Source organism: Indicator indicator, chromosome 6, assembly GCF_027791375.1.
Source record: "Indicator indicator isolate 239-I01 chromosome 6, UM_Iind_1.1, whole genome shotgun sequence".
NCBI lineage: Eukaryota > Metazoa > Chordata > Aves > Piciformes > Indicatoridae > Indicator > Indicator indicator.
In genome coordinates, this window is record NC_072015.1 from 43,494,978 (window position 1) to 43,566,321 (window position 71,344).

The 71,344-nt window shown below is 49.0% G+C and overlaps 2 protein-coding genes across 2 annotated transcripts; one reads left to right on the forward strand and one right to left on the reverse strand.

Annotated features, from left to right (window-relative positions):
- Positions 1 to 20,222: 20,222 nt before the first annotated feature.
- Positions 20,223 to 34,178, forward strand: LOC128967486 (olfactory receptor 14J1-like; the record flags this gene model as incomplete). The annotated part of the gene is made up of 3 exons (XM_054381627.1): positions 20,223 to 20,639; positions 22,260 to 22,313; positions 33,735 to 34,178. Coding segments are annotated over exons 1-3 (915 nt in total), but the record flags the coding sequence as incomplete, so codon positions are not given.
- Positions 34,179 to 59,569: 25,391 nt separating this feature from the next.
- LOC128967487 (olfactory receptor 14J1-like) lies at positions 59,570 to 60,568 on the reverse strand. The gene is made up of 2 exons (XM_054381629.1): positions 60,016 to 60,568; positions 59,570 to 59,616 (listed from the first exon to the last, which is right to left on the reverse strand). Exons 1-2 carry the CDS (start codon positions 60,566 to 60,568, stop codon positions 59,570 to 59,572), a joined length of 600 nt encoding a protein of 199 aa, XP_054237604.1.
- Positions 60,569 to 71,344: the final 10,776 nt, after the last annotated feature.

Sequence of the window (71,344 nt, forward strand, 5' to 3'; positions counted from 1 at the left end):
CTCCAGGAGCCTTCAGCTGAATGTCAGCTGCCAAGGTGCTGACTGATTCCCTGGAGCCCATAGCTTTGAGGGCACTGCCTGTGCTGGGGAGAAGAGAAGAGCAAAAGGCTGCATTGGGAAGTGTGTCTGCAGTGCAGAGAATGGCACAGAGGTGCCTTATCCCCCTTGCCAGGGCATCCCTGGCAGCAGATCACTCTGCCCTGCTGCCCAAGTCTGTGCTGACTGCAGCTGTCCCTGCTAGTAGCTGCTTCTGTGTGCCCAGCTCTCCTCCCGGTCCCTGCTGACAGAGCCCAGCCCACCTGCTGTATGCTCAGCTCTGAGCTGCAGACCCCTCCCAGCCTCAGGACACTACCCAGGGGCAGCTCTGGATGTGCAGGGACTCAGGAGCAGCTCAGAAAAAGGCTAATGAGACCTTTCTGCAGAGTAGAGAAATAAACTCTAGTCTCACACTGCCCACCCAGCACACCAAGGTGATCAACATTCAAAGCCAAGACTCCTTCCCTTCCAGGAAAATGCTGCCTGGATGTTGTTCTGGAAAACCTCCTCAGAAATGCCCAGGGGGGAGCTAGAACTGTGAGCAGTTGTGGCCAGGGCAGCTCCCTCTCCACAGCACAAGGACCCTGCCCTGCCCTGCCCTGCCCTGCCCTGCACCCACAGACTCACCATGTCAGTGGCTGCAGTGACTTCTCCTCTGAGCTCTCAGTCACCCTCCTGGACACCTTGAAGCTTTCTCTACCTTCTTCATCTTCCTGAGATCTCCTGGCAGTGCCCTCAGCCCTGCTGTACAGTGCAGAGGAGCAGCTCCCTGCCAGAGCTCTCTCTTTTCTCTCCTGCTTGTTTTCTAGCACATCCCTGCAGCCACAGAGCCCAGCCCAGCTGAGCAGCAGAGGACCAACCCAAGGCATGTAATGATCCCTCTGCTGGCTTGGGTGCCGTGTAAACATCAGAGACTGGGAGAAAGATGATGAAACCTCTCAAGAAGTCAAAGTTAGATTCAGACTCTGAAGTATCTTGTAGCGATGATGCTTCCCATTGAGGACACTACTGGCAAAGTATCTCCAGGCTGTGGTTAGAGTAGAGAACTGAAGGCAGTGATGAGAGGTCAGGACAAGAAGTGAAGCTGGCTCTGATTCTGAGTAATCCTCGAGGTGTTTCAGTAAAGTAGATGGTCAAACCCTGAGCCCTGACCCCTGGATAGGCATATCCTGTCCTTCACTCACCCCTCAGGGCTCTTCCTGGAGCAGGGTAGTATGGAGAGTACCAACGTCAATGGCAGGACTATGGCACAAGCCCTGCCAGGCTCCTGAGGATGCACAAGGCGGCAATGAGGGCTGGCAGGAGGAGTTGTCTCCTCATAGAGATCATTGGCAAGAGCCACAACCACAGGCATGAAGAGCTTGGCTCTGCCAGGAGGCTTTCAGCTCTTGCACAGCTCTCTGGCATCTGCACCTCAGGCTGTCCTCTGCTGCTGCATGTCCTGAGCCTCTTTCCCTGCAGGCTGGAGTCATCCCCCATCTGCCCCTCCTTGCTGGCACCTTCCTTTCCTGCTCTCTCTCCATCCTCCTTGGTTCGTCTTTGAAACACAAAGCCTTGGGGTGATGCTGGGTGATGCTGGGTGATCCTGGGTGACATCATGCCCCACAGCACTGCCCTGGCAGTGGCATTTCTTTCTTCTCAAGTCCACTCTCAACCTCCCCAACCACACTTTGTGGCTTTATTTCTTTCTCATGCTGCTCTTCACTATGTAGAAAAGCTTCACCATGTCTCAACCCACTCCTCAAGCATTCTTAGGCTACTCCTCAGCTGTCCTCAGTCTCCACATCACTGATCCCAAGGCCTTCAGCCTCTACCTGGTGGTCACAGGCCAGAGGCCTCCAAACATCTGGTCAAGAGACAGTGGCTTTAAACTGAAAGAGGGGAGACTTAGATTGGATATAAGGAAGAAATCTTTTCTGATGAGGGTGACAGGACACTGGAACAGGTTGCCCAGAGAAGGAGATGCCCCTGCAAGTGTCCAAGCTTAGGAACTCTGAACAACCTCAGCTAGTGGAAGATGTCCCTGCCCATGCTCAGGGGGTGGCACTAGATGCTCTTTTAGGTCCCTTCCAACCCAAATCATTGCAGGATTCTTTGATTCTACCATCCTCAACCCTTCTCCACAGCACTTCTACACACACCATGGGGGTGTTTGCATCTGAAAGCATCCAAGGATCAGTTTGCTCAAGGCAAATCATATTAATATTTTATCAGATTTCTGGCTAATAAATTTGATCATAAACCATATCAGATTGGTGCAGTGAATGTCTGGGTGCCCAATTGTGATGGTTTTACACAGACTATGTTATGAATTAACAGTCTCAGGCTTGGAATAGGCGAAACAAAATTGTAAAAATATGGAGAACATTGCCGGTAAATTAGCCGATGCTGACAGAGATCCCGTCAGGATTTTGGGAGCCTGTATTATCCAAGGGCTGGCTGAATTTAGCATTTATGAGGAAAAAATCTGGATTTTCGAGGAGAGGATTTTCCATTTTGGGAAAGCTACAAAGGTCAGAGGTAAAGCATGCAGGTCTTACTGATTTATTCACACTGCAAATCAAGGAGTCTAGTGTTGCCCTTAAAGCAATCACAGAGTCAGCACTAGTTCTAATCCTAGCTCATCCAAGAGTTCAGTGGAAAGCTTTTCCAGACCGTGCAGCCCCGACACGGTCCGGGTCACCGGAGCACAGTCCCCAGCACTGTCTTTTTATGAACCACCTGAACTGTGATCCCACGAACAGGACTTTGAAGGCACAGACCCTAAAATGGTGTCTTTTGGGAGGGCACAAGATTTTGAGCAGCTTATTGCTGAAGGCACATCGGCTTTGTCCTTAGCTCAAGGCACAGCACCGCCGAATCTTGCTGCCGTGCACGTCTTTAAAGATAAACAAAGCGTCCAGTCGCCAGCCACTCATTTGGGTTCTGTGTCATCGCGACTGGCTGCTCCACCGGTCCCATCCGCAGCGTACCCTGTGCTGAGCCCTTATGTCCCATAGACAGCGGATTATAATTAAACTATCCCACCGGCTGCATATGCAGCCTATCCTGGGACAAGCCTGTATGTTCCACTGGCAGCAGATTACAATTTAGTCACTCCTCATGTCACACATTCCGTGCCAAGCCCATACGTGCCGCATAGAACGGCTCATGCACTCAACCCAGCCACTGGACGTGAAATAAGTCCGTCCACATCTCAGCTGAGAGATAGAGGCTTTCAGGACAAGGATTATGAACTGGACTTTGCGTCAGCACTGCTGAGCATGGCCCCATGCGTTTTGTGCCAGCCACATGTCCAGACCTAGCCTCAGTGACTGCTTACACTGTGCAGCGCCCCCCAATTCAGCAGCAAGTTTATCTGCAGACTAGCCACCCAGCACAACCTCACCTAGGAACAGTCGGCAGCTGCAGACAAGTGGCAAGCTTTTGGCCAGCTGGGCCTTGCCCTAAGCTTAGAGACACAGATGACTCCAGCTCTGAGGAGGAAGTCGTACTGCACATTATTAGGCAGGAAGTTACAGCAGCCTGTAGCAGCCATGGGACCACTAGAACCCACATTCACTCTTATTCAGCGGATCAGTTGAGCAAATTGCAGGAAAAATTTTCCCGAGAGCCAGGTGGAACAACTGTTCCTGTACTGACTTTCTGTATAGAGTCTCGGCCATGGGCAGTGACTTTGTTTTCCTGAGTGCCGAAGCAGCTGACACAGAATGGGGGCCGGCTGTGTTTTTGAGTCCAGGTCCAGATGGGAATTATTCCCTAACTGCCCGAATCACTCATTGGGCTGTGAGCATAGACACCCCCAAAAGAGACGAGCCCACAGTCATACAGGTAGAGGCCTCAGCCGAACTGTTTGCAGCAATTCGGAAGATGTCTTGCGTTCAAGCCATGCACGAGCGAGGGCTCCATGCGTCCCCTTTAAATGCACACATTGACCCCAAGAGGATTAAACCTCTTATTCGAGGAGTGCCTGATGCCTTTAAGGGATGTTTGACTGATGGAATGGAGCAAATTAAACAGGCAGTTAAAAGAAATAAGCGATCTGACGACTCCTGAGAGCACATCCCCACATGGAAGGAACTGTTAAAGGACTTGTCAGATTATGGGGATCTTGTTGGTTATCCAGTTAAAGTACCCTCTGGGAATGGATGTTGTGCTGGCATCCATAAAGCCAACCACAGAGTGTCACTTTGTAACAAAAGCGAGAAGTGCACCAAACACAGACACTTTCCCACAAAAATCCAAACATCAGCCCAAAACAGCACACTGGAAAGAACCGAGGATGGGACTCCAGACAAAAGCAAGCTTCACTGACTAGAGACTGGTTCCAGGAAGCTCTTTCCTTAGGGGTGCCTTATGTAGTATGTATTAAAGTATGAGTATGTAGTAAAGTCCCAGGACATGTGAGAGATTAAGTCAATGATGCTTAAGGACTCTGAATAGAGGTGGTAAATGGAAGCAAAGCTGTAGTGCCAGCAGTGGGGACCAGAATAATAGCAGCAGTTCCTCAACTGCAGATTCCCCTGCTGGTGTAGATAACCCATTCACACCCTGTCACTGGAGTTCCAAGGAGGTGTCAAAAATCTAAGTACTGTGGTGATTGCCACAGGCCTCTCTCATGGATCAAATTAGCTTGGAAAAATAATTTTTGATATCTAATAAATCATATTCCTATTTTATCACATTTCCAGCTTATAAATTTGATCATAAACCATATCACACAGTCAGCTCTATGGTGTCTCAGAACCCACTCTATGATATCACACAACCGTCTGTATGACGTCACAACTCCTGCTCCATTCTGTCACACATCTCACTAAATGATGCCACTCAACATACTGTGAGATATCACAGATTCTGCTCCATGATGTCACACAACCTGCTCTATGATATTACTTGACCAGCACTGTAATGTCACAACTCTGGCTCTGTGATGTCATACCTGCCACTAAATGATGTCAGTCAGCCTGCTCTGTGACATCTTGCAAGCTGCTCTATGATGTCACATAATCCTCTATATGATGTCACACAACCCACTCTATGATGTCTCAGATCCTGCTCTATGTTGTCAAACACTCAGATCTATGATGTCACACTATCAGCTCTGTGATATCACACAGACTGTTCTAGGGTGTCACAGCAATCACTCTATGGTGTCACTCATGCCACACACACTATGATGTCACACAGCTGACTCCACGCTGTCACACAACACACTGTATGATGACACACATACAGCTTTATAATGTCACACATCACACTGGATGATGTTATTCAGCCTCCTCTATGATGTCATTTCACTCTATGATGCCATGCAGTCCACCCTATGCTGTCACACCTTCTGTCTCACAGCCTGCTCCCTGATGTTACACATGATGCTCTAGGTTGTCACAGATCACTCTGTCATGTCACACAGCTCTCTCTAGGATGTCACTCGGCTCACTCTGTGATGTCACACAACCTGAACTGTGATGTTGCACAGACCACTCAGTGTCACACCTCCGGCTCTGTGTTTTCTCACAACCCAATCTGTGATGCCACACAGTCAGCTCTGGGATATCACACAGTCAGCTCCATGATGTCACAGAACTCATTCTGTGGTGACACACAACACACTCTGAGATGTCCAAGAACCCAGTCTAGGAAGTCACACAACCCATACTATGTCAGAGAGCTGGCTCTGTGATGTCACACAGGCAGCTCCATGATGTCACACAACACTCTAGATGATGTCACCCAGAGTGCTCTATGAGGTCACACAACCCATTCTGTGATGTCACTGAATATGCTCTATGATGTCACACAGCTGGCTCTGTGATGTCACACAACGTGTGCTTCCATCTCACTTAAGCCCTGCTCTTGTGTCACTCATAACCCTCCTGGACAACTCTCCTGACTGCCCTTTGGCAAGAGAGTGACTCGGGACCAGGACTGGGACTGTTGAGCTCGACCTGAGAGGTGGCTTTATTTTGGTTTCTTTTTGGGGTGGGAGGACCCCAACAGACAGTGAGGACTGGCAGGGTCACCTTCTCATGTGCCTGCTCGGGAGGGCGAGTCAGCCATGGGAAATTTCAAGGTGGGGAGAACAGAAAGCCACAGGACCACCGTTTGGTGAGGGAGCTGCTGTCTGACTGGATGGCAGCAAGCATTGCCTGCTGGCTCAGCTGACAGAGTGCAGAAGCCTCTGTGGCAGCCTGGGGAAAACACAGTCAGCAGTCAGGTGCATTATAGAGATTCAAAAAGGACAACAAACAAAAACCAAAACCCAACCCCGAACTTATTTCCATTTGCCCCAAGGGATCCAGCCATGGTTACAACTCGGCCAAAGGCTACTAGAAAAACAGTGGGTACCAGACAGAGCCTGTGTGGCTTGTATGCAGGTGTGCAGGCTGCTAGCTGCAGAGAGTGCTGGAGCCTGGCAGATGCAATGGAGGGAGATGGAGACAACAGCTGTGTTAAGTGTGACCAGGTGAATGATCTGCTTAAGCTGGTGGCTGAGCTAAAGGAAGAAGTGGTGAGACTCAGGACTAAGGGAATGTGAAAGGGAGTTAGACATGTGGCAGCAGGCTTGACAGATGTCCCTAGTCAAGGGAGGTGACCCAGGAAGTAGGGGGGAATGGCCACAGGTCCCTGTTCGGAGAGGCACGGGGAATCCATTCTGGCCCTCTTCTCCTCCCCCGTTGCCCTTGCACAGCAAGGAGGAGGCGCTGCAAGTTGAGGGCAATGGGAATGAGAAGGTAGAAGAGGAACCATCTGAGGGGATGCCTAAAGCAAATCAGTCCCCAGCCTGCATCAGAACTAGTACCATCAAGAAAAAGAGGAGGGGAATTGTTACTGGGGACTCTCTCCTGAGGGCAACAGAGGGACCTATATGTTGTCCTGACCCATCCCACAGGGAAGTCTGCTTCCTACCTGGGGCCTGGGTACGGCACATCACGAGGAAACTACCGAAGCTAATCCAGCCCTCTGACTATTACCCATTGCTGGTAATCCAAGCTGGCAATAATGAGCTTGACAAGAAAGGCACCAGGACAATCACAAAAGAATTCAAGGCTCTTGGTCAATTGATTGATGGGGCAGGAGCACAAGTGGTGCTCTGCTCAGTTCCCTCAGTGCCAGAGGTGTATAATGAAAGGAACAGGAGAACCTCGTGAGCAACAAGTGGCTGAAGGGCTCAAGGCACCAGCAGTGGCATTTTGGGTTCTTTGATCAAGGGACAACTTTCACTGCACCTGATCTGCTGGACCTAAAAGGGCTGAATATGTCTAGAAATCTAAATCTTTTATATATATATATAAAAAAAAGACAACAAATAAAAAACCAAAACCAAGGGCTGGATGTAGGATCCTGGAAACTCTAGGCCTGTCAGCCTGACCTCAGTGCCAGCGAAAATTATGGAACAGGTGATGTTGAGGGCAATCACACAGCACCTACAGTATGGCCAAGGGATCAGACACAGCCATCATGGATGTAGGAGGGGAAGGTCCTGCCTGACCAACCTGATCTCCTTTTATGGCCAGGTGACTGCCTGGTGGATGTGTGGCAGGCTGTGGATGTAGTCTACCTGGACTTCAGCAAGGCCTTTGACACTGTCCCCCATAGCAAATTCCTGGCCAAACTGTCAGCCCATGGCTTGGACAGGAGCACTCTGTGCTGGGTTAAGAACTGGCTGGAGGGTAGAGGGCTGAGCCTAGAGACTAGTGGTGAATGGTGCCACTGCCAGCTGGCAGCCAGTCACTAGTGGTGTCCCCCAGGGATCAGTGTTGGGCCCCATCCTGTTCAATATCTTTATTGATGATCTGGATGAGGGGATTGAGTCCACCATTAGTAAGTTTGCAGATGACACCAAGTTGGGGGCAGGTGTTGATCTGTTAGAGGGTAGGAGGCCTGGGAAACTTATTTTCAGTGACGACATTAGTCTTAACATGTAACATGACATCAGAGATTGAGTTCTGTGACATCACAGTTCAGTCTGTGCGACATCTTTTAGTGTGTTGTGCGACATCTTTTAGTGTGTTGTGTGACATCATAGAGTCAGAGGAGTGTTATCTTAAAGCTGACCATGTGACATTATAGTGTCTTTGTGTGACATCATAGTGTGGGTTGTTTGACATCCTACAGTCTGTTGTGTGTCATCACAGAATGAGTTCTGTGAGCTCACGGAGTGGTCTGTGTGATATCTCAGAGTGTGGAATGTGTGACATAATGGAGCAGGCTGTGTAACATCAGAGTACTGGATGTGTGACATTGAAACATGTTGTGTGACATTGAAACTCATTGTGTGACATCACAGAGAGGGTTGTGAGACATCACAGATTGGGTTGTGTGACAACACAGAGAGGGTTCTGTAATGTCACAGAAAGGGGTCTGTGACACCATAGAGAAGGCTATTTGACATCTTAGAGCAGGCAGTGTGACATCCTAGAGAGACAGGTCTAACATCACAGAGACAGCTATGTGATATCAGAGAGGAGGTTGCAACACATCCCAGGGCAGGCTGAGTGGGTTGTTTGACATCAGAAAGAGTGTTGTGTGACATCACAGAGCAGACAGTGTGACATCATACAGAGTGCTGAGTGACATCATAAAGCTGACTGTGTGACATCCTAGAGAGGGCTGTGTGACATGACAGAGTGACCTGGGTGACATCCTAGAGTGCTGTGTGTGACATCAGAGGGCAGGCTGTGAGACAGAATGTGTGACAGCATAGAGTGGACTGCATGGCATCATAGAGTGAATTGTGTGACTGCATAGATAGGATTGTGTAACATCAGAATAGGCTGAGTGTCATTATTCAGTGTGATGTGTGACATGACAGAGCCAACTGTGTGACATCACAGTGTGTGTTGTGTGACATTGTAGAGCAGGTTGTGTGACACCATGGAGTGACTTCTGTGACATCATGGAGCAGACTGTGTGATATCCCAGTGCTGATGGTGTAGCGTCATAGAGCTGAGGGTTTGGCATCAGAGAGTGGTGCACTGGTTTTAGGGCTATGCCTTTACCATTTTTCACAGACCTTGAGCAGAAAGTAGTAAGAATGTAAATAAATCGCTCTTGGGTGTGAAAAGGAAAAGTAATGATCATTCTAAAGGATTCCATGGGAGGGAGAGCTCCCTTGAGATCTCGTTCTCAAAACAAAGTTCATTCTGGTCTGCTGCAGCAGTCCAGCTGGGTGTTTTGTGCTGACCTTGGCAAGTTCTAACATAATCTCTGCTTTTCTTTTTCTCTTTCTTCCCTTTGGACAGGAGGGGAAGAGGCAGAGTTAGGGTTGGGGTTAGGGTTAGTGTTAGGGTTAGGGTTAGGGTTAGGGTTAGGGTTAGGGTTAGGGTTAAGGCTAGGGTCAGGGTTAGGGTTAGGGTTAGGGTCAGGATTAGGATTTGGTTTAGAGTTAGGTTTTGGATTAGGTTTAGGATGATGGCTAGGTTCTTCTTTGGCCAAGAATATTTTTGTGCTGTTTCTGTTAAGTGTACATACCTGTAAATTGTCAATGCTATGTATTTTTTTTCATTACATTCCATTTTAGACTTTGTTGTCTCTTTTAAATACAGTCTCATTTGCTTCCAAACTGAGGTAGTCTGTTGAAATTAATGTTGGTGGTGGATTTAAACCCACCACTAGTAGCATTTCTGACATCATGGAGAGGTTTATGTGGCATCTCACTGTAGGCTAAGTAACAAAATTCAGTGATATTTGTGACGTGCTAGAACAGGAGTTGTGACATCATGCAGATGGTTGTGTGATATCATATTGTGTGCGCTGAGTCATCTTAGAGCTGACTGTGTGATAGCATAGCTTGTCTTCTGTGAGATCATGGAATGGGATTTGTGACATCACAAAGAATTCTGAGAGAGATCATGGAGCAGGCTGTTTGACATTGCCTTGATTTGCTTTCTTGGATACATTGATTCTCTCATGGATCCTCCAAGTGAAAAAAGGAAGAAACGTAGCAGCTGGTTGGGAAAAGCATCTGAATTGGATTGTATTTTCCTGTGCTGGGGGAAATGTTAGAAATAGAGAAAAGAAGGAAAAAATGAAGAAAGAGCATAAGCAGAGAGAGTTACCACTGTGGATCCAGAGAATGCCTTACTGGTCCTGAAGGCCTTGATCCATGGGGAAGCTGTGATCCATGGGGGAACTTCCCTCTTCCCTTGGAGGTTCTGTGCCATTTCCAATCTCATAGCTGGTCACAGTTCCTCATCACCAATTCCCCATCAACAATTGGCTCAAGGGATGGTGCCAGCAACAGAATTTTGGGTTCTTTGATCAAGGGGCAACTTTTACAGCACCCGACCTGCTGGACCTTGACAGGGTGAATTTACCTAGAAAGTTCAAGAGGGTACTAGTGTTGGAGTTGGCAGGGCTCATTGGGATGGTTTTAAACTTGGTCTGAAGGGGGTGGGTGAGGAAATCAGTCTTCCTGGAGAGGAGAGAGAGGGACAGAAATTAGGGTTAATTGAGAAATAAGCAGCCCAGCTGAAGTGCATGTACACCAATGCATGCAGTATGGGTAACAAACAAGAGGAATTGGAAGTCTTTGTCCACTAGGAAGACTATGATATAATTGCCATTACAGAAACATGGTGGGATGAGTCACATAATTGGAGTACTGCACTGGGGGGTTACAAGCTCTTTAGGAGAGACAGTCAAGGGAGAAGAGGAGGAGGGGTGGCTCTGTCCATTAGGGAATCTCTTAATGCCTCAGAACTTGAGGTTGCAGATGAAAGGATTGAGTGTCTGTGGGTTAAAATCAGAGGGAGGCCTAACAAAACTGACATCCTGATTGGAGTCTGATATAGACCACCCAACCAGGATGAGGAGGCAGATGAAATATTCTATAAGCAACTGGAAGCTGTCTCAAGATCATCATATCTTGTCATTGTTGGTGACTTTAACCTGCCAGACATCTGCTGGGAACTTAATTCAGCAGACAGGAGGCAGTCCAGAAGGTTCCTAGAGGGTATGGAGGACAGCTTCCTGATGCAGCTGTTAAGTGAGCCTACCAGGGGTCAGGCTCTGCTTGTTCTGCTGTTCTCAAATAGAGAAGGGCTGGTGGGAGATGTGATGGTAGGGGGCTGTCTAGGGTGCAGCGATCACGAGATAGTGGAGTTTTCAATATGCAGGGAAATAGGGAGGAGCAGTAAGAGAACCCTCAGCTTGGACTTCCGGAGGGCAAACTTCAGCTTATTTAAGCCACTTATTAGGAAAGTACCCTGGGTAGCAGCCCTTAAGAACAAAGGGGTCCAGGAGGGTGGGGCGAGGCTTTCTGCCAATCGGCGGTTTCCCTTAGCAGGGTCGGCCCAACAGGGCCGGTCTGGAGGAGAGGTCTATGCAAAAGGACTGGGTCAGGTGACGGTTCCCGGTAGGTGAAATCGGCTGTCTCCGATCCCGGAGATGGGCTTCGGGGAAGGGGTGAGGTGAAGCGGCGCTTCCCCCTTGGATTGGTTCGAAGTGAGCTGACAATGCCGAATGTCGGCGACTGCTCCCATTAAGGTTACAATACAGTCTTTGGTTTGATCTCAACGGAGAGGATATCTCCTCCAAGAGGCTGTGGGAGGAGAAAGCAAGCCTTGCCCCACCTGCAGAGGCCGGAGGAGAAAGAAGGGTACTGCCTGGACGGACCAACCCCGGGCCAGCCGACAGCCAGCCGGCAGCAGTGAGTAGCCAGCGTAACCCAGCCACATGCCTCACTACAAAGACAGACAGAATGTATCTTTCCATGTGTGCAACATTCAGTAACATTCTATTCAAAGCGCCCGTGCGTAGCTGCGTGATATTTCCAGATTGATTTGCCTCGTGATAACATTATAAATATCTCTGTACATAGTTAACAGCTGTGAAGCGAATTGTCAAGTCTCCATCTAGTGGGCAAATTGTGAAACTGCACCTTTCGTTCCCTTAACTAGAAATCGATTCTGTAAATATTATAATTGGATCAAATTGTAAATACTAAACCAGTTATGGACTATATTTCTACAACCGTGAATTCGAATCAATATATATAAAGGTGATTAATCGAATACTCATAATTTTAATAATGAATAAAGAATAATTTTCATAATTCATATTTCATAATTCATAATTAATAACCATCATCCTCCATCCCTAATCACCACAGGACCTGACCACAGAAGACGTCACACATGACTGTGAAATGTGCTGCAGTCAAGAAAGCCCCAGAGTAAAGTCTCCGTGGAACAGAGGGTGGGGGCTGGGTTTTTGCTATGGTGAGGCCTGGCAGATTGTCTCTATTGGAACAGTGCAACGAACACACCAGGGCAAGCACTGCATCCTCACCATGGCAGAGGCAACTACAAATTGGTTGGAATCATACCCTGTAACCCATGCCAGTGGCCAGAGCACCATCTTATGCCTTGAGAGGCAAATCCTGTGGTGACATAGTAGCCCTGAAAGAATTGAATCTGATAATGGGACTCACTGCAGGAATAAAGCCATCAGTTGCTGGGCCAAGAAACATAGAATTGAGTCATATCACCCACAAGTCTCTGGAAAGTTTGAAAGATACAATGGATTGCTAAAGACCATGTTGAGAGCATTGGGAAATGGGGCTTGGAAGCACAGAGATGAAAGTTTATTAGAAGCCACTTGGTTGGTTAATTTTCATTGTGCACTGTGGGGGGAAATAAAGTCCCTGTAGTACACATGGGAAAGTGTCTGGGGAAGGCAGTGTGGGTTGCTCCTGCCATGGAGAAAGGCAAACCCATCTGTGGGATTGTCTTTGCTCAAGGGCCTGAATATACTTGGTAGGTAATGAGAAAGGATGGGGAGACTGTGGTGAAGGCAGCCTGTGCCCAGAATTATGCCCCAAATATTGCCACAACTTGTCCCAACATGCCTTGCTCACATTCCCCCCTCCTCCCTCTTTCTGGAGTGATTACTTCAGCCCAGAGCCGAGTAAACAAAGGGCCTGTGGTAAACAACCCAACCTGCTTTCTTTGGGGTAAACAAGATCGTGTGCCCACCTTGTGTGGTGCCTGTGCTTCTTCCAAGTTTGGACATATTTCTAGCCCCATGCTTTGTCATTGGCCAAAGGCACTTCCCAAGTTTGACCATTGCCTAAATCCAGGTCTCCAGCATATTATAAATATCACCCAAATTGTAAGCTCTTTGCTCTTTTGCTTTTGCTGTTAAGCTTTCTTGCTTCTGCTGTTAAGTTTTGCACACCTGCTCTGCCTGTGTTTGCAGTCCAGAGGGAAGCTGCTCCCTGGGAAGTGCCAGCGTGCCTCAGTTTCCCTGGAAGCCTGCAAAGAGTCCTTCACAAGCTGCACTGCAACTGCAGCCAGCCTCACGTCGGATCCCAGTCCTGCCAGTAGGAAGAAGCTGCCAGCGCGCCCTGAAGGCCTGAGCCCCGCTGGTAAGCTTTAGCCAGTCGGGGAGAGAAGTAGCCTGAAGCTTTGGGCAGTTCTAAGAGTGTCTGCTGCCAGCATAAGCTGCAGAGGTGCGAGCCAAAGCCTGCGTGTGCCTGCTGGCAAAGCAAGGACTCTGCCAGCCGCAGGAGAGAGGAGCCACTGTCTGCCGCTCCACAGCCCTGGGAGTTAAGCTCCTGTGATTCAGAGCTCCGTCTGTGCTCCGCCGCCTGGCAGTGTCCCAGACGCTCGCTCATTTCCCAGCTGAGCAAGGGAAATCTGCACCGCTCTGCGCCGGCCCCCACCACGCTCTCCAGCAGCCTGGGAAGGGGAAATGCTCCCCCAGAGCATCCTGCTGACTCTGTACGACCACCAGCACTGGGAACTGCCTTTGGAGCCATCCCACGTGACCCTGCCTGTTGGCAGAAGTCTACAACACACACCCACAGCTGCAGGAGAAGGCTTGCCCCGATGCATCCAGAAGGGACTGCCCCTGAAAGCCAGCCTTGGCAGCCAGTGAAGCAGTAAGTTAGCACCAAGGGAAAACATTTCTCTTTTCAGTGTTCATGTATTTAACACCAGGTATGGTTCTGTTTAAAATCCCCAAGCTTTAGTCCGTGTGGTTTTGTAACTTATGGTTTACAAGTAGCCCTCCCTGGCTGTTCCTGGAGCCATAATTTGTGATCATAAATAGATTTAAGTCTGTGAAAGGTTCCTTTGATTGTATGTGACTTACATTCCTCTCTACTAGCTATTTAGCAGCTGCAAAGTCCTTGTCGAGTTGCCATCTGCTGGACAAGCAGCAGAATTGCACTCTTGGTTCTTGAACAACTCTTTTGTATCTTTCTAATTTGGTTAAAAATTGTCCCAGTTTATGCCATATATTCCATGACCATGCACTAAAATCTACATATAAATATTGATAAAAGGTTATTAACAGTTTTTTTAATATTCATAAATAATTTTTATATTTCACATATTCATAAATCGTAATTTATAACATTTTTTATCAAAGAGACTCAGCCTCAAGCAGCTTTAACACTGTGGGAAAAATAGCTTGGAATGTCAGTTGTATGTTGCAGGAAGTGATGTGGTAAGAAGGATCCAGACTGATGGAATTTTGCAAGAAACAAGAGCAACACTGAAAAAACCAAGCTAGTGTTGGTACCCATCAGTAGAATCTCCTACTGCTTCTGTCCTGAACAGTACAGATGAGAAACAAGTAACATCTGGAGGAGTGAAATGATTGGGATAGCTGATCACAATGTATAAATCTGGGGGGGGGAGGGGGGATTGAGATGGTTTAAGTCTGTAGTTTAAGTCATGAGTGTAAGCAAGAAGGGAGTTAAGTATGAGAATGAAATGAAATGGTGAAATGTATTGAACTGTGTGGAACCTGAGCATGACACAAATGGTATGGAATAAGGGGTGGAGATTGTATTGGGTTTGGCTGAGCTGGAGTTAATTCTCCTCAGAGCATCTTTCTAGTGCTGTGTTTTGCAGAGCTGTAGCTGGGTGTTGATACCACAGCAATGTTTTGGCTACTGCTGAAGCAGCACCCAGGCTGTGCTTTGCCAACATGTCCCTACTCCAAGAGTACACTGAGGGGTGGGCAAGATCTTGGGAGGGGACACAGCTGGGCCAGCTGACCCAAAGTGGCCAAAGGGGTGTTCAATGCCAGATGACATCAGCTCAGATAGAGAAGCTAAGTGACAGAAGTATGTGGATATTTGCCAGTGGTGTCTGTCCCCCAGAGAAACTGCTCCGTGTATTGGAGCCCTGCAGCCCAGGAGTGACCAAAACCAGCCTCTGCCATTGGGCAGTAGTCAAAAACATCTCTGTTTGCTTTTGCTTCCATGTACAGCCTTTGGTTTTTCTTTGATTTTTTTTGCAGGTTGAGTGACATCACAGCCTGTCTTCTGTCACATCACAGAGAAGGTTGTGTGACATCATAGAATCATAGAATCATAGACCTGACCATGTGACATCATAGAGAGGGTCTCATGATATGAGAGAGCAAGTAGTGAGACATCACAAAGAATGCTGTGAGACATCATAGTGTTGGTTCTGTGACATCATGGAGCATTGTGAGACATCAGAGATTATTTGACATCATAGAGAAGATTTTGTGACATCATAGAGAGGGTTCTGTGATATCACAGAGTAGGCAGTAAGACATCACAGAGCAGGGTGTGAGTCATCATTTAGTGAGATGTGTGACAGAGCAGGCTGTGTGAAAACACAGGGTGGGATATGTGACATTGAAACCTGTTGTGTGACATCATAGAATGGGTTATGTAATATCATGGTCAGGATTGTATGGCAGCAGACAGCACATTCTGTGCCTAGTGCAGATTGTGTGAAATCCTAGAGAGAACCTTGTGTGATATCATACAATGGTCTGTGTGACATCCTCCTGTGGGCTCTGAGCCATCATGGAGCTGACTGTGTGACATCATGGAGCAAGCTGTGTGACATTGCCTTGCTCTGCTTTCCTGGACGAGATGGTTCTGTCCATGATCCTCCAAAGGAAACAAGGAAGAAACTGAGCAGTTTGTTGGGAAAAGCTCCTGAATTGCATTGTGGTTACCTGTGTAGGGGGAAAGGTTAGAAATACAGAAAAGAAGGAAAAAATGAAGAGAGAGCAAAAGCAGAGAGAGTTCCCACTGTGGATCCAGAGGATGTCTCACTGGTCCAGAAGGCCTTGATCAGTGGGGAAGCTGTGATCCATGAGGGAGCTCTTAACTTCCCTGCTCGCCTTGAGGTTTTGTAGCTCTTGAAATCCCATACCTGGTCACAGTTCCTCATTCAGTTGCCAAGGTTACAGCACATTTCACTGGGGTCAGCCCCTGTACCAGAGTCAGTTCCCTGTGTCACCCCTGTCCCATGGTCAGTTGTTTGCTCTTTTGGTGCTAAACTGCTGTGTCAGTCACCTGGGAGGGCCCTCTCCAGCCCAAGCCCCACACAACTCTCACACTCAGCACCAGCTTGCATCCCAACACTCTGCAAAGCAGAACCTGTGCCATTGTCTGCTGAACAGCTGCTAGAAGCACAGAGCTGTGGCCTTGCAGAGCAGCAGCAATCTTCCTGGGGCAATGCTGTGAAAAGAGCTCAGCAGAAACAAGGTTGAGGCCAACAGGAGGAAAACAAACTTCAAGCCATAGGGCAACCTCTCTCCTCACATCTCCTGAGCTGATGGACCTCAAGATGGGGACTGCAGGTCAACCTCTGTGTAAATCTGATCTAAATCCCTGCAGTGATTCTAACCAATAGTTGGGGTTTGACTTGTTAAGCCTTGCTCTGAAAAGCCACAGCCTGAGCTTAGGATTGCCCAGAAGAGTTTGAGGAATTTCAAACTGCTGCTGCTGCCTTCAAGCTCTACAGGAGTCACAGTGCCATGGGAAAGTACTGCTCCTGAAATCCCTGCACCCAAACTCCCAGTCATAAACCTGGGAACAAATCTGTGGCTAAGACTGGCTCTAACCCACCCAGGCTGCTCTCTGAAGGAGTTCAGAGAGTGAGGGAGTCCATTCTGAATGGTGTGACTCAACACGAGGCCTTCCCTTCCCTCTTTCATTCCCAGTTTCTCTCTTCCATCACTCCAGCCCAACACCAAGGGGATTTGCCTCTCACACTCATTCTCATCCTACACCAAATGGATTTCCCTTTGTAGAATTCTCCCATGGAGTCAGTCAGAGAGGGAATCTTGGCCATCAACTTGAACTTGGATAAACCTCTGTTAAGCTTTGCTAAAGAACATTCAATTGTTGAAAATTCTCCTCCTGCCTCAGCAGAACTGACTGCTGCTGACTGTTCTCAGCTGCATTTGGCTTTGGCCTTGTTTCTCACAAGCCATGGCCATTCCTGGCCTACAAAAGGCAACTCTTTCTTTTTGATGGGGGTTGGCTCAGATGCAAACACCCCCATGGTGTGTGTAGGGATCTGCAGTGCTGTGGAGAAGGGTTGGGGATGAGAGAATCAAATAATTCTGGAATGGTTTGGGTTGGAAGGGACCTAAAAGAGCATCTAGTGCAAGCCCCTGAGCATGGGCAGGGACGTAGAATCATACATCTTCCACTAGTTCAGGTTGTTCAGAGTTCCTCAGCTTGGACACTTGCAGGGGCATCTCCTTCTCTGTGCAACCTGTTCCAGTGTCCTGTCACCTTCATCAGAAAAGATTTCTTCCTTATATGCAATCTCAGTCTCCCCTCTTTCAGTTTAAAGCCACTGTCTCTTGACCAGATGTTTGGAGGCCTCTGTCCTATGACCATGAGATAGAGGCTGAAGGCCCTGGGCTCAGTGATGTGGAGACTGAGGACAGTAGCAGAGTAGCCTCACAGTCCTTAAGAAGTGTTCTGAGACATGGTGAAGCTTTTCTGCATAGTGAAGAGCAGCATGAGAAAGAAATAAACCCACAAAGTGTGGCTGGGGAAGTCCACACTGGACATGAGGAAAAGATGTCACCCAGCAGCAGCCTGGATCAGCTCAAGGCTTTTTGTTTCAAAGAAGAGCCAAGGAGCACAGAGAGAGGGCAGTAAAGGAAGGTGCCAGCAAGGAGAGGCAGCTGGGGGGGTGACTCCAGCCTGCAGGGCAAGAGGCTCAGGGCATGCAGCAGCAGAGGACAGCCTGAGGTGCAGATGCCAGAGGGCTGTGCAAGAGCTGAAAGCCTCCTGGCAGAGCCAAGCTCTTCATGCCTTTGCTTCTGGCTCTTGGCTGTGCCACTGATGCCTCTGAGGAGACAACTCCTGCTGCAAGTCCTGGGGCCTCATTGCCTCCTTGTTCATCCTCAGGAGCCTGGCAGGGGTTGTGCCATAGTCCTGCCTTTAACATTGGTTCTCTCCACATCCCACTGCTCCAGGAAGCACCCTGAGAGGTGAGTGAGGGACAGGATCTGCCTGCCCAGGAGCCAGGGATCAAGGTTTGACTCTTTGCTTTAGTGAAACACATTGTCCTGACCTGTCAGCACTGCCTCCCGTTCTCCACTCCAACCACAGCCTGCAGACACTTTCCCAGTAGTGTCCTCACTGGGACCCAGCAACACTACAAGAAACTTCTGAGTTTGAACCTAACTTTGACTTCTTGAGAGGTTTCATCATCTTCCTCTCAGTCTCTGATGTTTAGATGGCACCAAAGCCACCAGAGGGATCATTACATGCCTTGGGCTGGTCCTCTGCTGCTCAGCTGAGCTGAGCACTGTGGCTGGAGGGAGCTGCTTGCTAGCAGGCAGCAGAGAAAAGAGACAGTTCTGGCCAGGAGCAGCTCCTCTGTACTGCACAGCACAGCTGAGGGCACTGCCAGGGAATCTCAGGAAGATGAGGAAGGCAGACAAATCTTGAAGGTGTCCAGGAGGGTGATTGCGAGCTCACAGGAGGAGAAGTCACTGCACACTGACATGGTGAGTCTGTGGGTGCAGGGCAGTGCTGGTGCAGCTCCTGGAGGCATCTCCTAAAGCTGGCACAGCCAGAGCTGGTGGATCTGTAAAGAAATCTTCTGGTCCAGAGGCTCTTTTCAGGCCATTGTGAAGAGCTGTGGAGCCCTGGGGTGCAGGCAGGGATGGGCAGGGCTGTCCTTCAGAGCAGAGTCCCTGCAGCCCAGGGGCTGTGAGCTGGGGCAGGGACTCTGCTGCCGCCTGCCAGCCTCAGCTCTCAGCCTGCCCACGGAGCTCCACACACTACCGTGGGGAGAAGCTGTGAGTGGCAGGAGAGAGCCCTGGCAGGGCAGGGCAGGGCAGGGCAAGGCAGGATCGTTGTGCTGTGGAGAGGGAGCTGCGTTGGGCAGAGCTGCTCACAGTTCTAGCTCCCCCCTGGGCGTTTATGAGGAGGCTTTCCAGAACAACATCAAGGCAGCATTTTCCTGGAAGGGAAAGAGTCTTGGCTTTGAATTTTGATCACATTGGTGTGCTGGGTGGGAAGAGTGAGACTAGAGTTTATTTCTCTACTATGTAGAAGACTCTGAGGTCAAAGGTCTGCTTAGCCCTTGTCTGAGCTGCTCCTGAGCCCCTGGGCTTATCCTGCTGCTGGCAGGAGTCTACAGGGCAGAGCTGAGCACACAGCAGGTCGGATGGGCTCTGTCAGCAGGGACAGGAAGGAGAGCTGGGCACAGAGAAGCAGCTCCTGGAAGGGACAGCTGCAGGCAGCAGAGACTTGGATAAAATGGAAGAAGAAGGACCTGCTGGCAGAGATGTCCTGGCAAGGGGGATCAGGCACCTCTGTGCCATTCTCTGCACTGCAGACACACTTCCCAATGCAACCTTTTGCTCTCCTCTTCTCCCCAACACAGGCAGTATCCTCAAAGCTGTGGGCTCCAGGGAATCAATCACCACCTTGGCAGCTGACATTCAGCTGAAGGCTCCTAGAGTGTGCACACAAAAGGATGACAAAAGCTCTTCAGTGCCATCCTGGGGGCTGCAGAGGGCAGAGCTGGCCAAGGAGAAGCTTCAGCCCAATCCCCTCTGCCTTTCTCTCTTCCCTTCATTGACTCTGCAGCACTGCAGTGCTCTTCCTTCATTCTCCATCCATCTACAGCACTCTTGCTCTGGGGCATTGCTGTTGCCATGTGGTCACTTTGTGTTCTGACACTGACTCTGCAATTCCTGCCCCAGACCTGTCTGCATGGAAACTAAGTGTCCAAGATTCATTGGAAGCTGTGCTGAAGATGCCAGGGGTTGGGGGTGGTGGGGAATGAGCTGCTCCATTGGTGCTGCAGCTCAGGGAGGAGGTGTTCTGTGAGCTCTGCAATCTTGGTGTGCAGAGAAAAGTGTTCCCTAACTTGTCCCTGCCTTTTCCTCCTTGCACAGGTCTGCATGGGCAGAGGCAGCAGATGGCCAACAGCAGCTCCATCCCCCACTTCCTCCTGCTGCCATTGCCAGGCACAAGGCAGCTGCAGCTCTTGCACTTCTGCCTCTTCCTGGCCATCTACCTGGCTGCCCTGCTGGGCAATGGCCTCATCATCACCACCATAGCCTCTGACCACCACCTCCACACCCCTATGTACTTCTTCCTCCTCAACCTCGCCCTCCTTGACCTGGGTACCATCTCCACCACTGTCCCCAAATCCATGGCCAATTCCCTGAGGAACACCAGGGACATCTCCTATTCAGGATGCATTGCTCAGGTCTTGTTCTTTCTTTCCTTTATCACAGCAGAGGTTTCTCTCCTCACCATCATGTCCTACGATCGCTACATTGCCATCTGCAGACCCCTGCGCTATGAGACTCTCCTGGGCAGCAGAGTTTGTGTCCATCTGGCAGCAGCTGCCTGGGCCTGTGGGGCTCTGTGGTGGTTTGAGCTCTGAGTTTAGGAGCTCAAATGATAATAGATATAAATTCCTCCCCCAGCCCTTCTCCCTTTTTTCTCGGCAGGGTGGAAAGAGAGAGAAGAAAAAAAAAAAAAAGCTTGTGAAAGAAATATTCTGAAGTCGGTTTGGAAGTAGGAGGAGTAAATTTTTTTTTTTTTCACAAAAGGGAAAGGAAAAAAAATAATTTTTTACATATATATATATATATCTATCAGTAACGGGGGGGGGGTTCACAGAGGTGAGGGATGAGGGTAAGTGGGAAGAAAAAAATATACAAAACCAAGCCTGGATGGCCTTGTGTTCCCCTGGATTTCGGTGGATTCAGTTGAGAGAGAGAGAAATGGCCCCAGCCACGTGGTCTGGTGCAGGAGACAGTGACAGCAACAGCAGCAGGAATTACTCTTGAGCAGACGAGGCAGGAAAAAAGGGAAGGGCAGCAAGATGTCCGCCCTTTTTATAGGCTTGCTGGACAGGAAGGGGAAGTGGAATAGACCACCTCTGAGTCAGGGGACCACCTTCTCCCAGCAGGGGAGGGGCCAAGCCCTCCCCAGATTAAATTTCTTTTGTCCACCTGGGGCTGGGTTCTTCTCAGCCCCATCCAGGATGGGTATGCCCCAGCACAGTCCACCCCTTCTATTTCACTTCCACTTTCCTCTCACAGTTTCTTTATCCAGTCATGAGTTGTGGTATTAGAGCTCATGTTGTGAGTCCCTCTTTATCCCGACTGTGTCTCTCTCTCTCAGGGCAGTCTCTCTCTCCGGTGCCAGTTGATGCAGGTGGTCCTTGAGCTGGGCAGGAACGTGGAGAAGAATAAGAGAGAACAGGAAACCATCTTCACCTCTGAAGGGGAGTCAGGAACAGTCTTTTGCTGTATGGGAAGCAGGAGCAGGTGTAGGCGAGATGATGCAGCAGTCCTTTTGAGCTGATGCTTGTGTGCGGTGGGTTCATGCTGGATCCTGGACACCAGGTTGTTATCAAACTAGGAGAGAAAACTTACAACGACTTACAACTATTATACAGTGATTACATTACATTAATTGGTGTTACCTTCAGAGGCTATACCTTTTCAGCCAACATCACGTTTTGTTGTGGCACACACTGAATATCCCCAGTCTCTAGCATGACCCAGTATGTGTGACCAGGCCCCTCAGCAGAGACCACCCCTCGGGTTGGTTTGCCCCCACCAACAGCAGGGAAAACCCATACTGATTTTCCTAGTAAGTTTATCTCTTTGATCACAGGAAATCCATCTCCATCCACTGTTTGCAGCAGGTTGGACTGGGCAGGACCAGCTCGGTTTATAGACCCTCTGCTATTGACTAACCAAGTGGCCTGAGCTAGGTGTCTTTCCCAGTTCCTAAAGGTTCCACCCCCCATGGCTTTTAGGGTGGTCTTCAACAAGCCATTGTAGCATTCAACCTTCCCTGCAGCTGGTGCATGATATGGGATATGGTAAATCCATTCAATCCCATGTTCCTTTGCCCAGTCCCTTGTAGGATGGTTCTTGAAGTGGGTTCCATTGTCCGACTCGATCCTCTCTGGGGTGCCGTGTCTCCACAGGACGTGTCTCTCCAGGCCGAGGATGGTGTTACGAGCAGTGGCATGAGGTACTGGGTAGGTTTCCAGCTACCCTGCACTTGCCTCCACCATGGTCAGTACGTACTGCTTGCCACTGTGAGATAGAGGAAGGGTGATGTAGTCGATATGCCAGGCCTCTCCGTGCTTATACTTTGACCATCTCCCCCCATACCATAAAGGCTTCACGTGCTTAGCCTGCTTTATGGCAGCACAGATGTCACACTCATGAATAACCTGGGAGATGGCTTCCATGGTGTGGTGGTTTGAAACTGTCTTTTTAATTTTTCCTTGCAAAGTTCAAAACAGAGAAAGTGAAAGAATGTAAATAAGTCACTATTGGGTGTAAGAAAGCAAAATAACGATTGTTCTAAACACTTCCATTGGATAGATAGAAATGTTTAAGAACTATTACCCAAAACAAAGTAGGCATTCTGCACATTCTGCGTTCGGCAGTGGGGGCAGTTGCTGGGCTGTCTGGTTGCTGTTTCTTCTTCTCTTCTGGCTGAAGATAACACGTACTGACCTTGGCAGCTAAGTTAACAACTTTCTGCTCTAACTAAACTCTGCTTCTCTGTCCAGGGGGGTCTGGGGGGGGAAGCTCCTGGGAGAGGGAGGCCCCCTTTGGGAGGGTCCCCTTGGGGGGAAGCAAAGGGAGCTTGGGTGTGTTTTTCTGTTGATTGTATATATTTGTAAGTGTTGTGAATTTTGTATATTTGTACATATTCATTGCATTTCATCTGCTTGTAAATACAGCCTTCATTTGCTTCCAGACGGAGCTAGCCTGGTTATTGTTGGTGGGGGGGGAATTTCAGCTCACACCGACACACTTTTTACTTTTGGCGCCCAACGTGGGGCTCGATTGCTTGTATGATTTATTCCTGCTCAGATTAGGAAGCAAAATGAAGCTGTTTTGGGTTCTGAGTCATTCTATTTTATCTATTATCAGTGTGATTGTCTACAGATGGGCCATTTCTTGCATGATAGACAAGATTGTGAGATATGTGGCATATAAGTCGTTTCTTTGGGTTAAGAACAAGTTACTGAATGCTGTTGAATTCTGTTGTGGTCTTATTGGGCTTAGAAGATATGGTAACTCAACTATGAATCTGCTAGCAGACACATTTGAGTTTGTTACTCCTCTTACAACTACAGAGGGTCTTTGGAACCAGTGGTACCCTAGATATCTTGTGCTAGCCTTAATTTTGTTGTTTCTTGGAATAATCATATGGCTGCTGATAGCACTGTGTCAAGAAATACGTAAGGCTACTCACTCTTCCGACCTGCGTAGATGTAAGAGGAAACATAGAAAAGCTCAGAGAGGTTCGGAATTGGTTTCTGATTCTGATTACGGTGACCAGGAAATCACAGTTCAGGTTTGTGAGAAAGCTGCCGATAGTTTTGACTCAGAGCCAGCAGCAGCAGCTGCGGGACCTTTGCCAGAATCTGAGATAACAGACTCGGGTACACAGGCAGACATAGTTACACAGACAGACTCGGCGACACAGACAGACTCGATTACACAGGCAGAGAGGGGTGCACAGGCAGACAGGGGTACACAAACAGACACAGTTGCACAGAGAGAAATGGATGCGCAGACAGACATGGTTACACAGAGAGAAATGGTTGTGCAGACAGACATAGTTACACAGAGAGAAATGGTTGTGCAGGCAGACATAGTTACACAGAGAGAAATGGTTGTGCAGACAGACATGGTTACACAGAGAGAAATGGTTGTCCAGGCAGACATAGTTACACAGAGAGAAATGGCTGCGCAGACAGACATAGCTGTGCAGGCAGACGCCATTAACGAGGCACAGTCTCCTCCTCCTCCCTCTGCTGCCCAGATGGACGCAGCAGTGGCTGCAGGATCTCAAAGCACACCTCCTACCAACCCTGCACAGACTCCCTCTGCTCCTGCTAACCCTGCACAAAATTCCTCTACTCCCTCCAACTCTGCTGTGAATGTGAAAGCCAATCCAGTAAATTTGGTGGCCACTGTAAGCAGAAAGCGTAAAGGAGCTGCAGGAGGAGATGCAGATGCTGCAGGAAATGGTGCAGATGGAGATGAGGGTCCTTCTACTCAGGGTCCCTCTGTTAAGAAAGATCCTTCTGGTGAGGAAGAGAAGGTTAGCCTTAAAACTCTGGCAGACCTCTTGAGACCCCACATGGATGATGGAGATGTAGACCCTGCTGAATTAGCAACTGCAGGCAGTGCCTCTGAACTCAAGGAAATTCAACGGAGGATTAAAATAGGATTATGGGGACAGCGACCTCAGGATGATGATGATGATGATGATGATGAGGATGACATACAGTCAGCTAATGCACCCAGACAGGAAATTAGACATGTGAGGAAGGATTACATCAGAGGAGATAACGAGCCAGTCCTGTCTTGGCTAGCCAGGTGTTTTGATATGGGAGCCCCAGCACTGGTGGTAGGCGACAAGTCGGCCTCTCAGTTGGGGATGCTCTCAAAGGATACAGGCATAGACAGGCATCTAGACAAGTGCATTGGTAAAGCTTCTCTGTGGGCACGCCTCCTACTGGCGAGTACATCCATTGGCCTGGCACTTCAAAATTTCAGAAGTACAGGGCCTTGGTTGACACAGGAGCTCAGTGCACCATAATACCATCAAATTATCAAGGGGGAGAATCTATAACTATTCAGGGAGTCACTGGTGGATCTCGAGTTGTTTAAGATAGAGGTTGACATAAGTTTAACTGGGAAGCAGTGGAAGAAACATACTATTGTAACAGGTCCTAATGCACCTTGTATTTTGGGAATTGATTTTCTGAGAGAAGGGCGTTTTAAAGACCTTAAGGGTTACAAATGGGCTTTTGGAATAGCAACTGTAGAAATTGATGGAGGAAAATTGAAGTTGTCTATCAGACCTGAGCTTTCAGATGAATCTGCAGTTGTGGGACAACATGAGATAGAGGATGTAAAGCTGCCGGTTGCTTCTCAAACTGTGCATCACAGACAATACAGAACCAACCGTGACTCTTTGGTGCCCATTCAAAACTTGATTCGTCAGCTGGAGAGTCAGAAGGTCATCAGCAAAACTCATTCACCTTTCAACAGTCCAGTCTGGCCTGTGAGAAAGCAGAATGGAGAGTGGCGTCTGACAGTTGATTTCCGTGCCTTGAATGAAGTAACTCCACCCATGAGTGCAGCTGTACCAGACATGATGGAACTCCAATATGAGCTGGAATCCAAGCAGGCCAAATGGTATGCTACCATAAACATTGCTAATGCTTTCTTCTCTATTCCCATAGCAGAGGAATGCAGGCCTCAGTTTGCTTTCACCTGGAGAGGTATTAAGTACACATTCAATCGTTTGCCCCAGGGGTGGATTCACAGTTCAACCATCTGCCATGCAGTGATCCATGATGCTTTGGAGAAAGGTGGAGCTCCAGAACACATTCAGTTCATCGATGACATCATCGTCTGGGGTGAGACTGCTGAAGAAGTCTTCGAGGAAGGTAATAAAATCCTTGACATTCTCTTGCAAGCTGGTTTCGCTATCAAGCGAGACAAGGTGAAAGGACCTGCCAGAGAAATCCAGTTTCTGGGAGTGCGGTGGCAAGATGGTCGCCGTCACATCCCAATGGATGTGATAAACAGAGTCTCCACCATGGCAAATCCCATCAACAAGAAAGAAACTCTGCGTTTCTTAGGCATAGTGGGATTTTGGAGGCTGCACATTCCTGGATACAGTCAGATTGTGAAACCTCTCTATGATGTGACTCGAAAGAGAAACAGTTTCCAATGGGGTCCTGAGCAACAAGCAGCCTTTGACCAGATCAAGCGAGAGGTAGTCCAAGCGATGGGTCTGGGACCTGTCCGAACTGGTCCAGACATTAAGAACATTCTGTACACGGCCGCGAGTGACAATGGTCCAACCTGGTGCTTATGGCAAAGAGCTCCAGGGGAGACACGAGGACGTCCTCTTGGTTTCTGGGGTTGTGGCTACAGAGGCTCAGAGGCAAACTACACTCCAACAGAGAAAGAGATTTTAGCTGCTTATGAAGGAGTGAAAGCTGCTTCTGAAGTGATTGGAACTGAGTCACAACTTCTTCTAGCTCCTAGATTGCCAGTTCTGAATTGGATGTTCAAAGGCAAAGGTTCTTCACCACATCATGCAACAGATGCTACCTGGTCTAAGTGGATGGCTCTGATAACACAGAGAGCTCGAATGGGAAATCTCGAAAGGCCTGGTTTGGTGGAGGTGATCACAAACTGGCCAGAAGGCACAAGCTGTGCAAAACCTCCAGAGGAGAGAGTAACTCGTGCTGAGGAAGCTCCTCCTTATAGTGATCTGTCTGATGATGAAAAGAGATATGCTTTGTTCACAGACGGTTCCTGTCGTCTTGTTGGGAACAAGCGGAGATGGAAATCTGCAGTGTGGAGTCCAACGCGCAGAGTTGCAGAAGCGAGAGATGGAGAAGGAGAATCCAGTCAATTTGCAGAGGTAAAAGCTGTCCAGCTAGCTCTTAACGTAGCTGAACGTGAGAGATGGCCAAAGCTTTATCTCTACACCGACTCGTGGATGGTAGCCAATGCCTTGTGGGGTTGGCTGAAAGACTGGAAGAAGAATGGCTGGCAGAGGAAAGGAAAGCCAATCTGGGCTGCAGATCTGTGGCAAGACATTGCTGCTCACATTGAGAGAATCCCAGTGAAAGTGAGACACATCAATGCTCACATTCCTAAGAGCAAAGCTACTGAAGAACAACAACACAACCATCAGGCAGATCTAGCTGCAAGAGTTTCCCAGGTGGACACAAACTCTGATCCTGATCTTGACTGGAAACACCGAGGTGAGCTGTTCTTAGCTCGGTGGGCCCATGACTCATCAGGACATCAAGGCAGAGATGCAACCTACCGATGGGCTCGTGACAGATCCATTGACATTTCCATGGATGCTATCACACAAGTCATCCATGACTGTGACATTTGTGCTGCTATTAAGCAGGCAAAGCGGATCAAGCCCTTGTGGTACGGTGACCGATGGTCCAAGTACAAGTATGGTGAAGCCTGGCAGATTGACTCCATCACTCTACCTCGTTCTCCATCTGGTAAGCAGTATGTGCTGACTATGGTAGAGGCAAGCACTGGATGGCTGGAAACTTATCCAGTTCCTCATGCAACTGCATGTAACACCATTCTTGGCCTGGAGAGACAAATCCTGTGGAGACACGGAACTCCAGAGAGGATTGAGTCAGACAATGGAACTCACTTCAAGAACAATCTTGTAAAAAACTGGGCCAAAGAGCACGGCATCGAGTGGATATTCCACATTCCCTACTATGCACCAGCTGCAGGGAAGATCGAACGCTACAACGGTTTGCTGAAAACCACTCTCAAAGCCATGGGGGGTGGATCATTGAAAAACTGGGAGAAACATTTAGCACAAGCAACCTGGTTGGTGAATAGTAGAGGTTCAGTGAATCGAGATGGACCTGCCCAATCAGATTTGTTACGAAAGGAGGAAGGTGATTGAGTTCCTGTTATCAGAGAAAAGAATCTGTTAGGCAAAACTGTTTGGGTATTTTCTCCTTCAGGAGAGGCCAAACCTGTCCGAGGGGTGGTTTCTGCTGAAGGTCCTGGTCACACCTATTGGGTGATGCAAGAAAATGGTGAAATTCAGTGTATTCCACAAAGAAATCTAACTTTGGCTGAGAGAGGTTAAATTCAGAGTGTTGCGCAGACACAGCATCGCGCCCAAGAGGAGAGTTCATGAGATCTACGGTGCACGAACCCTGAGAGCCCTGAGTCACCTGAGAGTCCCTGTTCCTTTCTTCGCTCCATCTGCGAGGAAACAAACTGTTTGCTGTTTTTCCTGTGATTTGACTCTTTTGAATCATCTACATCTGAGATATCCGGAATGGACTATGGTCTTTATTCACCTATTGTTGTAGATATTATTTTAGATTAGATAAATGATAGTAGCAGCCAATGGAATTGTTTAGAAGGGGTGGACTGTGGTGGTTTGAAACTGTCTTTTTAATTTTTCCTTGCAAAGTTCAAAACAGAGAAAGTGAAAGAATGTAAATAAGTCACTATTGGGTGTAAGAAAGCAAAATAACGATTGTTCTAAACACTTCCATTGGATAGATAGAAATGTTTAAGAACTATTACCCAAAACAAAGTAGGCATTCGGCACATTCTGCGTTCGGCAGTGGGGGCAGTTGCTGGGCTGTCTGGCTGCTGTTTCTTCTTCTCTTCTGGCTGAAGATAACACGTACTGACCTTGGCAGCTAAGTTAACAACTTTCTGCTCTAACTAAACTCTGCTTCTCTGTCCAGGGGGGTCTGGGGGGGAAGCTCCTGGGAGAGGGAGGCCCCTTTGGGAGGGTCCCCTTGGGGGGAAGCAAAGGGAGATCGGTTGTGCTTTTTCTGTTGATTGTATATATTTGTAAGTGTTGTGAATTTTGTATATTTGTACATATTCATTGCATTTCATCTGCTTGTAAATACAGCCTTCATTTGCTTCCAGACTGAGCTAGCCTGGTTATTGTTGGTGGGGGGGGAATTTCAGCTCACACCGACACACATGGATATGTCCACTGACCTGTCCCGAGCCCACCAGTATGTGGCATCTCTCCCTTGGTGACCTGAAGTGTCATGGGCCCAGCAAGCTAGGAATAGCTCACCGTTGTGTTCCCAGTCCAAGTCTATCTGGGAGATTTTAGCAGCCAGATCTGCTTGGTGGTTGTGCTGGTGTTCCTCAGTGGCTCTGCTTTTGGGAATGTGTGCATCGATGTGCCGTACCTTTATTGGCAGCTTGTCCAGATGGGCAGCAGTGTCTTGCCACAGGTCTGCGGCCCAGATAGCCTTTCCTTTCCTCTGCCATCCGTTCTTCTTCCATTCCTTCAGCCACCCCCATAAGGCATTTGCCACCATCCAGGAGTCAGTATATAGGTAAAGCACCGGCCAGTTCTCCCGTTTTGCTATATCCAGGGCCAGCTGGACAGCTTTTACCTCTGCATACTGACTGGATTCGCCTTCTCCGTCCCTTGCTTCTGCCACTTGCCTTGTTGGGCTCCAGACAGCTGCCTTCCATCTCCGCTTGCTCCCTACAAGACGGCAAGATCCATCTGTGAATAGAGCATAGCCCTTTTCATTATCAGGGAGGTCATTATATGGGGGAGCTTCCTCAGCACGGGTCACTGTCTTCTCTGGTGGCATCCCAAAGTCAGCACCCTCTGGCCAGTTGGTGATCACTTCTACTATGCCAGGGCGTTCAAAGTTCCCCATTCGAGCTCGCTGAGTTATCAGGGCCATCCATTTACTCCAGGTGGCATCTGTGGCATGATGTGGGGTTGAGCCCCTCCCTTTAAACATCCAAGTCAGGACTGGAAGCCTTGGAGCTAAAAGGAGTGGTGACTCGGTCCCAATTACCTCAGAAGCAGCTCGGACTCCCTCATAGGCAGCTAGGATCTCCTTTTCTGTTGCAGTGTAGTTGGCCTCAGAACCTTTGTACCCCTTACTCCAGAAACCTAGGGGCCTGCCCCTTGTCTCACCAGGAGCTTTCTGCCACAAACTCCATGTAGGACCACTCTCACCAGCCGCAGTATACAGCACATTCTTGATCTCTGGCCCAGTTCGAACAGGTCCCAGAGCCATAGCATGGACCACTTCTCGTTTTATCTGGTCAAATGCTACCTGTTGCTCAGATCCCCACACAAAACTATTTTTCTTCCGTGTTACATGGAAGAGGGGTTTCACTATTTGACTATACCCGGGAATGTGCATTTTCCAGAAGCCCACAAGCCCCAAGAAGGATTGTGTCTCTTTCTTACTAGTGGGTTGCACCATAGTGGCTACCTTATTCACCACATCCTGAGGGATGTGGCGACGGCCATCTTGCCATCGAACTCCCAGAAACTGGATCTCTCTGGCAGGCCCTTTTACCTTGCTTCTCTTTATGGCAAAGCCAGCCTCCAACAGGATATCGATTATCCTCTTACCCTTCTGATAGACCTCCTCTGCTGTCTCACCCCATACAATGATGTCATCAATGAACTGCAGGTGCTCAGGGGCTCCACCCTTCTCCAGTGCAGTTTGGATCACTTCATGGCAGATGGTAGAACTGTGTTTCCACCCCTGGGGGAGACGATTCCATTGATATTGGACACCTCTCCAGGTGAAAGCAAACTGTGGCCTACATTCTTCTGCAATGGGAATGGAGAAGAAAGCATTAGCAATGTCTATTGTGGCATACCACTTGGCCGCCTTCGATTCCAGTTCGTACTGGAGCTCCAACATGTCTGGCACAGCAGCACTCATCGGAGGAGTCACTTCATTCAGGCCACGGTAGTCCACAGTCAATCTCCATTCCCCGTTTGCCTTCCGCACTGGCCATATTGGGCTGTTGAAAGGTGAATGAGCTTTGCTGATTACCTTCTGGCTCTCCAGTCGTCGAATCAGTTGATGTATGGGGTGCAGAGAGTCTCGGTTGGTCCTGTATTGCCTGCGATGCACTATGCGAGAAGCAATTGGTAACTTCAAATCCTGCACCTTATGGCTGCCAACTACGGAGGAGTCATCTGACAGCTCAGGCATGGCAGACAGCTGTTCCCTGTCTGCAGTCCCTACAGCTGCTACCCCAAATGCCCACTTGTGCCCCTTAGGGTCCTTAAAACATCCCTCCCGCAGAAAGTCAATGCCAAGAATGCAAGGTGCATCTGGACCAGTCACTATGGTGTGTTTTCCCCACTCATTCCCAGTCAGGCTTATCTCAGCCTGCAGTACAGTCAGATCTTGTGAGCCCCCTGTGACCCCTTGAATGGTTATGGGCTCGGTCCCTCTGTAGCTTGATGGTATTAGGGTGCATTGGGCCCCTGTGTCCACCAGAGCTCGGTACTTCAGGGCTTCTGAAGTGCCAGGCCATTTCACAAACACATCCCAGTACACTCTGTTGTCCCTGACCTCCGCCTGGCTGGAGGCAGGGCACCTCTAATGCTGGCGGCGAAGCCCACATTTGTCACAGGGCCCTGTGTTACTGGGAGAAGGGTCTCTTGAACGGGAGGAACCACCCTGGGAAACTGGGGCTGCCCTTCTCCTGGGCGAGTTATTCCCATTGGGGCCACCTTGCAGTTCCCGTACTCTGGCCCAGAGTGCAGAGGTGGGTTGGCCATCCCAGCGGTTCATGTTTTCCCCATGGTCACAGAGAGCTCTCCACAGAGCCACCCTTGACATCCCCTGATTAGCTTGGGGTGATCTCCTAGGGGGAGGAGAATGACGTTTATTCCTGATGGCTGAAACATGGATCCATTCTGATGGAGAAGGTGAAGGGGGAGAAAAGGTGTCATCCCCTTCCTTCAGTTCAGGCTTGGAGGCCTTAATCTCTTTGATGATGTCTTTAGTCATAGCCTCTATGGCTGAGATTACGGGCCTGTGACTGACACTGTCCTCATATTCCCTCAGGTCACTAGCAAACTCACCCACAGTTTTAGGACTTCCATCCTGTCCAGTCAGAAGCATCCCTCCTAGTGTGTGTGCATATCTTTGAGGGGCACCCTGGGTGAGTTTCTTTACTAAGGACCGTTTCATGGACACCTGATCTGGGTCCAAGGGGAGCTGGCCATTTCCATAGATGATCTCCAGCACAGCCATCTGTCTCAGGTACCGAATGCCCTGTTCCATAGCCGTCCATTTAATTGGGGCCCAAGGCAAATCCTCTCTGGTAGGGTACCTGCGCTTTATAGCATTAGTAATCCGGGCCCAGAGAGTGTGTGTTCCATCGAGTTTTGCTAATTCTTTATCCAGACCGGCATCATGAGACAGGGAGCCTAGAAGCTTCGCCTCCCTCTTATCTAGATCTACAGTTTCTGCACCCTCATCCCAACATTTTAGGGTCCAGTTTAGTATTGTCTCACCCTCTCTCCGTGCGTAGTCCAGACGAGTTTGCCTTAATTCTTTTCTGGGCAGAGATGTGATGGTTATGATCTCCTGATCTGAGTCCTCTCCATCTGCTGGTGGGTTCTGAGATGTGCTGGGTCCTGCTGAGGTGCCTTCTTCACCATCCGTATTTGGAGCTGATTTTTGCATCTTTTTCCTGCGTGTGGTAACCGGTGCTAGGGAAACTACAGGTGGAGGAGCATCAGGGGTTATGTGTGAAGCTGTTGGTGGGGGGTCAAACCCTCGGGGCTGGGCCTCAGGTTTGGCCAGCCTCCATCGGGCTGGACAGCATTCACAGCAGCCAGACCCCTCCCTCCTGTTTTCATAAACATTATCACAGTGCCTGCAGTGCTTACAGCTCTCCGCCTTTGGGCCATTAAGGCTTACAAAAGAATTCCCTAAACCGATTGTCCCTCCACAGATAGCTCTTAATGGGTTGGGGCACCCCCTTCCCCACATGGCCAGAGCGAGTATGATTATCAAGATTACATTTAAGCCTACAGAACATATTTTTACATAGTCCCATTCTCCTTCAGCAATATTTTTATCCACACGTTTAGTTTCATAATAGGTTTCAGAGAAATTCTTTATGTCAGAAAAGTTTGAGAAGTGCCCACCGCCAGTAGGATTGATGGAATTCAAGAGGTACATGCAAAACTGCATTGGCAGAGTTTTTATCCAGTCAAGCAGCATCTCTATAATTAACCAAAGCACACGGTAAGTCAGTAGTTTATACACATGCGTCCAAAAGATCCAGCCAACAGCCCATCCAAAAACTTGAACCATAAGAATCTGTAAAATTACCATCTCTACTTCCAAACCCTTCTTTCCCAATCAGGTGTTATTTTCAAGCAAAAGAAAAAAGATTATTTCCCAAGCCTCACGTTGGAAGCGCCAAAAGAAATATTGTGGTGGTTTGAGCTCTGAGTTTAGGAGCTCAAATGATAATAGATATAAATTCCTCCCCCAGCCCTTCTCCCTTTTTTCTCGGCAGGGTGGAGAGAGAGAGAAGAAGAAAAAAAAAAAAAAAAACTCGTGAAAGAAATATTCTGAAGTCGGTTTGGAAGTAGGAGGAGTAAATTTTTTTCTTTTTTCACAAAAGGGAAAGGAAAAAAAAAATTACATATATATATCAGTAACAGGGAGGGGGTTCACAGAGGTGAGGGATGAGGGTAAGTGGGAAGGAAAAAAATATACAAAACCAAGCCTGGATGGCCTTGTGTTCCCCTGGATTTCGGTGGATTCAGTTGAGAGAGAGAGAAAGGGCCCCAGCCACGTGGTCCGGTGCAGGAGACAGTGACAGCAACAGCAGCAGGAAGTACTCTTGAGCAGACGAGGCAGGAAAAAAGGGAAGGACAGCAAGATGTCCGCCCTTTTTATAGGCTTGCTGGACAGGAAGGGGAAGTGGAATAGACCACCTCTGAGTCAGGGGACCACCTTCTCCCAGCAGGGGAGGGGCCAAACCCTCCCCAGATTAAATTTCTTTTGTCCACCTGGGGCTGGGTTCTTCTCAGCCCCATCCAGGATGGGTGTGCCCCAGCACAGGCTCTCAATGCTCTGCTGCACATAGCCAATACATTTTCCCTGCCCCTCTACCAGGGCAATGTTGTGGACCAGTTCTTCTGTGAAATCCCCCACATCCTCAAGCTCTCCTGCTCCACATTCAACCTGAGGAAAATCGGGCTTATTGTGGTCACTATCTGCCCAGGATTTGTCTGTTTTGTGTTCATTGTGGTGTCCTATGTGCAGATCTTCAGGGCAGTGCTGAGGATCCCCTCTCAGCAGGAATGCCACAAAGCCTTTGCCACCTGCCTGCCTCACCTGGCTGTGGTCTCCCTGTTTCTCAGCACTGGCTTCTTTGCCTACCTGAAGCCCCCTTCCATCTCCTCCCCATCCGAGGATCTGGTTGTGTCAGTTCTGTACTCAGTGGTTCCTCCAGCAGTGAACCCTCTCATCTACAGCCTGAGGAACCAGGAGCTGAAGGCTGCCCTGAGCAAACTGATCCCTGGCTGCTTTCAGAAGCAATAAACTGTTTGTCTTCTCCTGCAGAGCAGTTCTGATGTCACTCAGTGCAGGCCCAGCCTGGCTGCTCCATTTGTGGCTGCTGCTTGTGGTGTTACCCTTATGAGAATGTTGTTCCCACAAAAATGTTTTTTTTTCTGAGCTTCTTCCTCCAAGCCTTCTCTGGAGCTGCAGGGCTGTGCCTGTGTGCAGAGGTGGAGGGGCAGACTCCCAGCACAGCAGCAGTGCCAGCGAGCCCCAGAGCTTGGGCTGTCCTGTGCTGCTCTTTCTTCCCTTCCACACTCTCCTGCTGAGCCTCTCTGCTGGGGAAGGCCTGAGGTCTCTGGCAGCTTGGGCACTGTGCTGCTGTGTGGCAGTGCTGGCACTGCAGGCAGGGACAGGCCAGGGCTGCTTGTGGGTCAGAGCTGGGCTCCAGAGCCACCAGAACAGGAGGTCTCCTCATGCCTTCATACCCCAATCCCCTCCCATTACAGACTGCACCTACTCAAAGTCCAAAGTGGATACCCTGACCCCTTCCAGTATAGACTCAGCCCAAACATGGTCCCTTGAAACCCTCCCAGTACAGATGTGGCATCATCCCAGTACAAACTACATCATACTCTCCTCTAGCACTGCACTCTGGGTCCCATCCCAGCACAGAATGTATCCCCTGGCTCCCTTCCCAGTACCGAATGCATCCATTCCAGTACACAACTGCACACCCTCATGCCCTCCCAGTACTGTCTGGGCCCTGTCACAGTCCAAACAGGATTCTTTTAATCTCTCCAAGTACACATCAGGCCTTGTCCCAATAAAATCTGGATCCTCTTATGAACTTCCAGTACAGCCTGGAGCCTTTTTTATTATAAGTTGCGTTCCATGACCCCGTTCCAGTACAGTCTGGTCCCCATACAGTACAATTGGGATCCTTTTAACCCCTCCCAGTACAGCCCTGGTCCCATCTCAGTACAAACTCCATCTCCTGAAGGAGGGATCCAGCGCAGATGTGGTCTTAACCCAGTACAAACTGCATCACTTTGCCATCTCCCATACACTTTCCTGTGCCACTACAAAGTGCAGCCCTTGGACCCATGCCCAGTGCCAACTGCACCTAGCACAGCACAAAGTGAAGATCCTGATCCCAGTGCAGCTCTGGCCTGAGCCTAGCACAAATGGGATCCCATTGCCATCTCCCAGTCCAGTCTGAGTCTCATCCCAGCACAAAGTGCATCTCCTGAAACCCTGATTCCATCCCAGTTCAGACCAGGGGCCCCCTCCATGGACAAACTGAACCTCTTTCAGCTCTCCCAGTACACACTGGGCCTTGGTCCAAATCAAGCTGAATCCCCTTCTCAGATGGTCTCATGGTCTCATCCCAGCACAAACTGGATCCTCTTGCTCCATCCAGGCACACACTGGGTCCCATCCCAGTAGAAAGTGGATTCCTTGGTCCCTTCCCAGTACCTGCTGCACCCCTCCACATGTTAACTGTGTACTCTGATTCCAATTCAGTACAGTCTGGGACCCCTCCCAGTACAACTTGATTGTCCTGGCCACATCCCATTACCATCTGGGACTCATCCCAGTACATCCTGGGTTCCTTAAAACCCTCCCACCACAAATTGGGCCCTGTCATAGTCACAACTCCATCCCCTAATCTTACCAGAGTCCAGACTGGGCCAGCTCCCATTTCACACTGGCTCCCATTAACATCTCCAAGGTCAACCCTGGCCTTGTCCCACTAAAAACTGATTCCACTCATCCCATCCTGTGCTGGTGAATATTTGTATCAGTGCTCTGGACAGAGGGATGGAGGCACCATCAGCAGTGTGCAGATGACCCCAAGCTGAGTGGTGCTGTTGAGATGGCAGAGGGACAGAAGGGCATCCAGAGGGAGCTGGACAAGCTGGAGAGGTAGTGCCCAGGTGAAGCTCCTGAGGTTCAACAAGAGCAAGAGCAGGGTCCTGCAGCTGGGCTGGAACAATCCTCACTATCAATGCAGGCTGGGCGAGGAGGGGAGAGAAAGCAGCCCTGAGGAAAAGGCCTTGGGGGTGCTGGTGGGGGAGAAGGTGGCCAGGAGCAGGCAGTGTGAGCTTGCAGCACAGAAGGCCAAGGGCAGCCTGGGCTGCATCCAAAGCAGTGTGGCCAGAGAGGGAGAGAGAGGATCCTGCCCCTCTGCTCTGCTCTGGGGAGACCTCAGCTGGAGTGCTGAATCCAGCTCTGAAGCCTCAGTACAGGAAGGACATGGAGCTGATGGAGCAGGTCCAGAGGAGGACCACAGAAATGCTCAGGGGCTTGGAGCAGCTCTGCTCTGAGGACAGGCTGAGGGAGCTGGGGCGTTGAGCCTGGAGAAGAGAAGGCTCAGGGGAGACCTTATAATGACCTTCTAGTGTCTGAAGGGTACTGGATGGAGAGAGACTGTTTGCAAAGGCCTGCAGGGACAGGACAAGAGGCAATGGCTTCAAACCAGAGCAGAGCAGATTGAAATTGGATGTGAGGAACAAGTTCTTTACCACCAAGAGGGTGGTGGAACACTGCAACAGGTTGCCCAGGGAGGTGGTTGAGGTCCCATCCCTGCAGATACTCAAGGTGAGGCTGGACAAGGCTCTGGGCAACCTGATCTGCTTGGGGATGTCCCTGCTGACTGCAGAGGGCTTGGACTGGATGAGCTTTGGAGGTCCCTTCCAACCCAGACCACTCTAGGATTCTATGCTCCCAGGACAGACTGGGCCTCAAGGAAGTAAAACTGGATCCCCTCAGCCCCTGCCAGCACTACCTGGATCCCTCCCAGTGCACAATGGATACTCTGAGCCTCTCCCAGGACAGACTGAACTCCCTCCCAGCACAGAAGGCATCCACAGACCTCCTCTTAGCACACCCTCTGCTCTCTCCCAGCACAAACTGGATCCAGCCCAGTTCACTCTGCAACCTCTTCTTCTAGAAATCAGCTCTCATGGTCCCCTCCTAGTCTAGCCTAGGCCATTTGCCAGTACAAACTGCTTTGCTTTTCCCCCTCCCACTTCAGACTTGCCTCTCTACCACTACTAACTTGATCTCCTGTTCCCCTCCCAGGACAGACTGGGCTCCTTCCCACACAAACTGGATCCATTCTGTTTTGGGGATGCCCAGGTCAGGAGAGACAGGGATCTGCTGGAGAGAGTCCCAGAGAGGCTGGGAGGATGATGGAGGCACTTGAACATCTCTGTTGCCAAGCCACTGTCCATTATTTACCTGAGGTCCTGGCTGACTGGGCAGGTCCCAGGGAATTGGAGAGTAGCAAATGTAACATCCATGTGCAAGAAAGGAAGAAAGGAGGATCCGGGAAACTCTTGACCTGGCAGTGTGAGCTCGGTCCCAGGGCAGGGCATGGAACAGATCATCTCAAGCACTATTACACACCGTAGAGAGGACAAGCAGGGGATCAGGCCCAGTCAGCATGTCCGATATAAAATTCAACACAACACAATAATCCATTTTTACTAATCCTAACATACTAATCTCTTAAGGCTCTAATTCAGCTAAAAGAAGATACTGAGTCCAATTGTTCCAACCCTTGGCCATATATTCTAATGTCAAATTTGTCTTTTCAAATCCTTCCCACCCAAAACCATGAAAGCTTTTAAGTCCCCCATGTGTCTTATTGAAGTCTATCAAGAAGCTGTGATGGTTTGAAACTGTCTTTTTAATTTTTCCTTGCAAAGTTCAGAACAGAGAAAGTGAAAGAATGTAAATAAGTCACTATTGGGTGTAAGAAAGCAAAATAACGATTGTTCTAAACACTTCCATTGGGTAGATAGAAATGTTTAAGAACTATTACCCAAAACAAAGTAGGCATTCTGCACATTCTGTGTTCGGCAGTGGCGGCAGTTGCTGGGCTGTCTGGCTGCTGTTTCTTCTTCTCTTCTGGCTGAAGATAACACACTGACCTTGGCAGCTAAGTTAACAACTTTCTGCTTAACTAACTCTGCTTCTCTGTCCAGGGGGGTCTGGGGGGGAAGCTCCTGGGAGAGGGAGGCCCCTTTGGGAGGGTCCCCTTGGGGGGAAGCAAAGGGAGATCGATTGTGCTTTTTCTGTTGATTGTATATATTTGTGAATGTTGTGAATTTTGTATATTTGTACATATTCATTGCATTTCATTGTAGATTTTAGACTCTGCTTGTAAATACAGCTTTTCATTTGCTTCCAGACTGAGCTAGCCTGGTTATTGTTGGTGGGGGGGGGGATTTTCAGCTCACACCGACACACTTTTTATTTTTGGCGCCCAACGTGGGGCTCGATTGCTTGTTTGATTTATTTCTGCTCAGATTAGGAAGCAAAATGAAGCTGTTTTGGATTTTGAGTAATTTTATTTCATCTATTATCGGTGCAATTGTCTACAGATGGGCCATTTCTTGCATGATAGACAAGATTGTGAGATATGTGGCATATAAGTCATTTCTTTGGGTTAAGAACAAGTTACTGAATGTTGGTGAATTCTGTTGTGGTCTTATTGGGCTAAGAAGCTGTGGTAACTCAACTATGGATCTGCTAGCAGACACATATGAGTTTGTTACTCCTCTTACAACTACAGAGGGTCTTTGGAACCAGTGGTACCCTAGATATCTTGTGCTAGCCTTAATCTTAATTTTGTTGCTTCTTGGAATAATCATGTGGCTACTGAGAGCACTGTGTCAAGAAAGACATAAGGCTACTTGCTCTTCCAACTCTGCTGTGAATGTGAAAACCAAGCCAGTAAATTTGGTGGCCACTGTAACCAGAAAGCGTAAAGGAGATGCAGATGCTGCAGGAGATGGTGCAGATGGAGATGAGGGTCCTTCTACTCAGGGTCCCTCTGTTAAGAAAGATCCTTCTGATGAGGAAGAGAGGGTTAGCCTTAAAACTCTGGTAGACCTCTTGAGACCCCACATGGATGATGGAGATGTAGGTCAGGATGTAGACCCTGGTAGATTAGCAACTGCTGGCAGAGCCTCTGAACTCAAGGAAATTCAACGGAGGATTACAACAGGATTATGGGGACAGCGACCTCAGGATGATGATGATGATGATGATGATGAGGATGACATACAGTCAGCTAATGCACCCAGACAGGAAATTAGACATGTGAGGAAGGATTACATCAGAGGAGATAATGAGCCAGTCCTGTCTTGGCTAGCCAGGTGTTTTGATATGGGAGCCCCAGCATTGGTGGTAGGCGACAAGTCGGCCTCTCAGTTGGGGATGCTCTCAAAGGATACAGGCATAGACAGGCATCTAGACAAGTGCATTGGTAAAGCTTCTCTGTGGGCACGCCTCCTACTGGCAGTCTCGCTGAGGTACCCCAGCAGAGATGATTTACCATGGAACCCTAAGCCTTGGACCACACTAGATGAGGGAATCAAGCGTCTGAGAGAGTTTGCTGTGAGAGAAGTAATGTATGGAGATCATAAGACTCTGAATCCTGATGAAATTCCTGTTGGAACAGGCCTTGCCAAAAAGCTCATTAAGCTTGCTCCTCCTAATTATGCTACTATTCTGGCAAGCCGGATTGTGGCAAGAAATTATGGTGGAGCACCTCCTACTGTTGGCCATTTCACTGACCAAATGAGGCAGTTGGAGGATAGTCTCGCACGTACTTCTTTGGTTTCAGCCATTGAAACTTTATCTGGAGAAATGAAGAATTGCATGAAAGAGCTGAAGGAGGAACTTAAAACCTCCATATCCAACTTGATGAAGGGGGATGATTCTGATTCCTCTTCCTCCAGATGGATACAAGTTTCAGCTGTCAGGAACAGACATCCTCCAAGAAGGCCATTCCAGAATAGGTCAAACCAAAACAGACAGCAGAGGCAATCACGTGGCAGTATCTGGATAACTCTGCGTGATCAGTTTGGTGAGAACATGAACAGATGGGATGGTCAACCAACTTCTGATCTTTTCAAGAGGTTACGGGAGCTGCAGAGGGGCAGATCCCGAGGTAGCAATACCAGGAGGGTAGCTGTCACTTCCTCAGTTTCCCAGAACAACTCTGATAGCTCCAACAGTGATCCTAATTCTGGTGCTGGACATTGTGCCAGCTGTACATGTGGAGGTAATCCCCACCATTAGGGGTGCCCTGCCTTCCGCCAGGGGGAGGTAAGGGATAATGGAGATAACAGAATCTATTGGGATGTGTACATCCAGTGGCCTGGCACTTCCAAATTTCAGAAGTACAGGGCCTTGGTTGACACAGGAGCTCAGTGCACCATAATACCATCAAATTATCAAGGGGGAGAATCTATAACTATTCAGGGAGTCACTGGTGGATCTCAAGAGTTGTTTAAGATAGAGGTTGATATAAGTTTAACTGGGAAGCAGTGGAAGAAACATACTATTGTAACAGGTCCTAATGCACCTTGTATTTTGGGAATTGACTTTCTGAGAGAAGGGCGTTTTAAAGACCCTAAGGGTTACAAATGGGCTTTTGGAATAGCAACTGTAGAAATTGATGGAGGAAAATTGAAGTTGTCCATTAGACCTGAGCTTTCAGATGAATCTGCAGTTGTGGGACAACATGAGATAGAGGATGTAAAGCTGCCGGTTGCTTCTCAAACTGTGCATCACAGACAATACAGAACCAACCGTGACTCTTTGGTGCCCATTCAAAACTTGATTCGTCAGTTGGAGAGTCAGAAGGTCATCAGCAAAACTCATTCACCTTTCAACAGTCCAGTCTGGCCTGTGAGAAAGCAGAATGGAGAGTGGCGTCTGACAGTTGATTTCCGTGCCTTGAATGAAGTAACTCCACCCATGAGTGCAGCTGTACCAGACATGATGGAACTCCAATATGAGCTGGAATCCAAGCAGGCCAAATGGTATGCTACCATAGACATTGCTAATGCTTTCTTCTCTATTCCCATAGCAGAGGAATGCAGGCCTCAGTTTGCTTTCACCTGGAGAGGCATTCAGTACACATTCAATCGTTTGCCCCAGGGGTGGATTCACAGTTCAACCATCTGCCATGCAGTGATCCATGATGCTTTGGAGAAAGGTGGAGCTCCAGAACACATTCAGTTCATCGATGACATCATCGTCTGGGGTGAGACTGCTGAAGAAGTCTTCGAGAAAGGTAATAAAATCCTTGACATTCTCTTGCAAGCTGGTTTCGCTATCAAGCGAGACAAGGTGAAAGGACCTGCCAGAGAAATCCAGTTTCTGGGAGTGCGGTGGCAAGATGGTCGCCGTCACATCCCAATGGATGTGATAAACAGAGTCTCCACCACGGCAAATCCCATCAACAAGAAAGAAACTCTGCGTTTCTTAGGCATAGTGGGATTTTGGAGACTGCACATTCCTGGATACAGTCAGATTGTGAAACCTCTATATGATGTGACTCGAAAGAGAAACAGTTTCCAATGGGGTCCTGAGCAACAAGCAGCCTTTGACCAGATCAAGCGAGAGGTAGTCCAAGCGATGGGTCTGGGACCTGTCCGAACTGGTCCAGACATTAAGAACATTCTGTACACGGCCGCGAGTGACAATGGTCCAACCTGGTGCTTATGGCAAAGAGCTCCAGGGGAGACACGAGGACGTCCTCTTGGTTTCTGGGGTCGTGGCTACAGAGGCTCAGAGGCAAACTACACTCCACCAGAGAAAGAGATTTTAGCTGCTTATGAAGGAGTGAAAGCTGCTTCTGAAGTGATTGGAACTGAGTCACAACTTCTTCTAGCTCCTAGATTGCCAGTTCTGAATTGGATGTTCAAAGGCAAAGGTTCTTCACCACATCATGCAACAGATGCTACCTGGTCTAAGTGGATGGCTCTGATAACACAGAGAGCTCGAATGGGAAATCTCGAAAGGCCTGGTTTGGTGGAGGTGATCACAAACTGGCCAGAAGGCACAAGCTGTGCAAAACCTCCAGAGGAGAGAGTAACTCGTGCTGAGGAAGCTCCTCCTTACAGTGATCTGTCTGATGATGAAAAGAGATATGCTTTGTTCACAGACGGTTCCTGTCGTCTTGTTGGGAACAAGCGGAGATGGAAGTCTGCAGTGTGGAGCCCAACGCGCAGAGTTGCAGAAGCGAGAGATGGAGAAGGAGAATCCAGTCAATTTGCAGAGGTAAAAGCTGTCCAGCTAGCTCTTAACATAGCTGAACGTGAGAGATGGCCAAAGCTTTATCTCTACACTGACTCGTGGATGGTAGCCAATGCCTTGTGGGGTTGGCTGAAAGACTGGAAGAAGAATGGCTGGCAGAGGAAAGGAAAGCCAATCTGGGCTGCAGATCTGTGGCAAGACATTGCTGCTCGCATTGAGAGAATCCCAGTGAAAGTGAGACACATCGATGCTCACATTCCTAAGAGCAAAGCTACAGAGGAACAACAACACAACCATCAGGCAGATCTAGCTGCAAGAGTTTCCCAGGTGGACACAAACTCTGATCCTGATCCTGATCTTGACTGGAAACACCGAGGTGAGCTGTTCTTAGCTCGGTGGGCCCATGACTCGTCAGGACATCAAGGCAGAGATGCAACCTACCGATGGGCTCGTGACAGATCCATTGACATTTCCATGGATGCTATCACACAAGTCATCCATGACTGTGGCATTTGTGCTGCTATTAAGCAGGCAAAGCGGATCAAGCCCTTGTGGTACGGTGACCGATGGTCCAAGTACAAGTATGGTGAAGCCTGGCAGATTGACTACATCACTCTACCTCGTTCTCGATCTGGTAAGCAGTATGTGCTGACTATGGTAGAGGCAAGCACTGGATGGCTGGAAACTTATCCAGTTCCTCATGCAACTGCACGTAACACCATTCTTGGCCTGGAGAGACAAATCCTGTGGAGACACGGAACTCCAGAGAGGATTGAGTCAGACAACGGAACTCATTTCAAGAACAATCTTGTAAAAAACTGGGCCAAAGAGCACGGCATCGAGTGGATATTCCACATTCCCTACTATGCACCAGCTGCAGGGAAGATCGAACGCTACAACGGTTTGCTGAAAACCACTCTCAAAGCCATGGGGGGTGGATCATTGAAAAACTGGGAGAAACATTTAGCACAAGCAACCTGGTTGGTGAATAGTAGAGGTTCAGTGAATCGAGATGGACCTGCCCAATCAGATTTGTTGCGAAAGGAGGAAGGTGATAGAGTTCCTGTTATCAGAGAAAAGAATCTGTTAGGCAAAACTGTTTGGGTATTTTCTCCTTCAGGAGAGGCCAAACCTGTCCGAGGGGTGGTTTCTGCTGAAGGTCCTGGTCACACCTATTGGGTGATGCAAGAAAATGGTGAAATTCAGTGTATTCCACAAAGAAATCTAACTTTGGCTGAGAGAGGTTAAATTCAGAGTGTTGCGCAGACACAGCATCGCGCCCAAGATGCACGAACCCTGAGAGCCCTGAGTCACCTGAGAGTCCCTGTTCCTTCCTTCGCTCCATCTGCGAGGAAACAAACTGTTTGCTGTTTTTCCTGTGATTTGACTCTTTTGAATCATCTACATCTGAAATAGCCGGAATGGACTATGGTCTTTATTCACCTATTGTTGTAGATATTATTTTAAATTAGATAAATGGTAGTAGCAGCCAATGGAATTGTTTAGAAGGGGTGGACTGTGATGGTTTGAAACTGTCTTTTTAATTTTTCCTTGCAAAGTTCAAAACAGAGAAAGTGAAAGAATGTAAATAAGTCACTATTGGGTGTAAGAAAGCAAAATAACGATTGTTCTAAACACTTCCATTGGATAGATAGAAATGTTTAAGAACTATTACCCAAAACAAAGTAGGCACTCTGCACATTCTGCGTTCGGCAGTGGGGGCAGTTGCTGGGCTGTCTGGTTGCTGTTTCTTCTTCTCTTCTGGCTGAAGATAACACACTGACCTTGGCAGCTAAGTTAACAACTTTCTGCTTAACTAACTCTGCTTCTCTGTCCAGGGGGGTCTGGGGGGGAAGCTCCTGGGAGAGAGAGGCCCCTTTGGGAGGGTCCCCTTGGGGGGAAGCAAAGGGAAATCGATTGTGCTCTTTCTGTTGATTGTATATATTTGTGAATGTTGTGAATTTTGTATATTTGTATATATTCATTGCATTTCATTGTAGATTTTAGACTCTGCTTGTAAATACAGCTTTTCATTTGCTTCCAGACTGGGCTAGCCTGGTTATTGTCGGTGGGGGGGGAATTTCAGCTCACACCGACACAGTCCTAGAGCAAAGGTGAAGCCTTGGCCCCCTCCCAGTTCCAGCTGCATCCCTCCCAGTGCAAACCAGACAACAGGACTGCTTCCCAGTACAGACTGTGCCTGCTGCCAGTAAAAGCTGCACCACCTGAAGCCCTCCCAGCTCTAGACTGGGTCCCTCCTAGTCAAACAAACTCTACCTCCTTACCCTCTCCCAGACAGACTGGGACCCATCCCAGTATGAACTGCCTCCCCATGCCCCATCCCAGTCCAGTCTGAACCCCATCCCAGTCCAAAGTGGGTCACACTAACAACTCCCAGTACAGATTGGACCTTGTCCCAGTACAAACTGGCTTACCTGATCCCATCCCAGTACAGAGCAGGCTTCAGTCCACTACAAACTGGATCCCCTGGCTCTCTCCCAGTACTGACTGCATCCCTCCAAGTGGAAAATGCATACTCTGACCCCTCCCAGTACAGACTCTACCCTCTCTCACTACAAACTGGATCCCTTAGCACCTTCCCAGTTCACTCTGCTCCTGTTCCAGTACAAATTGGATCTCCTGAACCCCTCCCAGTGTAGCCTGGGCCATGTGCCAGTATAAACTGGTTTGCTTTTCCTTTTCAGTTTGCACTTGGCTCTCTACCACTACTAAGTGGATACTGTATTGCCCTCCCAGTAGAGAATTAGCTTCCTCCCAGTACAGACTGGAGGCCTTGCTGCTTCCTAGTACAGTTTATGACACCTCCCAATGAAACCTGACCCCATGGCTTCTCCCAGTAAAGACTGGCCCCCTCCCAGTACATGCTGAAAGCCCTAATCCTGTCCCAGTACAGCCTAGGCCTTGTCCAAGTACAAATTGCATCATCTGATCTCCTCCAGTGGATACTGAGACTTGTCCCAGTCCAAACTGGATCAAATTGCCTCCTCCCAGTGCAGACTGAGTCCCTTCCCAGTATAAACTGGATTGCTTTCACCTCTCTCAGCACAGACTGGCCTCTCAGTACAAACTGGATCCTCTGACACCTTCCTCATACACCCTTGGCTCCATCCCATTACAGACTGGAACCCCTGGTGCTCTCCCAGTACAGCCTGGTGCCTTCACCCTCTCTCTACCCAGGAATCCAAGCCCTGCCTTCATTCCTTACTACTCACCTGGCCTTAGTCCCCTGCTCCCAAACCCACCCCTGTCCCTGACTCAGTGCCAGGATAAGGAGCAATGGCTACAAGCTGGAACACAGGAGGTTCCATCCCAACCTGAGGAGACTCTTCTGTGCTGTGAGGGTGCTGGTGCCCTGGAGCAGGCTGCCAGAGAGGCTGTGGAGTCTCCTTCTCTGGAGACTTTCAAACCTGCCTGGATGTGTTCCTGTATGACCTGCCCTGGGTGATCCTGCCCTGCCACTGGGGTTGGACTGGATGACCTCTGGAGCTCCCTCCCAACCCCTAATATTCTGTGATTCTGTGATTTTAGCTCTCCCAGTACTGGCTGGGCCATATCCAACACAAACTGCATCCTCTTATCTCCTCCCAGTAGATACTGGACCTTGTCCCAGTACAAATTGCATCCACTGGCTTCCTCCCAGTACAAAATAAGCTCTTTCCCAGTACAAAATAAGCTCCTTCCCAGTACTAACTGGATTGCTTTAGCCTCCCTATGGATCTGCTTACCCTCATTCCCAGAACAAACTGGATCCCCTGACTCTTCCCAGCAAAGACTGGGTCCCCTTACAGTACTAAACTCCATTTCCTGATCCCCTCCCAGCACAGAATGGACTCCTCACACTCTCTCTAACCAGTCCCCACCCCTTCTCCCTGTTCCTCCCCTGAATCCAAACCCCTGCTGTAACAAAATGGAGCTGAGGCCATCCCTCACCTCACCCTCCCACCTCAGCCCCTCCCAAGCCCAGCCCTTACTCTGCCTTTCCCATCACTGCTCAACCTTGTCCCATCCTTTACCCATGGCAGTGACCTCTTCCCCTTAGCCCCAGCCCTCATGCCAGACCCAAGACAAATCCTGCCCCTCAGAGCTGGCCCTCAAATGGACATTGCACAGCACTCTCAGCAGGACACCAAAGCCTCTCCTCAGCCTTGGCTTATGCCACAGCCCTCAAAGACAGCTCTGAGCCCTCAGCCCTCAATCATCACAATCCACCCCTTCTAAACAATTCCATTGGCTGCTACTAATCTCCATATAATCTAAAACAATATCTACAATGAGTGAATAAAGTCCATAGTCCATTCAGCTATCTCAGATTGTGATGCTTTTAAAGACTGTCTTTTTAATTTTGATTCTCAAAGTCCAAGCAGTGAAAGCTAAAGAATATAAATAAGTCACTATTGGGTGTAAGAAAGCAAAATAATGATTGTTCTAAACACTTCCATTGGATAGTTAGAAATGTTTAAGACCCACTACTCAAAACAGAGTTGGGGCAGTCAGAGTCTGAGTTTGCAGCTTGCTGGACTTCTGTCTGGCTACTTCTTCTTCTTTTCTGGCTGAAGATAACACACTGACCTTGGCAAGCTAACAGCCTCTGTGCTTCTTGACTTCCTTCTGCCAGGGGAGTCTGGGGAGGAGGACCCTTGGGAGGTCCCCTCTTTGGGGGAAGCAAAGGGAGCTCAGTTGTGCTTTTCTGTTGATTGTATATATTTGTAAATGTTGTGAATTTTGCATATTTTTACATATTCATTGCATTGCATCATTGATTGTAGATTTGCTTGTCAATACAGCTTGCATTTGCTTCCAGACTGGGCTAGCCTGGTTATTGTCGGTGGGGGGGATTTCAGATCTCACACTGTCACAATTTTTTTTTTTTTTTGGCGCTCCAACGCGAGGTGATTACTTGTGTGATTTATTTCTGATCAGATTAGGAAGTAAAATGAAGCTGCTTTGGTTTGTTTGGCATTTTATTTATTCTTGTGTGACACTGGTGGTCTACAAATGGGCCATTTCCTCCATCATAGACAAGACTGTGAGATATGTGGCGTATGAGTAATTTCTATGGGGTAAGAACAAGTTGCTAAAAGTTGTTGAATTCTGTTATGGTTTTATCAGAATAGGAAGATATGGTAACTCAACTACAAATCTTACAGCAGAAGCATTTGAGTTTGCTATTCCTCTTGCAGAGGATTATGTCAACCAATGGAACCCTAAATTGATTTTTATGCTAAGGTTGAATCTGGTGTTTGTTGTAATAATCATGTGGCTACTGGTAGCACTGTTTTGAGAAAAACATGAGGCTATTTGCTCTTGCAGCCTGCATAGATGTAAAAGGAAACATAGAAAAGCTCAGAGAGATTTGGAATTAGGTTCTGATTCTGATTGCAGTGTCCAGGAGATCACAGTTAAGTGCAGGGAAGAGGAGGCTTGTAAGAAAGCTGCCAATACAGAGCCAGTAGCAGCAGCTGCAGGACCTCTGCCAGAAGCTCTGGAAACATTGCCAGAATCTGAGATAACAGCCATGGCTATGCAGGCAGGCACCATTAACGAGGCACAGTCTCTTCCTCCCTCTGCTGTCAATATGGACGCAGCAGCGGCTGCAGGATCTTAAAGCATACCTGCTGACTCTGCACAGAATCCTTCTGTTCCTGCTGATTCTGTATAGAATCCGTACTGACATGCAGAGACGGGACAAAGCTTGATGCAAGCAAGGTATCAGTTTATTGTATACAGCTTTTCCTTTATATAGGTTCACATAATATCAGAAGGCAGCTTGTAATTGGTCATTAGCATGTCCAGGCGACTCATGATTGGCTACAGAGAAAAGGTCTCACACGAACGCATAGATCTTACCAAGGCTTAAACAAACGTCAGGCAAGAGATAAAGGATTCTATAACTCTGCATTCCACTGTCCTAACTTTTGCCAAGTTCCTGTTATCAGGTAACTGTGTAACCCCCTTAGGTCACAGTGATTATTGGGAGTCACCTATCTGTGCTTTTCTTTCTACACAGCTGCATTCCATTCCCAAGGTTTACGATCCACCAGGGTTAAAGCATCTCCTTCTATCAGTAAAGCAGTCTCTGGAGTTCTGGTCCCTAAATCAATTCCATCATTTCCCCCTTCCTGTTGAACAATAAGAATTCTCTTAAGAGACCAATTAAGCTTTGTAAGCATTGCAATATACAAGGTAACGAAAGAGCAAAACAGAAAAAGCATAAATGATTGTCCTAACAAGACTGCGAAGCCAGCCAGAAATGGTTAAACGACCGAGACTGCAAGGTCCTCCTCTGATTCATGAGGGCAGAGCTGGCCAGGCTCTACCCCACAAATAAGGAAAACATCTGCAGGCAGACAATGAGGATTGGAATGCCTCTTCACTTCTATGAATTCAGTTCGATTTCATCATGCAGTATAATTTCTATACCTCCCTCCCTGCTGCAGTAACATCCTGAATATCTGTGGCGTTGGCTGATGTCGAGTTAAACACAACACAGTGAATGGTGAATGGTGCCACATCCATCTGGCAGCCTGTCACTAGTGGTGTCCCCCAGGGATCAGTGCTGGGCCCCATCCTGTTCAATATCTTTATTGATGATCTGGATGAGGGGATTGAGTCAATCATCAGTAAATTTGCAGATGACACCAAGCTGGGAGCAGGTGTTGATCTGTTACAAGGTAGAAGGGCTCTGCAGAGGGACCTTGACCGTCTAGACATATGGGCAGAGTCCAACAGCATGGCATTCAACAAGTCCAAGTGCCGGGTGCTGCACTTTGGCCACAACAACCCCATGCAGAGCTACAGGCTGGGGTCAGAGTGGCTGGAGGGCAGCCAGGTGGAAAGGGACCTGGGGGTACTGGTTGACAGCCGCCTGAACATGAGCCAGCAGTGTGCCCAGGTGGCCAAGAGAGCCAATGGCATCCTGGCCTGCATCAGGCATAGTGTGGCCAGCAGGAGCAGGGAGGTCATTGTACCCCTGTACACAGCATTGGTTAGGCTGCACCTTGAGTACTGTGTCCAGTTCTGGGCCCCTCAGTTTAGGAAAGATGTTGAATTGCTGGAGCATGTCCAGAGAAGGGCAACGAGGCTGGTGAGAGGCCTTGAGCACAAGCCCTGTGAGGAGAGGCTGAGGGAGATGGGGTTGTTTAGCCTGGAGAAGAGGAGGCTCAGGGGAGACCTCATTGCTGTCTACAACTACCTGAAGGGAGGTTGTAGCCAGGAGGGGGTTGGTCTCTTCTCCCAGGCAACCAGCACCAGAACAAGAGGACACAGTCTCAAGCTGCGCCAGGGGAGGTTTAGGCTGGAGGTGAGGAGAAAGTTCTTCACAGAGAGAGTGGTTGGCCATTGGAATGGGCTGCCCAGGGAGGTGGTGGAGTCACCATCCCTGGAGGTGTTCAAGAGGGGATTGGATGTGTCACTTGGTGCCATGGTTTAGATAGTCATAAGGTTTAGGGTGACAGGTTGGACTCGATGATCTTTGAGGTCTCTTACGACATTCTTGATTCTTGATTCTTGATTCTTGATTCTTGATTCTTGATTCTTGATTCTTGATTCTTGATCCTTTCTTACCAATCCTAACACACTTATCTCTTGAGGCTAGTCAGATTTGTCTTTTCAAATCCTTCCCACCCAAAACCATGAAAGCTTTTAAGTGTGCCAGGAAGCACATGTAAAACGGTCTTTTCAAGTTCAGTGGTTCAATTTTCTCAGTGATGTCCTTTCACCCATTCACTGATATGCCCACCAGACAGCTGCTGAAGGGATTGGCAGGCGTTGATACGGAGAGGCACAGCATGTCTTGTCCTATGGTCTTGGCAAGTGTAACCCACACATTTTGCTGTGGCTGCTTTGGGATCTGCAAGTTTGCTGCTGCAGTCAGCATCCAAAGGATGATGAAAGCACTGGGACCCAATGTGGTCCAAAACCTGTTGAGACACAAGCATATCCTCCACCCAAGGTTATTAATGCACTGGTGGTAGTCAAAGAATTAAAATGACATGTCATTGGGGTTTCCTGGGAATCATCAGGGAGCTGCAAAAAATTTAAAATTTAAAACATACATAGCTTTGTTTAACCAGGCCTCTGGAGAACCCCTGCCATTCCCCCTCTTTTTTTTTTTTTCAAAAGTCGCTTCAGTGTGCCATGTGGGGGAATGGGGAATACCGGGAACATGAGCTATACCCCACAATTGCAGGAATGAATTAACTTTACCAGACAGGTAGGCTTGGCCATTGTCTGTTCCTGGGTAACCACTGTTTAACTATAACATTCTGGTGAGTTAACATATAAATCCACATAAACATATTTCCTAATTACATGACATTAAGGCATTGAGATATGCAGTCCTAAATGAGAGGTTTCCTCAGGGGACGCTCGTGTGATCAGCTTCAGATCTGTTGATTTTCAGATTCATGGGCATTGCTGTTTGTCCCATTCTTTGAGTCTTGTGCTGGGCCCTGCCATGCTGTCATCAGCAATATAATGCTTATCTTAAAACCTTTATAAACACAAAACCCAAAACAACATTCTGTAATGTTTCTAAAATAAACTCTTAAGTCCTGCTAATAGCAAAAAACTCCTAAAAACTTAAAAAACTACTTGACAAGTAAACCATCAAAGTAATGTGCAAGGAAACAACAAAAAAGATGGTACATTATGTAAAGCGTGATTTTCAAAAGGAAAATTTATTTACCATCTCTATATAGAGCTCTTTTTGAACTTACCAGCACTCAAAAAAAGAGAGGTTTGAACCAGAAAAAAGAAAAAAAAAACACTTAACCTATAAACTTATAAACCCAGTAGCACTTACACGGTATTATGCTTATTGATTAGGAAACATACTTTAACACAATCACTAAAGACTTATAAGCAATCATTATTATCTATAGCACTTAACATACCTTATTACAAGTATCAGATTTGTCATATAAGTACTATTAATCGTTATGCTTATTGTGAAAACACAACAATTACAAACACTAAAATAATAAGCTTCCCAAATCCCTTACAATCAGAAATAATGATAAAAGCAATACATAGATATTAAATTCACATTCACGAAATGGTGAAATACCTTTCTTAACAAAACATAACATTATTACTTTAAAATCCAAACACAGGTTTCTACAGACCGTAAGCAGCTGCAAACAAGGGAGTGAGTTAAGGTGGGAGAAGGAAGGAGGGGGGAGAGAGAGAGAGGGTTGGCAAACGGCAGTAAAGAAGGCACTTTTTTTTTTCTTTTTTTTTTTTTTTGTTGTTCACACACTGTTGTCTTCAGAAATGTGCAGATTTTCAAGCTTTGAAATGAAGGGTCTGACTGCATGAATACTGCCTTCAGCTCCAGAGTTGCTTTTACACTCATTTCTTGGTGATGAAAAAACTGTGACATTTCTTTGAAGAATCAAGGGCTGTAAACGCTGCTGCTGCTGCTGCTGCTGCATGTGTGCAAGAGTGATGGGAGCTGCAGCCGCCACCTCCGCCATGGGACAAGCCAAAGCCACTGTGGGGGCCTCCACTTGGCTCCCTGCTGTGGCTGGCACCACCACTCTGAGACTCATAATGGCCCAGCCAGGGGCCATCTCCTCCTCCGCTCCACAGTGCTGTCTATGCTGCAACTGTCAGTATTTTTTCTTGCACCCACTTCAGCATTACTTTAAGATCATGGCCATGCTTTTTGAGGAGCTCATTCATTAGCTCATTTACTTCTCTCTGTGGGGACGACTCTTGATTCCCCATAATTTCCAGTTTCCCACAGCTCACCTCACTTCCTGGAGGGACTATGCCAGCCCGTGTTCTGCTTCCTTTCAGCAGCTCATTCAAAGTTCTGTGGGACTCGCAGCAGGACTGCAGGTTAGTGTTTCGTCACCTCCATCACATCAGGGTCACCATTTTACCGTGATGAAGAGACGGGATGCTGCTTGAGGCAAGGAAGGTGTTGATTTATTGTATAAACCTTTTCCTTTATATAAGTTAACATAATCAGAAGGCAGCTTGTAATTGGTCATTAGATATGTCCAGGTGACAGTTGTAAACTTATGATTGGCTACAGAGAAAGTCTCATGCGAAGGCATAGATCTTACCAAGGCTTAAACAAACATCAGACAAAAGATAAAAGATTCTGCAGCTCTGCATTCCACTCTCCTAACATTTTACCGAGTTCCTGTTATCAGGTCCCTGCATAACTCCCTCAGGTCACAGTGACCGTTAGGAGTCACCTATTTGTGCTTTTCTTTCTACACAGCTGCATTCTGTTCCCAGGGTTTACAACCAACCAGGATTAAAACATCTCCTTCTATCAGTAAAGCTGTGTCTGTGGTTCTGGTCCCCAAATCAATTCCATCAGTGTGAGATCATAGAGAGAGTTGTGTGATGTCAGGGTGAACTGTGTGACATCAGTAAGCTGGAGGTGTGCAAGGTGTGAGACATCACAGAGCAGGATGTATGACATCATTGAGTGGATTCTGTGGTGTCACAGAGCAGTTTGTGTGACATTGCAGACCTGGCTCTGTGACATCATAGAGAAGTCTGCATCACATCATAGAGCTGAGTGTGTGACATCATAGAGAGAGTTGTGTGACATCACAAACCAGGCTGTGTGACATCACAGAGTAGGCTTTGGACATCATAGAGTGGATTGTGTGACATCATAGAATGGGCTTTGTTATGTCTTAGGGTGGGCTCTGTGACATCATGTGTGACACCAGAGAGCTGGATGAATGATATCACACAGAGGATTATGTATCAAAGTAGGTTGTATGACATAAAGGAGGTTCTGGAACATCATAGAAAAGGCTGTGTGGCACCATGGAGAAGGCTGTTTGACATCCTTGAGCAGGCAGTGTGACATCAGAGAGACAGGTCTGACATCACAGAGAGGGCTCTGTGACATCCTAGAGCAGTTTGCAAGACATCCCAGAGCAGGCTGAGTGACTCTGAGTAAAACTCAAAAACAAAAAGGAGGTTTACAATATATGGACAAAAGGACTGCTCACTTGGGAGGATTCTAGAGATAGAGTCAGAGAATGCAGAGATGCAACAAGGAAGGCCAAGGCCCTCCTGGAACTGAATCTCTACAGAGGGGTGAAAAAAAACAAGAAGAGTTTTTTCAAATACATCAATGATAAAAGGAGGAGCAGGCAAAAGGTGAACCCCTGCTGAATGAGAAGGGAGATGTGGGAAGTGATGATGCAGAGATGGCAGAGTTGCTCAAAGCCTTCTTTGCCTCAGTCTTCACTCCTAAGAGCAGCCCTCAGGAAGCTCAGTCTCTAGAAGCAAGGGAGCAGAACTGGAGAGATGCAGACATTCCACTGGTCAGTCAGGACAGGGTTAGAGATCTCTTATCCCATCTCAAGACACACAAATCCATGAGCCGTGATGGGATGCATCCATGAGTGCTGAGAGAGCTGCTCACACTGTTGCTGAACCTCTCTCCATCATCTTTGAGAAGTCCTGGAGAACAGGAGAGGTGCCTGATGACTGGAAGAAAGCAAATGTCACTGCAGTCTTCAAGACAGGCAAGAAGGCGGAGCCAGGCAACCACAGAGCAGTCAGCCTCACCTCCATCCCTGGAAAGATGATGGAGCAGCTCCTCCTGGAGGTCCTCTCTAACCACATGGAAGACAAGAAGGTTATCAGGAGTAGCCAACATGCATTTCCCAAGGGGAGATCCTGTCTGACTGATCTGATAGCCTTCTATGAATTTATGACCAAGTGGGTAGATGAGGGCAGAGCAGTGGATGTCATATATCTTGACTTCAGTCAAGCTTTTGATGCTGTCTCCCAGAACATCCTCCTAGAAAAGCTGAGGAGATGTGGCATAGATGGTTGGTCAGTGAAGTGGATTGCAAACTGACTCCACAACAGAGCTCAGAGTGTTGTCATCAGTGGCACAGAGTCAACTTGGAGGCCTGTGGCAAGTGGTGACCTTCCAGGATCAGTCCTGGGTCCAGTTTTGTTCAGTGTCTTTCTCAACCACCTGGCTGAGGGCATTGAGAGTACCCTCAGCAAGTTCCTGACGATACCAAACTGGAAGGTTGGCTGACACCCCTCAGGCTGTGCTGCCATCCAATGTGACCTGGACAGGCTGAGAGCTGGGTGCAGGCAAACCTCATGAAGTTTAATAAGGACAAGTGCAAGGTCCTGCATCTGGGGAGGAATAACACCAGGCACCAGTACAGGTTAGGGGCTGCCCTGCTGGAAAGCAGCTCCACAGAGAAAGACCTTGGAGTGCTGGTGTACAGCAAGTTCTGCGTGGAACAACAATGTGCTCTTGTGGCCAAGAGAGCCAATGGGATCCTGGGATGCATCAAGAAAGGCATCCAGCAGGTCTAGGGAAGTTCTTCTACCTCTCTACTCTGCCCTGATGAGACCACGCCTGCAATATTGTGTTGAGTTTTGGGCTCCTCAGTTCAAGAGAGACAGAGACCTGCTGGAGAGAATCCAACGGAGAGCCATGAGGATGATTAGGGGACTTGAGCATCTCCCTGTGAAGAGAGACTTAGATCCCTGGGGCTGTTTAGTCTGGAGAAGAGAAGACTGAGAGGGGATCTGATAATGTCTATCAATATCTGAGGGGTGGGTGTCAAGTGGAGGGGGCCAGGCTCTATTGGGTGGTTCACAGTGATAAGACAAGGAACAGTGAGTTCAAACTAGAACAGAGAAGATTTCACCTCAACATGAGGAGAAACTTCTTTACAGTGAGGGTGACAGAGCCCTGGAACAGGCTGCCCAGGGGGGTTGTGGAGTCTCCTCTGGAGACTTTTCAAACCTACCTGGATGCATTCCTGGGCAGAACACCCTAAGTGATCCTGTGACCCTGTGACTCTGTGATCCTGTGATCCTGTGATCCAAAGACTCTTTTGCCAGTTGTGCCTAGTCTTGTATATTTTCATTTACCCTTTTTCTTCATACATTTGTAACCTTCCTTTTACTCAAATGCCTTTTATGTTTTGTTAAACCTACCTTTCTACTTCCAAATCGAGTCAAGACTCCTTCTTTCATAATTTTCCTCTCTTTTCTCCTACATAATCTGCTTCCCCCTACCAGAAAAAAAAGGAAGAGGGGACGCAATCTAAAGCTGTTCCACTTGGGCTTTTGGACTCCAGGAAAGCTTAAACCACAACAGATGGGATTAGTGGTGCCATCTTGTACTGGGAGGGGCCCAGTCCGAACTGGGAGGGGATCAGGGCATCCAGTCTATACTGGGATGGGGCTAATACTGACAGGGTCCCCACTGCTTACTGGATGATGTCAGGAGATCCAGTGTGTACTGGAAAGGGAGTTCCATCTCTCCTAGGAGGGAATGAGGGGATAATATTTGGTACTGTCAGTGGCAACTCTTCCTGGGATGATCCAGGCCAGCCAGTTTTTACTGGGACAAGGCTCAGTCTGTGTGGTCAAGGATTGAAGGGACTCAGTTTGTATGGGAAGAGGCCCAGTTTGTGCTGGCACAGGATTAAGGCTTTCAGGTTGTACTGGGAGGGGGCCCAGTCTTTACTGGGAGAGGCCATGGGATGATGTTTTACTGGGAGGTATCAGAGATTGTCCTAGGAGTCACCAAGGGGACCAGTTTGTAGTGGGAGGAAGGAGAGAGTGTCCTGGGAGGGGGTCAGAGGATCCATTGTCCACTTAGAGAGATGCGTTGGATGGTGGGAGGGTGCAAGGGGATCCAGGCAAGTGGGTACTGGGATAAGATCAGGGGAACCAGTTCCTGCTGGGACAAGGTCAACTCTGTACTTGGAGATGTTAATGGGACCCAATGTGGACTACCTGTTGTGTACTGGGAGGGGACCAGAGGATTCAGTTTCTATCTATGGGATGACTTGGCCAAACTTTCTTAGGAGAGGTTAAAGAGACCTAGTTGGACAGGGATGGTGTCCAGTCTGGACTGGGAGGGGATCAGTGTCTCCAGTTTGTACTGCAATGGCAGGGCCCAGAGAGTGGTCGTGACTGGAGTTAAGTCTGGCTGGTGCCCAGTTCCTAGTGGCACCCCCCAGGGTTCAGTCCTGGGCCCTGTCCTCTTTAATATCTTTATCAATGAGCTGGATGAGAGGATGGAGGCAGCCTCAGTCCATTTGCAGATGACACCAAGCTGGGTGGCTGTGTGGATCTGCTAGAGGGTAGGGAGGCTTTGCAGCAGGACCTGGCCAGGTTAGACCCAAAGGCCAAGGCTAAATGGATGAAGTTTAAGAAGGCCAAGGGCCAGGTCCTCCACCTGGATCACAACAAGCCTATGGTAAGCTGCAGACTTGGGGCTGTGTGGTTGGAAAGCTGTGACTCCGAGAGGGACCTGGGGCTGCTGGTTGGCAGTCAATGAAATATGAGTCAGCAGTGGCCAGGTGGCCAAGAAAGCCAAAGGCATCCTGGCTTGGGTTAGAAAGAGGATGGGCAGCAGGGACAGGGAGGTGATCATCCCCCTGTGCCCAGCACTGCTGAGGCCACACCTGGAGTATTGTGTTCACTTCTGGGCCCCCCAGTACAGGAGGGACAAAGCAGCTCTGGAGCATGTCCAGAGGAAGGTCAATGAGGCTCAGGAAGGGCCTGGAGCCCCTGGGCTATGAGGAGCATCTGAGGCAGCTGGGGGTGTTCAGTGTGGAGAAGAGGAGGCTGAGGGGAGACCTCATTGCTCTCTCCAGCTCCCTGAAGGGAGGTTGGAGCAAGGAGGGGGCAGCCTCTGCTCCTTGGGGACAAGCAACAGGAGCAGAGGAAAGGGTTCAGGGGAGGTTCAGGCTGGCTGCTAGGAAATATTTCTTCCCAGAGAGGCTTCTCAGCCATTGGAATGGTCTGCCCAGGGCAGTGCTGGAGTCACCATCCCTGGAGGTGTTTAAGCAGCTGTGGGCCTGGCACTTAGGGACATAGTTTAGTGCTGACCCTTCAGTGCTGGCTGGAAGCTTGGACTGGAGGAGCTTTGAGATCTCTTCCAGCTGGCTGTTTGCTGTGATTCTGTGATTCTGAATGCAGCCAGAGGGATGCACTTTGTGCTGGGACAGGACCCAGCCTGTATGGGAGGAGGAAAGGTGATGCAGTTTGTCCTGGGATGAGGCCATCTGTGCTGGGAAGCATTCAGGAGATGCAGTTTGTGCTGAGACTGAGCTGTACTGAGAGAGGTGAAAGAGCTGCAGTTTGTATTGGGAGGGACCCAATCTCCACTGGGGTGGGGCCAGTGGATCCAGTTTGAACTGGAATGGAACCCCGTCTGTATTAGGAGGGGAGCAGGGGATCCAATTTATTCTTGGACAAGACCCAGTGTTTGCTGGGAGGGGTTAAAGGAATCCAGTTTGGAGTGGGAGGGGGCCCAATATGTCCTGGGATGGGGTAAAGGTAACCAGTTTGAAGTATGACAGTAACCAGTCTGTGCTGGGAGCATTTTAAATGAGCCAGGATGTACTGGGCTGGGTCTCAGACTGTACTGGGATGAGGCCAGGGGAGCCAGTTTGTACTGGGAGGGGGCCCAAGAGGCCTGGGATTGGGTCAAGGGCAGAGAGTTTTTAGTGGGAGTGGGCTCAGGATGTCCTGGGAAGGAGTCCTGTGCAGTAGACACTGAAATGCATTTGGAACTCAGGGGGGGTCTGGATATCTTTTTTCCCCTGGCAGGAATGCATTTAGTAATGGCAGGGCTCATGGCCTCCAGTTTCCACTGAGAGGAAGGCATTGGAAAGGGGGAGGGGGCCAGGGGCTGTGAGTTTGCTCTAGGACAAAACAATGTCTGTGCTGGGAGGGGAGCAAGAGGGTGCTGTTTGCACTGGGGTGGTCCCTACTCTAGAGTGAATGATGCCATTGGCTCCAGTTTGTGCTGGGGCAGGTCTCAGCCTGTACTGGGCTAGGAGCAGGAGAAGCAGTTTATCCTGGGATAAGGACAAGACTGGACTTGGAGGCATTTAAAGCAATTTCTTTGGACTGGAATGGGAACTCATCTATTCTGGGATGGGATCAAGGGCACCAATTAGTGTCTGACCAAGGCCTAGTCTGCACTGGGATGGGATCAGGGGAACCAGTTTATACTGGGGCAAGGCCAAAGGTGTAATTGGAGACAGAAATGGGATCCAGTTTGGAATGGGACAGTGTCCAGTATGTGCTGGGATGGAATCAGAGTATCCAGCTACCATGTGGAGGGATGCTGTAGGTACTGGGAGGGGAGCAAGCAATCCACTTTGTCCTGCAACAGGACCCGGCATGTACTGGGATGGAGCAAGAAGAACCAGTTTGTGCTGGAATGAGGCCATGTCTGTTCTGGAAGGGAAGCAGGGATTCGGTTGAGCCTAGGACTTGCCCAGTCTATACTGGGGGGGATTAAAAAGATTCAGTTTGTATAGGGAGAAGAGCCCAGTGAGAACTGGGATGGCATCAGGGTTGGCATTGAGATGGGGCCCAGTCTGTACTGGGATGGAATCAGGATTTGCAGGGGATGTGATCTGTACTGGGATGGGACCCTGACTGTCCTGGGAGATGCCAAAACAGTCCCTTAGTAATGGGAGAAGAGCACATCTGTGCTGTGCTGGGGTTCAGCACATCCAGACTATACTGAGAGGGGGCCAGGTCTCTCCTGGAATGGTTCAACTTGGTCATTAGATAAGGGCCAGACTGGACTGTACTAGAGCTAGACTGGACTGGGCTGGGATCTGGTCTGTACTGGGAGGGGACCAAGGGATGAAGTTTAGAATAACTCTTGTCCAATGAATACTGGGAGGGGGAAGGGGATCCAGTGTGTAGTGGGATGAGGCCTCCTAGGGACTTGGAGGGTTAAAAAGGATCTGGTTTGGACTGGGACAGGGCCCAGCCTGCACTGGCAGAGCAAGTGGGTGTCCAGCTTGTACTGGAATGGCTGCAGTCAGGCTCAGAAGGGATGTGCAGCTTGGAGTGGGATGGGAGCCAGACTGCAGTGGGAGAGGGCAAGATGATGCAGTTGGCTGTGGGAGGAGGCCACAGCTGTACTGGGAGCTGTTCAGGGGGGGGTAGTTTTTAGCCAGTCTGTACTGTCAGGGTGCTCATGCTATTGGCTTTGCACTTGGAGAGGTTCATTTGATACTGAGACCTATCCAAGGGTTCCAGCTTGTTCTGGAATGGGTCTCAGACTGTACTGGGATGGGATCAGGAGCATCAGTTTATACTGGGACAAGGGCAAGTCTGTATGTGGACGGCTTGAAGGGACTCTGGACTGAGATGGGGCCCAGTCTATGTTGGGAGTGTATCAGAGTCTGCAGTTTTCACTGTGATGAGGCCATTCTGTAGTGGGAGGGGTCAGAGTGTAGTATTTGTACTGGGACAGATGGAGTTGGTAAGGAGATAGTCAGAGGATGAGTTTGTACTGTGGAGAGGAACACTTTGTGCTAGGAGGGGTTCAGGAGATCCAATTGGTACTGGAAGGGGCCAGACTCTATTGGGAGGGAGCAGGAGTTCCAGGGAGTGCTGGTGCTCCCTGGCAGTGCTGCTGTGCTGAGATTCACTTCTCTGCCAAATCTGTACACAGGAATTGACCCTGAAGTTCCAGAGAAAGATTGGAGGAAGGATCTCAGAGAAAAAAAAGTTACTGAAAGGACCTTTATTGTGTTCAACCAAACAAGGAGCACAGCTCCTCCAACATAAATTCTTGGTCAGAAAAGAAAACCAGTGAATTAGAAAATGGATGACAATGACACAAAGAGCAATATTCTACAACAAACAGCAAAAAAGCTAGAGAAAGTCACATTGGGACAGCACTGAGTGACATCAGAACTGCTCTGCAGGAGAAGACAAACAGTTTATTGCTTCTGAAAGCAGCCAGGGAGCAGTTTGCTCAGGGCAGCCTTCAACTCCTGGTTCCTCAGGCTGTAGATGAGAGGGTTCACTGCTAGAGGCACCACTGAGTAGAGAACTGCCACGGCCAGATCCAGGGATGGGGAGGAGATGGAGAGGGGCTTCAGGTTGGCAAAAATTGCAGTGGTGATAAACAGGGAGAGCACAACCAGGTGAGGCAGGCAGGTGGCAAAGGCTTTGTGGCGTCCCTGCTGAGAGGGGATCCTCAGCACAGCCCTGAAGATCTGCACATAGGACACCACAATCAACACAAAACAAATCAAACCTAAAGAGAGACTGAACACAGCAAGTCCAACTTCCCTGAGGTAGGATGTGGAGCAGGAGAGCTTGAAGATCTGAGGGATTTCACAGAAGAACTGGTCCACAGCATTGCCATGGCAGAGGGGCAGGGAAAATGTATTGGCTGTGTGCAGCAGAACATTGAGGAACCCACAGGCCCAGGCAGCTGCTGCCAGGTGGACACAAACTCTGCTGCCCAGGAGGGTCTCATAGTGCAGGGGTCTGCAGATGGCAACATAGCAATCGTAGGACATGGTGGTGAGGAGAGAAAACTCTGCAGAAAGGAAAAAGACATAAAGTCCTGAGCAGCACATCCCAAATAGGAGATGTCCCTGGTGTTCCTCAGAGAATTGTCCATGGATTTGGGGACAGTGGTGGAGATGGCACCCAGGTCAAGGATGGAGAGGTTGAGGAGGAAGAAATACATGGGGGTGTGGAGGTGGTGGTCAGAGGCTATGGTGCTGATGATGAGGCCATTGCCCAGCAGGGCAGCCAGGTAGATGGCCAGGAAGAGGCAGAAGTGCAAGAGCTGCAGCTGCCTTGTGCCTGCCAATGGCAGCAAGAGGAAGTGGGGGATGGAGCTGCTGTTGGCCATCTGCTGCCTCTGCCCATGGAGACCTGTGCAAGGAGGAAAAGGCAGGGACAAGTTAGGGAACACTTCTCTCTGCACACCAAGATTGCAGTGCTCACAGAACACCTCCTCCCTGAGCTGCAGCAGCAAGGGATCAGCTCATTCCCCACCACCCCTAACCTCTGGCATCTTCAGCACACCTTCCAAGGCAGCTTGGACACTTAGTTTCCATGCAGACAGCTCTGGGGCAGGACCTGCAGAGTCAGAGTCAGAACACAAAGTGACCACATGGCAACAGCAATGCCCCAGAGCAAGAGTCCTGTGGCTGGATGGAGAATGAGGGAAGAGCACTGCAGTGCTGCAGAGACAATGAAGGGAAGAGAGAAAGGCAGAGGGGCTTGGGCTGAAGCCTTCTCCTTGCCCAGTTCTGCTCTCTGCAGCTCCTAGGATGGCACTGAAAAGCTTTTGTCATCTTTTTGTGTGCACACTGCAGGAGCCTTCAGCTGAATGTCAGCTGCCAAGGTGGTGACTGATGCCCTTGAGCCCATAGCTTTAAGGGCACTGCCTGTGCTGGGGAGAAGAGGAGAGCAAAAGGTTGCATTGGGAAGTGTGTCTGCAGAGAAGAGAATGGCACAGAGGTGCCTGATCCCCCTTGCCAGCGTATGTCTGCCAGCAGATGCCTCTCACCCTCTACGCAATTCTGTGCTGCCTGGAGCTGTCCCTGGCAGAAGCTGCTTCTCTGTGCCCAGCTCTCCTCCCTGACCCTGCTGACAGAGCCCATCCCACCTGCTGTGTGCTCAGCTCTGTCCTGCAGATCCCTGCTAGCAGCAGGACACTGACCAAGGGTAGCTCTGAGTGTGCAGGGGCTCAGGAGCACTTCAGAAAAAGGTTAACTGAGACCTTTGGTCTCAGAGTCTTCAGCAGAGGAGAGATATAAACTCTAGGCTCACACTGCCCACCCAGCACACCAAAGTGATCAAAATTCAAAGCCAAGACTCCTTCCCTTCCAGGAAAATGCTGCTCTGATGTTCTTCTGGAAAGCCTCCTCCGAAATGCCCAGGGGGGAGCTAGAACTGTGAGCAGCTCTGCCCAACGCAGCTCCCTCTGCACAGCACAAGGACCCTACCCTGCCCTGCCCTGCCCTGTCTGCCCTACACCCACAGACTCACTGTGTCAGTGACTGCAGTGACTTCTCCTCCTGTGAGCTCTCAGTCACCCTCCTGGAAACCTTGAAGCTCTCTCTGCCTTCCTCATCTCCCTGACATTATCTGTCAGTGCCCTCAGCTGTGCTGTACTGTGCAGAGGAGCTGCTCCTGGCCAGAGCTCTCTCTTTTCGTTGGTGCCTGCTTGCCAGCAGCTCCCTCCAGCTCCTCCTCCACGGAGCTCAGTCCAGCTAAGCAGCAGAGGACCAATCCAAGGCATCCCTCTGGTGGCTTTGGTGCAATATAAATATCAGAGACTGAGAGAAAGATGATGAAACCTCTCAATAAGTCCAAGTCAGATTCAAACTCTGAAGTTTCTTGTAGTGCTGATGGGTCCCAGTGAGGCGCTACTGGGAAAGTGTCTCCACGCTGTGGTTAGAGCAGAGAACTGAAGGCAGTGATGAGAGGTCAGGAAAAGCAGAGGAAGTTGGCTCTGATTAGGAGTATACCTGGATGGGTTTTGTTAATTCAAAGTATCAAACCCTGAACCCTGGCCCCTGGACAGGCAGATCCTGTCCCTCACTCTCTCCTCAGGGTGCTTCCTGGAGAAGGGGGATATGGAGAGAACCAACATCAATGGCAGGACTATGGCACAACCCCTGCCAGGCTCCTGAGGATGGAGAAGGAGGCAATGAGGCCCCAGGGCTGGCAGCAGGAGTTGTCTCCTCATAGACATCAGTGGCACAGCCAAGAGCCACAAACAAAGGCATGAAGAGCTTGGCTCTGCCAGGAGGCTTTCAGCTCTTGCACAGCCCTCTGGTATCTGCACCTCAGGCTGTCCTCTGCTGCTGCATGCCCTGAGCCTCTTTCCCTGCAGGCTGGAGTCACCCCCCCAGCTGCCCCTCCTTGCTGGCACCTTCCTTTCCTGCTCTCTCTCCATCCTCCCTGGCTCTTCTTTGAAACACAATGCCTTGAGCTGATGCTGGGTGCTGCTGGGTTACATCATGCCCCACAGCACTGCCCTGGCAGTGACATTTCTTTCTTCTCAAGTCCACTGTGGACTTCCCCAACCACACTTTGTGGCTTTATTTCTTTCTCATGCATCTCTTCACTATGCAGAAAAGCTTCATCATGTCTCAAACCACTCCTCAAGCACTCTCAGGCCACTCCTCAACTGTCCTCTGTCTCCGCATCACTGAGCCCAGAGCCTTCAGCCTCTACCTCGTGGTAATATGCCAGAGGCCTCCAAACATCTGGTCATGAGACAGTGGCTTTAAACTGAAAGAGGGGAGACTTAGATTGAATATAAGGAAGAAATCTTTTCTGATGAAGCTGACAGGACACTGGAACAGGTTGCCCAGAGAAGGAGATGACATTGCAAGTGTCCAGGGTTAGGAACTCTGAACAACCTGAACTAGTGGAAGATGTCCCTGCCCATGATCAGGGGGTGGCACTAGATGCTCTTTTAGGACCCTTCCAACCCAAACCATTCCAGCATTCTTTGATTCTATCATCCCCAACCCTTCTCCACAGCACTGCAGATCCCTACACACACCATGGGGGTGTTTGCATCTGAGCCAGCCCCCATCAAAAAGAAAGAGTTGCCATTTGTAGGCCAGCAATGGCCATGGCTTGTGAGAAACAAGGCCAAAGCCAACTGCAGCTGCGAACCGTCAGCAGCAGTCAGTTCTGCTGAGGCAGGAGGAGAATTTGCCACAATTGGATGTTCTTTAGCAAAGCTTAAGAGAGGTTTATGCAGGTTCAAGTTGATGGCCAAGTTTCCCTCTCTGACTGACTCCATGGGAGAATTAGACAAAGGGAAATCCATTTGGTGTAGGATGAGAATGAGTGTGAGAGGCAAATCCCCTTGGTGCTGGGCTGGAGTGATGGAAGAGAGAGACTGGGAATGAAAGAGGGAAGGCCTCCTGTAGAGTCACACCATTCAGAATGGACTCCCTCACTCTCTAAACTCCTTCAGAGAGCAGCCTGGGTGAGGGAAGATTCAATCCTCATCCCAGACTTTTTCCCTGAATTATGACTGAGAGTTTGGGTGCAGGGATTTCAGGGTCAGTGCTTTCCCATGGCACTGTTGCTCGTGTAGAGCTTGAAGGCAGCAGCAGCAGTTTTCAATTCCTGAAAGTGTTCTGGGGAATCCTAAGCTTAGGCTGTGGCTTTTCAGAGCAAGGCTTAGCAAGTCAAACCCCAACTATTGGTTAGAATCACTGCAGGGATTTAGATCAGATTTACACAAAGGTTGACCTGCAGTCCCCATCTTGAGGTCCATCAGCTCAGCAGATGTCAGGAGAGATTTTGCCATACGGCTTGAAGTTTGTTTTCCTCCTGTTGGTCTCAACCTTGTTTCTCCTGAGCTCTTTTCACAGCATTGCCCCAGGAAGATTGCTGCTTCTCTGCAAGGCCACAGCTCTGTGCTTCTAGCAGCTGTTCAGCAGACAGTAGCACAGGTTCTGCTTTGCAGAGTGTTGGGATGCAAGCTGGTGCTGAGTGTGAGAGTTGTGTGGGGCTTGGGATGGAGAGGGCCCTCCCAGGTGACTGACACAGCAGTTTAGCACCAAAAGAGCAAACAACTGACCATGGGACAGGAGTGACACAGGTGACTGATTGTGGGTCTGTGGCTGACCCCAGTCAAATGTGCTGTAACCATGGCAACTGTGACCAGGTATGGGACTGGAAAAGGCAAAAAACGTCCAAGGGAAGGGGGAAGTTAAGAGCTCCCCCATGGATCACAGCTTCCCCACTGATCAAGGCCTTCAGGACCAGTGAGACATCCTCTGGGTCCACAGTGGGAACTCTCTCTGCTTTTGCTCTCTCTTCATTTTTTCCCTTCTTTTCTCCCTTTCTAACATTTCTCCCTACACAGGTAACCACAATCCAATTCAGGAGCTTTTCCCAACCAACTGCTCAGTTTCTTCCTTGTTTCCTTTGGAGGATCCATGACAGAACCATCTTGTCCAGGAAAGCAGAACAAGGCAATGTCACACAGCTGGCTCTGTGATGTCACACAAGACATGTTTCCATGGCACTCAGCCATGGTTTTATGCCACTCACACCACTCCAGCATGTCACACAAGCTGTTCGGGAATGTCAGGCAGCCCATTTTGTGATGCCATGCAATCAACTCTATGATGTCACACAGACCATTGTATGATATCACACAAGGTCCTCTCGAGGATTTCACACAACCTGCACTATGCACAGAACTTGCTGTCTGCTGGCACACAATCCTCACTGTGATATTACATAACTCTCTGTATGATGTCACACATCCTGCTCTGTGATGTTGTGGTGGTTTGAGCTCTGAGTTTAGGAGCTCAAATGATAATAGTTATAAATTCCTCCCCCAGCCCTTCTCCCTTTTTTCTTGGCAGGGTGGAGAGAGAGAGAAGAAGAAGAAAAAAAAAAAAAACTCGTGAAAGAAATATTCTGAAGTCGGTTTGGAAGTAGGAGGAGTAAATTTTTTTTTTCTTTTTTCACAAAAGGGAAAGGAAAAAAAAATTTACATATATATATATATATCAGTAATGGGGGAGTTCACAGAGGTGAAGGATGAGGGTAAGTGGGAAGAAAACTATACAAAACCAAGCCTGGATGGCCTTGTGTTCCCCTGGATGTCGGTGGATTCAGTTGAGAGAGAGAAAGGGCCCCAGCCACGTGGTCAGGTGCAGGAGACAGTGACAGCAACAGCAGCAGGAAGCCCTCTCGAGCAGATGAGGCAGGAAAAAAGGGAAGGGCAGCAAGATATCCGCCCTTTTTATAGGCTTGCTGGACAGGAAGGGGAAGTGGAATAGACCACCTCTGAGTCAGGGGACCACCTTCTCCCAGCAGGGGAGGGGCCAAGCCCTCCCCAGATTAAATTTCTTTTGTCCACCTGGGGCTGGGCTCTTCTCAGCCCCATGCAGGATGGGTGTGCCCCAGCACAGTCCACCCCTTCTATTTCACTTCAACTTTCCTGTCACAGTTTCTTTATCCAGTCATGAGTTGTGGTGTTAGAGTTCATGTTGTAAGTCCCTCTTTATCCTGGCTGTGTCTCTTTCTCTCTCAGGGCAGTCTCTCTTTATCCCAGCTGTGTGTCTCTCTCTCAGGGCAGTCTCTCTCTATCCCGGCTGTGTCTCTCTCTCTCTCAGGGCAGTCTATCCCGGCTGTGTCTCTCTCAGGGCAGTCTCTCTCTCTCTGGTGCCAGTTGATGCAGGTGGTCCTTGAGCTGGGCAGGAACGTGGAGAAGAATAAGAGAGAACAGGAAACCATCTTCACCTCTGAAGGGGAGTCAGGAACAGTCTATTGCTGTATGGGAAGCAGAAGCAGGTGTAGGCGAGATGATGCAGAAGTCCTTTTGAGCTGATGCTTGTGTGCGGTGGGTTCATGCTGGATCCTGGACACCAGGTTGTTATTAAACTAGGAGAGAAAACTTACAACGACTTATAACTATTATACAGTGATTACATTACATTAATTGGTGTTACCTTCAGAGGCTATACCTTTTCAGCCAACGTCATGTTTCATTGTGGCACACACTGAATATCCCCAGTCTCTAGCATGACCCAGTATGTGTAACCAGGCCCCTCAGCAGAGACCACCCCTCGGGTTGGTTTGCCCCCACCAACAGCAGGGAAAACCCATACTGATTTTCCTAGTAGGTTTTTCTCATTGATCACAGGAACTCCATCTCCATCCACTGTTTGCAGCAGGTTGGACTGGGCAGGACCAGCTCGGTTTACAGACCCTCTGCTATTGACTAACCAAGTGGCCTGAGCTAGGTGTCTTTCCCAGTTCCTAAAGGTTCCACCCCCCATGGCTTTTAGGGTGGTTTCAACAAGCCATGGTAGCATTCAACCTTCCCTGCAGCTGATGCATGTTATGGGATATGGTAAATCCATTCAATCCCATGTTCCTTTGCCCAGTCCCTTGTGAGATGGTTCTTGAAGTGGGTTCCATTGTCCGATTCGATCCTCTCTGGGGTGCCGTGTCTCCACAGGACGTGTCTCTCCAGGCCCAGGATGGTGTTGCGAGCAGTGGCATGAGGTACTGGGTAGGTTTCCAGCCACCCTGTACTTGCCTCCACCATGGTCAGTACGTACTGCTTGCCACTGTGAGATAGAGGAAGGGTGATGTAGTCGATCTGCCAGGCCTCTCCGTACTTATACTTTGACCATCTCCCCCCATACCATAAAGGCTTCATGCGCTTAGCCTGCTTTATGGCAGCACAGATGTCACACTCATGAATAACCTGGGAGATGGCTTCCATGGATATGTCCACTGACCTGTCCCGAGCCCACCAGTATGTGGCATCTCTCCCTTGGTGACCTGAAGTGTCATGGGCCCAGCGAGCTAGGAATAGCTCACCCTTGTGTTCCCAGTCCAAGTCTATCTGGGAGATTTTAGCAGCCAGATCTGCTTGGTGGTTGTGCTGGTGTTCCTCAGTGGCTCTGCTTTTGGGAATGTGTGCATCGATGTGCCGTAGCTTTATTGGCAGCTTGTCCAGATGGGCAGCAGTGTCTTGCCACAGGTCTGCGGCCCAGATAGCCTTTCCTTTCCTCTGCCATCCGTTCTTCTTCCATTCCTTCAGCCACCCCCATAAGGCATTTGCCACCATCCAGGAGTCAGTATATAGGTAAAGCACCGGCCAGTTCTCCTGTTTTGCTATATCCAGGGCCAGCTGGACAGCTTTTACCTCTGCATACTGACTGGATTCGCCTTCTCCGTCCCTTGCTTCTGCCACTTGCCTTGTTGGGCTCCAGACAGCTGCCTTCCATCTCCGCTTGCTCCCTACAAGACGGCAAGATCCATCTGTGAATAGAGCATAGCCCTTTTCATTATCAGGGAGGTCATTATATGGGGGAGCTTCCTCAGCACGGGTCACTGTCTTCTCTGGTGGAATCCCAAAGTCAGCACCCTCTGGCCAGTTGCTGATCACTTCTACTATGCCAGGGCATTCAAAGTTCCCCATTCGAGCTCGCTGAGTTATCAGGGCCATCCATTTACTCCAGGTGGCATCTGTGGCATGATGTGGGGTTGAACCCCTCCCTTTAAGCATCCAAGTCAGGACTGGAAGCCTTGGAGCTAAAAGGAGTGGTGACTCGGTCCCAATTACCTCAGAAGCAGCTCGGAGTCCCTCATAGGCAGCTAGGATCTCCTTTTCTGTTGCAGTGTAGTTGGCCTCAGAACCTTTGTACCCCTTACTCCAGAAACCTAGGGGCCTGCCCCTTGTCTCACCAGGAGCTTTCTGCCACAAACTCCATGTAGGACCACTCTCACCAGCCGCAGTATACAGCACATTCTTGATCTCTGGCCCAGTTCGAACAGGTCCCAGAGCCATAGCATGGACCACTTCTCGTTTTATCTGGTCAAATCCTACCTGTTGCTCAGATCCCCACACGAAACTATTTTTCTTCCGTGTTACATGGAAGAGGGGTTTCACTATTTGACTATACCCGGGAATGTGCATTTTCCAGAAGCCCACAAGCCCAAAGAAGGATTGTGTCTCTTTCTTACTAGTGGGTTGCACCATGGTGGCTACCTTATTCATCACATCCTGAGGGATGTGGCGATGGCCATCTTGCCATCGAACTCCCAGAAACTGGATCTCTCTGGCAGGCCCTTTTACCTTGCTTCTCTTTATGGCAAAGCCAGCCTCCAACAGGATATCGATTATCCTCTTACCCTTCTGATAGTCCTCCTCTGCTGTCTCACCCCATACAATGATGTCATCAATGAACTGCAGGTGCTCAGGGGCTCCACCCTTCTCCAGTGCAGTTTGTATCACTTCATGGCAGATGGTAGAACTGTGTTTCCACCCCTGGGGGAGACGATTCCATTGATATTGGACACCTCTCCAGGTGAAAGCAAACTGTGGCCTACATTCTTCTGCAATGGGAATGGAGAAGAAAGCATTAGCAATGTCTATTGTGGCATACCACTTGGCCCCCTTCGATTCCAGTTCGTACTGGAGCTCCAACATGTCTGGCACAGCAGCGCTCATCGGAGGAGTCACTTCATTCAGGCTACGGTAGTCCACAGTCAATCTCCATTCCCTGTTTGCCTTCCGCACTGGCCATATTGGGCTGTTGAAAGGTGAATGAGCTTTGCTGATTACCTTCTGGCTCTCCAGTCATTGAATCAGTTGATGTATGGGGTGCAGAGAGTCTCGGTTGGTCCTGTATTGCCTGCGATGCACTATGCGAGAAGCAATTGGTAACTTCAAATCCTGCACCTTATGGCTGCCAACTACGGAGGAGTCATCTGACAGCTCAGGCATGGCAGACAGCTGTTCCCTGTCTGCAGTCCCTATAGCTGCTACCCCAAATGCCCACTTGTGCACCTTAGGGTCCTTAAAACATCCCTCCCGCAGAAAGTCAATGCCAAGAATGCAAGGTGCATCTGGACCAGTCACTATGGTGTGTTTTCCCCTCTCATTCCCAGTCAGGCTTATCTCAGCCTGCAGTACAGTCAGATCTTGTGAGCCCCCTGTGACCCCTTGAATGGTTATGGGCTCGGTCCCTCTGTAGCTTGATGGTATTAAGGTGCATTGGGCCCCTGTGTCCACCAGAGCTCGGTACTTCAGGGCTTCTGAAGTGCCAGGCCATTTCACAAACACATCCCAGTACACTCTGTTGTCCCTGACCTCCGCCTGGCTGGAGGCAGGGCACCTCTAATGCTGGCAGCGATGCCCACATTTGTCACAGGGCCCTGTGTTACTGGGAGAAGGGTCTCTTGAATGGGAGGAACCACCCTGGGAAACTGGGGCTGCCCTTCTCCTGGGCGAGTTATTCCCATTGGGGCCACCTTGCAGTTCCCGTACTCTGGCCTAGAGTGCAGAGGTGGGTTGGCCATCCCAGCGGTTCATGTTTTCCCCATGGTCACAGAGAGCTCTCCACAGAGCCACCCTTGACATCCCCTGATTAGCTTGGGGTGATCTCCTAGGGGGAGGAGAATGATGTTTATTCCTGATGGCTGAAACATGGATCCATTCTGATGGATAAGGTGAAGGGGGAGAAAAGGTGTCATCTCCTTCCTTCAGTTCAGGTTTGGAGGCCTTAATCTCTTTGATGATGTCTTTAGTCATAGCCTCTATGGCTGAGATTACGGGCCTGTGACTGACACTGTCCTCATATTCCCTCAGGTCACTAGCAAACTCACCCACAGTTTTAGGACTTCCATCCTGTCCAGTCAGAAGCATCCATCCTAGTGTGTGTGCATATCTTTGAGGGGCACCCTGGGTGAGTTTCTTTACTAAGGACCATTTCATGGACACCTGATCTGGGTCCAAGGGGAGCTGGCCATTTCCATAGATGATCTCCAGCACAGCCATCTGTCTCAGGTACCGAATGCCCTGTTCCATAGCCGTCCATTTAATTGGGGCCCAAGGCAAATCCTCTCTGGTAGGGTACCTGCACTTTATAGCATTAGTAATCCGAGCCCAGAGAGTGTGTGTTCCATCGAGTTTTGCTAATTCTTTATCCAGACCGGCATCATGAGACAGGGAGCCTAGAATCTTCGCCTCCCTCTTATCTAGATCTACAGTTTCTGCACCCTCATCCCAACATTTTAGGGTCCAGTTTAGTATTGTCTCACCCTCTCTCCGTGCGTAGTCCAGACGAGTTTGCCTTAATTCTTTTCTGGGCAGAGATGTGATGGTTATTCTGGGCAGAGATGTGATGGTTATTCTGGGCAGAGATGTGATGGTTATGATCTCCTGATCTGAGTCCTCTCCATCTGCTGGTGGGTTCTGAGATGTACTGGGTCCTGCTGAGGTGCCTTCTTCACCATCCGTATTTGGAGCTGATTTTTGCATCTTTTTCCTGCGTGTGGTATCCGGTGCTAGGGAAACTACAGGTGGAGGAGCATCAGGGGTTATGTGTGAAGCTGTTGGTGGAGGGGTCAAACCCGCTGGGCTGGGCCTCAGGTTTGGCCAGCCTCCATCGGGCTGGACAGCATTCACAGCAGCCAGACCCCTCCCTCCTGTTTTCATAAACATTATCACAGTGCCTGCAGTGCTTACAGCTCTCCACCTTTGGGCCATTAAGGCTTACAAAAGAATTCCCTAAACCGATTGTCCCTCCACAGATAGCTCTTAATGGGTTGGGGCACCCCCTTCCCCATGTGGCCAGAGCTAGTATGATTATCAAGATTACATTTAAGCCTACAGAACATATTTTTACGTAGCCCCAGTCTCCTTCAGCAATATTTTTATCCACACGTTTAGTTTCATAATAGGTTTCAGAGAAATTCTTTATGTCAGAAAAGTTTGAGAAGTGCCCACCGCCAGTAAGATTGATGGAATTCAAGAGGTACATGCAAAACTG

Excerpts from the sequence above, each read along its gene's own strand:
- LOC128967487 (XM_054381629.1), bottom strand. The coding sequence starts at position 60,568 with ATGTCCTACGATTGCTATGTTGCCATCTGCAGACCCCTGCACTATGAG. Across the intron at positions 59,617-60,015 it reads GGAGTTGAAGGCTGCCCTGA|AGTCTGGCCCCTTCCAGTAC; the intron begins GCAAACTGCTCC and ends CCCTCCCAATAG.